This window comes from Mesoplodon mirus, assembly GCF_964341445.2.
Source record: "Mesoplodon mirus genome assembly, chromosome: 19".
NCBI lineage: Eukaryota > Metazoa > Chordata > Mammalia > Artiodactyla > Ziphiidae > Mesoplodon > Mesoplodon mirus.
This window is the reverse complement of record NC_138995.1, coordinates 55,206,682-55,278,770: the sequence shown is the minus strand read 5'-3', so window position 1 is coordinate 55,278,770 and position 72,089 is coordinate 55,206,682. Positions and strand designations below refer to the sequence as shown.

Below are 72,089 nucleotides of genomic sequence, written 5' to 3'. Positions count from 1 at the left end.
ATTTTTCTAAACATTTTTTCAAGTGTATTGATTATTAGGATAAGATTTCCTTTTACTTGCTAGTCTCTGTCTTCAAGAACAATGCATTTTGTTGGAGGGAGTGAAAAATACAAGTTTATTAGAGAAGAGTCATACAATATGTATCAAAATGTAAAGTGTACGTACCCATCTGGAAATCATAGAATAATAATTTAAGGTAAAGCAGTTTTAATGGAAAGGATGTGTACATAAGGGTAATTTTTTAAATTGGAAATTAATAAGAGTTTAGATAAATATCTCTGTGTTCCTATAATATGGAGCTACAGAAATTATGAAATCTAAAATGACAGAGAAGACTCATGCATCTTGTTCAGTAAAAATGTGGATTGTACCTTCATAATATCCAGTTATCTTAGGTCTGTATACATATATGTTCAAATACATGCTTAATAGATTATCTGTGAAAGATTACTCACTGTCCTGTATACAGTGGTTTTCTGTGGCAAGCAGAATTTTGGCTTAGTCTTTCTTGTACTTTATTTTTTAAAATTCACAGTTAACATTTTAGCAGAGCAATATATTGAGATATTGTCCCTTACAGTTAAGAACTCATAATGTGATCACTCTATTTCATTAGATGGCATCAAAAAGTCTCTAGAGAATACAGATAAATTAGATGTTAGCAGCTTTACCTTTCTATAAAATTTCTTTAGGTCTCAAAACCCATGCAGCCTTAAATGTCCTAGTACAATTCAGTAGTAGTATAAATTGGTGCACATAGTTTTTCTGTCAGATTTCAGCCCGTTGGATGAATGGGGTGACCAAGGCACTGGCTTAACCTGGCTTCCAAGGTGCTAGTTCAAGTTTCACAGTATCATCAGAAATTGAGGGCTTCTAATACATTTCTTTACTACGATCATTTCCAGTGGAAGATCATGAGAGCTCATGGTGGTTTTATCAGTTAGGATGCTTTTAGTTGTAGGTGACAAAATGTAGCTCAGAGTTGCTTAAACCAAAAATGTTTCTCAGTTCATATAAGTGAAGAGATGCAGGTAAGGTAAGACTTGGGTCTGGGTCAGTCAAGGAGACTTTATATTGCTTTTCTTTAAGTCTCTTACCTCTGTCCTTTTATGTGAACTCTTGTCTTCAGTTTGCTCACAAATGAAAGTATCACCTGCTTTATTGTTCACAGCCTAGAGAAGAGAGTTTGTCTCATTTTTAGTGTTACGTAGTCCTAGCTCCCCAAAATGCACAAGGTGTCTGATCTCTCCAATCCCCACTCAAGACTAAGACTAAACCACAAGACAATACAGAACATCCCTGGTCCCCATAAACATGCTAGCTTTCTCCTAGTGACAAGCAATAGCAGGCTACATTGGGGAAAAGGCAAGAACATGGACAGAGAATCCTTCTGTGGCACAGGTGCATAGGGATAGCCAAAAGCTGAAGGTGGAGAAGGAACATTGAGGAAAATCCTCCAGCACTCCAGCCCCCACCCTAAGCACAAGGTAACATTAGAAAATTTTGAAGCAGTGTGCTGAAGATAACTATTGCAACAACAGAATCCAATTTCAACTTAACTCCTGACCAGACTGATTCAACACCCCACCCTAACATCCTAGCAGAACAGGTGTGCTCAGTTCCAGGCAAAAATACTATTTATTTCAGTCTCTGCTGATTGATACATGGTATCTTGCATTCAGTAAAAAATTATAAGATTAAAAAATATATAACCCTCTGCCAAGAGACAGCAGACCAATCAATAAAACCACACTTAGAGAAGACTATATTTTGGAAATGCCAGAGAATTTTATATGACTGGTTGATGTGTTAAATGCTTTCTTGAAAAGGGCAGACAATATACATGAACAGATGAGAGAATTTCAGTGGAAATTAATATAGAATCAAATGGGAAATGCTAGAAAAGAAAATGTATCACGATGATTTTGAAGGACTTGTAAGTAGGCTAAACACAGCTGAGAAAAGTATGAAAGAACTTGAATAAAGGCTAATCAAAATCATCCAACCTGAAACACAAAAAGTGTGAAGAAAACAGAATAGAGTATCCAAGAACTATGGGGAAACTTTTTGTGGTCAAACTTACGTATAATTGGAAACCCAGGGTGAAAGGAGAGAGAGAATGAGAAGAAAAATATTTCAAGAGATAGTGGCTGCGAATATTTTTAAAATAATAAAAGACTTCACCGAATCCAAGAACTCAAGAATACACAAGCAGGGCCTCCCTGGTGGCGCAGTGGTTGAGAGTCCGCCTGCCGATGCAGGGGATACGGGTTCGTGCCCCGGTCCGGGAGGATCCCATATGCCGCGGAGCGGCAGGGCCCGTGAGCCATGGCCGCTGAGCCTGCGCATCCAGAGCCTGTACTCCGCAACGGGAGGGGCCACAGCAGTGAGAGGCCCGCATACCGCAAAAAAAAAAAAAAAAAAAAAGAATACACAAGCAGAATTTTAAAACAAAAAACGCAAAACCCAAAAAACTAGGCACGTTATTGCCAAACAGCAGCAAATGAACAATGCAGGAAATATTGACAGAAAAAGGCCACATTACATACAAAGAACAGAGATGAGGAAGAGAGGAGACTTCACATCAAAAACCATGTAAGCCAGAAGGGACTTCCCTGGTGGTCCAGTGGTAAAGAATCCGCCTTCCATGCAGGGAACACGGGTTCAATAACTGGTCAGGAAACTAAGATCCCACATGCTGCAGGGCAACTAAGCCTGTGCACCACAACTACTGAGCTTGTGTGCCTCAACTAGAGAGCCTACATGCTGCAAACTACAGAGCGCATGCCTTCTGGAACCCGCTTGCCACAACTACAGAGCCCACGTGCCCTGGAGCCTGTGCACCACAACTAGAGAATAGAAAACCTGCACACCACAACTAGAGAGAAGCCTGTGTGCCACAACGAAGAGCCCGCATGCTGCAACCAAAGATCCCACGTGCCTCAACAAAGATCCCATGTGCCGCAACTAAGACCCAACACAGCCATAAATAAATTAATTAATTAATTAAAAAATGAGAGAGATTTCTTCTCTCCCCAACTTAAAGGAAAAAAAACCAGGGGCTAAACATCAGGGGCTTCCCTGGTGGTGCAGTGGTTAAGAATCCACCTGCCAATGCAGGAGACCCAGATTCAAGCCCTGGTCTGGGAAGGTCCCACATGCCGTGGAGCAACTAAGCCCATGTGCCATAACTACTGAGCCTGCGCTCTAGAGTCTGCGAGCCACAACTACTGAAGCCCACGTGCCTAGAGCCTGTGTTCCACAACAAGAGAAGCCACCGCAATGAGAAGCCAGTGCACCACAACAAAGAGTAGCCCCTGCTCACCACAACTAGAGAAAGCCCGCATGCAGCAATGAAGACCCAACGCAGCCAAAAATAAAGCCAGAAGACATTGGAGTAACATCTTTAATATTCTGAAGCAGAATACTGTGAATCAAAAAATTCCAAGCCCAATGAAAAAAATCTTCCAAAAAAGTATGCAAAATAAAGACATTTTCATATGAACAAAAGTTAATAGAATATACTGCCAGCAGATCTGCACTACAAGAAGTATTAAAGGAATTTCCCATAGGCTGGAAGAGTATCATACCAGAAACAGACTTGGGTCTAATAAAGAAGTTTTAAAATGGTTAAAAAGGAAGTAAAATATAAAATAACTTTTCTTATTTCTAATCACTGGAAAATACAACTTCTAAAGCAAAAATAGGAGCAAAGTTTTGTGAGTTTATAGCATATATAAAAATAAAATGTAACGATACTACAAAACAGGGTAGAGAAATTGGAAGTAGCTGTCATATACTATGTGAATGGGCATCATATTATTAGAAGGTAGACTGAAAAAATAATAGATGCATATTATAAGCCCTTGAGCAACCATTTAAAAAATTTAAGTGGCATATAACTAATAGGCCAGTAGTGGAGATAAGTTGGAATTCTAAAAGCTAATCCAAAAGCAGACAGGAAAATTGAACAAATAACACATGGCACAAATAGGAAACAATTAGCATGATGGTAGGTTCAAATCCAGTGATAATCAAAAATTACATTAAATGTAAATGTTCTAAACACACCACTTAAAACAGAGATTGTCAGATTGGATTAAAAAGCAAGACCCAACTATATGCTTTATGTTTTCTATAAGAAACCCTTTTTAAATATAAAGAGATAAGTAGATATAAAGACTAGGATGGAAAAAGGTATGCCATGCTAAAATTAGTTAAAAGAAAGCTGGAGGGGACTTCCGTGGTGGCACAGTGGTTAAGAATCCACCTGCCAATGCAAGGGACACGGGTTCGAGCCCTGGTCTGGGAAGATCCCACATGCTGTGGAACAACTAAACCCGTGAGCCACAACTACTGAAGCCCACATGCTTAGAGCCCGTGCTCTGCAACAAGAGAAGCCACCTCAATGAGAAACCTGCCCACCGCAACAAAGAATAGCCCCCGCTAGCTGCAAGTAGAGAAAGCCAGTGCACAGCAACGAAGATCCAGCACAGCAATAAAGGGAGGGAGGAAGGGAGGGAGGGAGGGAGGAAGGGAGGGAGGGAGGGAGGAAGGAAGGAAGGAAGGAAGGAAGGAAGGAAAAGAAAAAAAACTGGACCAACTATATTAATACCAACAAAGAATTCATACAAGGAATATTACCAAGGTTATACCAGGAAGACGTGCAGTGCCAAATGTGTATGCATCTAACAACAGAGCTTCAAGATTCATGAAGAAAAACCTGGTAGAAAGCCACAAGTATAGTTGGAGACCTCAGTAGTTATCTTAGTAATTGATAAAAACAAGATGACAACATCAGTAAAGACAGAGAAGGCTTGAACAACACTTCTACCCAACTTAACTTATTTGCCAGTTAGAGAACACTTCATCCAACAGTGATCAAGCACACATTCGTTTCAAGTGCATTTGGAATATTCACCAAGATAAATCATATTCTGGGCCATAAAACAAGCCATGCCAAGTTTAAAAGAAGTAAAACTATACAGTGTTCTCTGACCCAAAAGTAATTAAACTATACTGAGCAAGTGATACCTGTTGCCTCCCACCTGGAGCAGCTGTCCCAGAATGTCCACCCACTGCACGGTTTCTAGGTGTTGAGGTCCCCGTGAATATTAGGAACACCTTTGTGCCTATAAATTTTACAATTTAATCAAAATGTACAAGTTCCTTGAGAGAGACAAACTACCCATGCATACACATGAAGTAGACAATCTGAATAGTCCTGTATCTCCTGAAGTTGAATTTACAGATTAAAAACCAACAAAGACAATTTAGGGACAGATGGTTTTACTGGCAAATTCTAGCCAAACATAAGGGAAAAAATTCTAATTCTACCAAAAAAAGCTTCAAAAAAAAATAGAAGTGAAACCTTTCTAAGTTATTTTACAAAGCTAGCATTACCCTGATAACAAAATCCACCAGTGACATTATAAGAACAGAAAACTATTGACTAATATCCTTCATGAACAAAGTCACAAAAATCCTCAATGAAATATTATCATATTCAGAAATTTATAAAAAGTATAATGCATCATGAAAGTGGTATAGATTCTGGAAATGCAGATTGTTTCAATATATGAAAATCAAACTGCCTAGTTCACTGTATCCACAGAAAAAAAGAAATAGATGAAGGAAAAGCATTTGACAAAATTGAACATCCATTTATGACTTCAGACAAAAAAAAATACCTAGGAATCAAGGGGAGCCTTCCTTGAGCTGATAAAGAATGTTGACAAAATACTGATAACATTTTTAATGGTGAAAGATTGAATACTTTCACCCAAAGTTTGGAAACAAGTCAAAGATTTCTATTCTCACCACCATGTGAACATCATACAGGAGCTAATAGCCAGTGTGCTAAAGTGAGGAAAAGAAAAGATACACAGATAGGAAAGGAAGAAGTAAAACTATTTGCAGAAGACAAGATTCTCTATGTAGAAAAGTCCAAAGAATCAACAGAAAAGCTAGTAGAAATGGTGAGTTTAGCAAAGTCATAGGAAACAAGGTCAATATACAGAATCACTATGTTAGTCTTAAACTACTGGAAACTGAGATTAAGAAAGAAAAAAGCAGTACCAGTTCAGTAACCCCAAATATATAATTTGTGTGTGTGTTGGTAGGTGGGGTGGGGGTGACTGTGTGTGATCTCTGTACTGCATACTATGAAATACTGATGAAAGATTTAGAAGACTACTCAAAGAGATGGGACCTGTTCCATGAAATGGAAGACTCAGTATTGTTAAGCCATTTATCCTAAGTTGATCTATAAGTGCAACATAGTCCCACTCAATATCCCAGCAGGAGTTACTGTAGAAATTGACAAGCTATTTCTAAAATCTATACAAAAAGCAATGAAACAAGTAGCTTTAGAAATAAAAAATGAAGAACAATTTTGGAAGACTCATAATGTCTGATCTCAAGACTTACTACAGGGACTTCCCTGGTGGGGCAGTGATTAAGAATCTGCCTGCCAATGCAGGGGGCACAGGTTTAAGCCCTGGTCCAGGAAGATACCATATGCTGCAGAGCAACTAAGCCTGTGTGCCACAGCTACTGAGCCCATGTGCCACAACTACTGAAGCATGCGTGCCTAGTACCCGTGCCCCACAACAAGAGAAGCCATTTCAACGAGAAGCCCGCCCACCTCAACAAAGAGTAGCCCCTGCTCACCACAACTAGGGAAAGCCCACGCACCACAACGAAGACCCAATGCAGCCATAAATAAATAAATAAATGAACAAACATTGCACATGTAGATTAAAGAAAAGAGAACATATGATTAAAAAAAAAGACTTACTACAAAGTTACCATAAATCAGGACAATGTGTTATTGGTAAAAGGATAAACACATAGAACAGTAGAACATGATAGAGTCCAGAAATAGACACACATGTAGGGTCAATTGTTTTTTGTAAAACGTGCTAAGGCAATTCAGTGAGAGAAATAGTATTTCATTAAAGTGTGCAGGAATTATTAAACATCAATGTGCAAAAGAATGAATCTCAACCTATACATCACACCATATAAAAATTAACTCTAGGGCTTCCCTGGTGGCGCAGTGGTTGAGAGTCCGCCTGCCGATGCAGGGGACATGGGTTCATGCCCCAGTCCAGGAAGATCCCACATGCCGTGGAGCGGCTGGGCTCGTGAGCCATGGCTGCTGAGCCTGCACGTCCAGAGCCTGTGCTCCGGAACGGGAGAGGCCACAACAGTGAGAGGCCTGCGTACCGCAAAAAAAAAAAAAAAAAAAAAAAAACAGTGAGAGGCCTGCGTACCGCAAAAAAAAAAAAATTAACACAAAATGGATCTTAAACCTAAAAGTCAATCCTAAACAATAAAAGTTCTTGAAGAAAACATGGGACAGTTTTCTTTGTCACCTCAAGTAAGCAAGGAGTTTTTAGTATGATCCATAAAAGAAGATTTGATAAGTTGGACTTCATCAAAATTTAAAACCTCTGCTTTTCTTTTCTTTTTTTTTTTTTTTGGCTGCACTGTGCAGCATGTGGGCTCTTAGTTCCCCGACCAGAGATCAAACCCAGGTCCCCTGCATTGGAAGCGTGGGGTCTTAACCACTGGACCACCAGGGAAGTCCCATCTGCTACATCCTTTTAAGGGCTGCATACCTAGTATCCTACTATGTTTATGTATTATTACTTATGTCCTACTGATAAATGTTTGTCACTCTTCTAAAAAAAAGTTTAGACAACTGAGTATCAAATTTTTGGTGGAGATTATTGAAAGCCAAGATTTAAGATTTCAGCTAATTTAAAGCTTCTCCTCAGGCTACAGAACTAGCAGAACAATAGTAGAGTTCTAGAAAATGAAAGCAAGAAAAGACACCACTCTTTGTTAACAGGAATTTTTCCTGAGATGTCTCTAAGAAAACAATTCTGTAGCCTCCTGTTCAAGTTGTTTAGGACTAGCTGATGTCATGGCATTCAGGAAATTAAGAAAAGGGAAAGAACATGACCCGAAAGCCTCAGTAGCAAGTGAGAGTCACGTAAGAGGCCAGGATAGGGGCAGGAGGTGGCTGGAAGGTGAGAAAAGAGGAAAGGGAAACTTGGGAAGAAGGATGTGTAAAGAAATTATACAGGTGAGAGAGACGAAATAGGCCCAGCTAGTTAAATGTTCTCATCCTACCTGTGTAGACTCTACCTAACTAACCTGGGTGGGGCAGGCAACAGTGATGTCATGGGTTTTTCCTTCTCCCTCAACTATGTTTCTCTTCAAAAATAGGGTATGTTACCAAGTTCCAGGTAACTTGGGATTTGCTTTATTTTTCCTAAATACAGTGTTCCTATTCTCATGAAGTGGACACATCCTGATTGCAGAAGTGAAAAAAACCAGGCTGAGGGAGATTAAGATGGCTGCTTTATTTCACAAAAATAGAAGAATTTGAACTAATTGGGCTCTGATTACTTTTTGAGTTTTTGCTGTAAAATTTTCCAACACTCAAAAAGAGTAGTAAAGTGGACTCCCCTGTTCCCATCAGATTCCACCACGATAAAGATTTTTGCCACATTTGCTTTATCTATCCCTTCTTTCCCTTAATTTTCTTTATTTCTTTAGTTTTTTTTTTTCTGAGGTACTTTAAGTCCCCTTTTCCAGCTCCATCCTCTCTGAAATCCTTCTCCCTTTCTAGTTGGGATGTGGTAGGTGCTGCTTCTTTGCTGACTTTCACTCAGTGCGTGTGCATGATGTGGAGGACAGTCAACAGGGCTCTACCTCACAGTCTCCAAAATTCCTCGTAGGAAGGGGACTGTAGCCCCTCATTAGTGCAGGGCAGGAATGGAAAACGAGGCTCTGCCCACAGTCTCCAGGACAGTAGGGCTGAGTGAAGAGGGGAAGTAGTGCAGCTTTTTGTGGTTACCTGAAGGAGAATGGACTTAGTCAAAAGGGTTCTGTCCTGCAAGGGGTTTGCACACCAACAGACACCAGGGAACTCGCCGTCAGGTTATTCCTCAAGTTCTGATGTCCCTAGCCAGTCTGAATCTTCTTTCCACTTTTCAGAATTTTATTAGTTTCCCTATGTTTTTTTGTGTAGGGGTTTTGCTTGTAAATAGAGGGGGAGTAGGGTAGAATATGCTTAGTCTGGGACTTCCCTGGTGGCACAGTGGTTAAGAATCTGCCTGTCAATGCAGGGGACATGGGTTCAAGCCCTGGTCCAGGAAGATCCCACACACTGCAGAGCAACTAATCCCGTGTGCCACAACTACTGAGCCTGCGCTCTAGAGCCTGCAAGCCACAACCACTAAGCTTGCGTGCCACAGCTACTGAAGCCTGCATGCCTAGAGCCCATGCTCCACAAGGGAAGCCACTGCAATGAGAAGCCCATGCACTGCAATGAAGAGTAGACCCCGCTCTCCACAACTAGAGAAAGCCTGTGGGCAGCAACTAAGACCCAACACAGCCAAAAATTAAAAAGAAAAAAGAATTCATGGTTAAGATTGATTTTCTTAATTTATAGACATGCTACAATTGTCTAGTAAGGATTTCATTACTGATTTCTAGCTTTATTGCACCTTATCTAGAGAATATATGTTATTAAAGTGTTTTGAAATTTGCTATTTATGCTTTATGGTCCAGCATATGGTCAAATTTTGTAAACATTCTATATGTACCTGAGCAGATGTGTATTCTACATATAATTAGATCAAATTTCCCAATTGGGTTAATTTTTCCATATACTTACTGTTTTTTACTGTTTGTATGTGTGTGTGTGTGTGTGTGTGTGTGCAAGTGCACGCACATGCGTGTATTTTATTAGGTAATCAGAGAGTATTTCTCCTTTTAGTTTTGCCAGATTAAAAAATATATTTGAGGATATTTATTACGTGTATGTAGATATATATTTGTGTTACGTTCTTGGATAATTTAATCTTTTATCACTATGATGTATCCTATAGTAGTTCCAGCGTAGTTTTTTGGTGTTAAAATTTACTTTGTCCATTATTTGTGTTGTAGTTTTTTTGTTTTGTTTTGTTTGCCATGCAGCATGCAGGATCTTAGTTTCCCCACCAGGTATCGAACTGGCGCCCCCTGCAGTGGAAGCACGGAGTCTAACACTGGACCACCAGGGAAGTCCCTATGTTGTAGTTTTTAACGTAGTGATAATTTATAGCCAAGGATGATGATGTCTTTCTTCCACAGAAAATGTCATTTTCTTCCGACAGTTAGCTGTGAGGCCGTCAGCAATCCAGGATTTCCTTAATACACTCTCAGGGGATAAAGATGACTCAGAGTTGGGCTGAAAGTCTACTTCCCTTTTCACTCTTACTCTCAGTGTGCATTGCTTTGGAGTCCTCCACATAAAACAACAATTGAGGAAAAAGTTAAATGACAGATCCAGGAAGCTGTCAGACAGATCCACTATATGGGAATCCTATGTGACAACTGATATAATTTCTTCAGTAGGTCAAGAGGATGCAGGAGAGTCATGAGACTTATGCAATAGTCACGCAATGAATGGACGTGTTTTGATATTGATTCAAAAAAACCAAGTGTGAAAGACTTTTGAAAGAATTTGGGGCTTCAAATAAGGATAGAATAAATTAATATTGAGGTATTATTAATTTGGTTCAGTGTGATAATATTGTGGTTACGCAAATAAATGTCCTTATGTTTTTTGAGAAATATATGAAAATATTTTAGGGAGAAATGACAAGATGTCATGGATTTGTACTTTATTTCAGTAATAAAAAAGGAAGAAAAAAGAATTAGACGAAGCATGTGGGGCAACACATCAATAACGTTTAATCTGTAAGATGAGTTTATGCACATTTCATTTTTTTCTCCATTGGTGTTTTTTAAAGTTTTCATAATAGAATATTTCATTCTTATCCAAGAGAAAAGTAGACAGGACAGCCTTTCTGGGTTTGGGGTTTTGTGGGGTTTTTTGTTTGTTTTGGTTTGGTTTTGGTTTTGGTGGTGGTAGTTTTTGTTGTTCTACAGTTTTTCTGGACTTGAGCCCATATCTCACAGGATAAATCATGGCCTCTCTGATTTCAGCTGGCTTGTGGAATACTAAAGCATGTTATTAATTTATTGGATTTACTGTGCAAAGAGCAGGTTGGTAGTAGGTGATATAATATCTGAAGATAAACTCAAAAAAGAAATATTCTCAAGATTTTATATAGGATTTACCCCTTTCAATATTGCAGTGTTTATTCCAGTTCCCTGCCAGTGCAGCTTTCATTCACTTTTAAAGTGAGAAATTAAAACCAAGGAAATGCTGGAAGTTATTAATGTTTCTGCATTATGACCTGATGAACATTTGCCTTTTTCTGATTTCTGGGTACTTCGGAATCAACAGCCCACCCCAGCTGACACCGTTAAGAGTTCCAGATGCATCCAGGTACACATGGAACAAAGAAGGCAATCCAGTCAAGGTAAGACTGAGATCTTGTGTTCCTTAAATTGTTCAGTGCAGTTCAGGCCAATCCTCTTTCAAGATCTCCGTTTTTAACCCACACGTCGCTCCCACTCTATGATGATTTTTATTTTCTTTTCATATTTCAAGCTTCACTTTTCTCTCCTATACAACATATTTCCTTGGCAACCGCTTATTAGCATAGTTATATGAGAAAGGGGGGGGTGAGAAAAAGAAAAGGGAAAACTGGGCTCAACCAGCGGCACAGAATTCATCCAAACTGAACCCAATTATTTGTAACACCAAAGGGCTGCATGGCAGGAAGCACCACCATGCAGCCACTCTGGAAACTAGTCTAGAAGATCCAGATCTAGAAAAAGAAACTTCTGTCCAGGCAAGCAGGCCAGTGGCGCTCAGTCCACTGGAGCTCTGGGTTCTTTTGGAGACATTTGGACTCCAGAACAACATGTCTATAGAATATTTTCCCCTCCAGGACTCTGGGAAATTTAATCTATGTACCCAGTGTAGTAATCTACATTTCCGCCCAGGAAGCCGAGGCTGTAGTCATTGTTGCCCTAGGGCACTGTAGGAAGTGTGGTCCAGGCGCTCCCAATGACCGCAAGCACTTTTGCCCCAGGTAGGCAGGACCGTGGACAGCGCTCCCCCTCGGCATTCTGGGAAACACGTCTCAGGGGCTCCGAGTACTCGCAGGCACTTCCGCCCCGATGGGCGGGGCTGTGGATGTTGTCCTCCTCGGGCATTCTGGGAAGTGTAGTCCAGGAACTCCGTGTAGTCCCAGGCATTTCCGTTCCCAAAGGGCCATGATGGGGAATTCTGGGAAATGTTGATCTAGGGCTCCTGGTAGTTGCAGGCACTTCCGGCCCAGGTGGGCGAGGTTATGACCATCTTTTCTCGTAATGATTGTCAGTTTCGCGTCCCGCCACCCTTCGGAACTTCCTCGAGTTGCTCTCGAGCAACAGCAACCCGGTTGTGAGTTTAAGGGGGAAAACGGATATTAGAGGTGTAAGGACGACAGTTTTAGTTCACTTAGGCGAAGTCGTCTCGAGTTTGGGGAGATTCTCCTGTCCCGGAGTTGGGCGCGGGCCCGGGTTGCAGTCTTTCCCGCGCTCAGCTCCCCGAACTCGCCTCCCCCACCTGTCAGCCACTTTCTAGCAGTATAACATTGGCCAAGTTATTTAATCTCTCTATGCCTCTGTGTGCTCCTCTGTTAAATGGGTTGATAGCAGTACCTTCCTAATAGCTTTGGAATGTCCTCTGTAGTTCATTTGGGCAATGGTGATATTTCACAGCCTCCTTTCCTTCCCCAGCCCTGACTTCACAAGAAGGACTTGTACCGAAGTGCAGGGAGTAAGTAACCCCTTGGCTCCTGGCCCAGGGCCCCACGTGAGTAGGACTTGGCATTCTTCTTCTGTAAAAGATATTCACTTAAATGGGAGAAAAGGTAGGTTGTGTATTTATTTGGTTGTGAGTGATGCCAGTAATAAAGCCTTAGTTGTTAAGTTCCAGTCTAAGGGCTTTATACAAATTACATTTAGAGTGGCCCTATGAAAAGTGTATTTACTGTTCAGGAATAGTAATACTTTAAAAAAATTACTGTAAAATTTTTTATTAATTTTTTTTTTTTTTTTTGGTATGTGGGCCTCTCACTGATGTGGCCTCTCCCGCTGCGGAGCACAGGCTCCGGGCGCGCAGGCTCAGCAGCCATGGCTCACGGGACCAGCCGCTCCGCAGCATGTGGGATCTTCCTGGACCGGGGCACAAACCCATGTCCCCTGCATCGGCAGGCAGACTCTCAACCACTGCGCCACCAGGGAAGCCCAATCTATTTTTTAAAATAAACCTATAGCAGAACTAGCTTTTATGAGAAAACTATGTCCGTATACATATTTAATGAGAAGAGTAGCGATGTTTTACATTTTTGCAAATCTCTTTAATTCTTGACTTTTTATAAGAAAAATAGCTGGATTTTCATATCCTCTTGGGCTGTCTGTTGTGAGATATTGTTTTGGTTGAAGTAATGAAGAAAATCCAGCCTCCCACAGTTATAGTTAGAAAAGAAAGGATTATTTTAATAGACTTTACAGATAATATTCTCCTTTGATACTGCACCCAAGAGCCACAAGTGATAGTTTCTTAAGATTATTGCGATGTGGAATCTGAAACCGTATCAGAGTACATTTTGTACTACATTACATTACAACCCTTTGGTCTGTTTTGTATTTTGTGTACTTTGAGTCTTTTATCCATTAATGGTTTTATGAAATGATGCATCGCTCATTTGGAAAATATTATTGGCCGAGTTTTACAGATATTTCAAATATTGACACATTTGATTTTACAAGATTTAAAAAATCATATTTGTCAATACCATCACCAGTCTCATCAGAAAAGTCCTGTCTCTAAAGACCTTAAGTCTTTAAGCACTGGGAGGCTGTCAAGCTCTCAGTGATACAAGTTTTCCAAAATTCTGATACTTTGCTGCCAGTAATTTTCTTTGAAGTAACAGGCTTGTTTTGCTCATTTCCAAAAGTTCTGCCAGATACCTAGATATGAGCAACCATAGTTTGTCAGTTGTTCTTTCAAGAAAAGGGATGTTTTCCAGAAAGAAATGCCTAATATTCCTGGTAACTCCAAGAATGGCTACAGCTGCCTTTTCTTGGGACAACCATTGTTGTCAGTAAGCATATGCAGTAAGTAAGCATAAATTTTACTGCAGGCTGTCACAAGGACGTACCCCAGGACTGAGATACAGTAAAATTAATAACTTTTTTTTAAATTAATAACTTTTACTGTTTCATCAAGAACTTTCTTAAGTGAAACTATCACTGTTTTTACTATGAGTGAGAAGCAATAAAGAACACAGTGACTGCTGTGTGACATTTTTGGTGTCACTGCTTTGATTTATGCCAAGGTGCTAGCGATTTTAAACAACATTCTTTTGTACCATCATTGTGATTACAGACAGCAAAAAAGACAACCAGTGCCTTGGTATTATTAGGAAAATAGTTTTGACCCTACGGACTCTCTGAAGGGGTCTCTGGGACCCCCAGGAGTCCACAGGCTATCCCTTAAGAACTGCTGCTTTATTTCTTGGAGCATCTGCCAACTTTTTCAGAATATTCAAAAGTTGACATATAATTATTGATAATATTTTCATGATCTAAGACACATGTCTTTAGAAACAAACCAGCACTAAAGTGTGGCTCCTATATGTATCATATGGTAACTTTAATCATAATGATGATAATTATTAGCATCTATTGGGCACTTATTAACAAGGCAGAGACTCTAATGCTTTGCACGTATCAATTTGTGTATTCCTCATAAGACCCTGTTGTTTTACAGATGAGGGAACAGAGGCACAGAGAGGTTCCTTGAACAATGGCTTATGCTGAGGGTCACACAGCCGGGAAATGGCAGAGCCAGAGTTAAGTCCCGGCAGCCTGGTTCCATTGCCTGGGCTCTTGGCCAGCATATTCTGCTTTCATTAGGATGTCAAGTAGGCTTAGAAGTTTTTGAGGATGAGGTCAAAACCAGAAGAAAACATATTGAAGCAGAGGATGTTTCAACTGAGAATAATTAAAGTCTAAAAGCTAGATGAGCAGGAAGAGGCCATGGTAAAAGAGGAACAGCCCAAGGAGAGGCCTGGAGGCTTTTGTGGGAGAGCAAGTGGAATACTAAGGCCAGAAATTTCGTGTGGTGAGAGGGAGAGAAAAGGTCTGACCTGGAAAGTTTCTGTGAATTGTGTGTTTATTTTAAAGGCGCAGGGGAGCCATAAAGGTATGTCATGCAAGAACATAACCACATTTCCATCTTAGGCAGAACCCTGACAACGAGAAGGAGAGCTAATTGATTAGGGGTAATATTCTGAGCACTTAAGGCTCAGACTCTGGATCCAGACATGCTAGTTTTGAGCTCTAACACTTACTCAGTGACCTTGGGCAAGTTACTTAGTCTCTCTGTGCCTCAGGGTCAAAGATGTAAAATACAGACAGTATCATTACATATTTCATGAGGTTATTGTATGGGTTAAAAGAGACTATATATCATCGGTTGGATTATATATAGGTGCTGGAGTCTGGCAAAAACGAAATATATGTAAGACATTTTATTTTGTCATATCAAGCATGACAAAAGCAAGAAGTTTTCAGAAGGAATATGTAGGGCACATAGAGATATTTCAAGGTATCCTCTTCTCTCTCACCCCCTTCACTTTGAAACTTCGACGCTATCTTACCTTTGAACAAACATAAATATTCTATACGAAGGCTTCTTTTATTTTTTTAATTGAAGTATAGTTGATTTGCAATGTTGCGTTAGTTTCTGCTGTACGGCAAAGTGATTCATTATACATACATACATTTATACATTCTTTTTCATATTCTTTTCTATTATGATTTATCACAGGATATTAAACATAGTTCCCCATGCTATACAGTAGGACCTTGTTGTTTATCCATCCTATATGTAATAGTTTACAACTGCTAATCCCAAACTCCCAATGCATCCCTCCCCGTTGGCAACCACAAGTCTGTTCTCTCTGTCTGTGAGTCTGTCTCTGTTTATAGATAAGTTTATGCGTGTCATATTTTAAATTTTACATATAAGTGATATCATATGGTATTTGTCTTTCTCTGTCTGACTTACTTCACTTAGTATGTTAAGCTCTAAGTCCATCCGTGTTGCTGCGAATGGCATTACATCATTCTTTTTTATGGCTGAGTAATATTCCATTGTATATATATATGTACCACATCTTCTTTATCCGTTCATCTGTTGATGGACATTTAGGTTGTTTCCATGTCTTGCCTACTGAAGACTACTTTTTAAATATCTGCTTGGGAATTCCCTGGCGGTCCAGTGGTTAGAACTCCACGCTTTCACTGCCAAGGGCCCAGGTTTAATCCCTGGTTAGGGAACTAAGATCCCACAAGCTGCACAGCACGGCCGAAAAAAAAAAAAATCTGCTTAACATGATTTCTTTCTTTTTTTTTTTTTTTTTTTGCGGTATGAGGGCCACTCACTGTTGTGGCTTCTCCCGTCGCGAGCACAGGCTCCCGACACGCAGGCTCAGCGGCCATGGCTCAGGGGCCCAGCCGCTCCGCGGCATGTGGGATCTTCCCGGACCAGGGCATGAACCCGTGTCCCCTACATCGGCAGGCAGACTCTCAACCACTGCGCCACCAGGGAAACCCAACATGATTTCTTTATCCTTTGAATTCAGGATGTTTCGGCACAGGAAGGGGCTTATAAGAATTGCCTCTATTTTTTTTTTTTAAGTTGATCTGGTAGATCTAAAATCAGGTCTGCCTTTCCACTCTGGATATTTGCCTCCAGTGGCACTAAGAAACCATGATGCTTCTCTTTCTTCTTAGAGATTGCTCCACTGGTATCTATAATGGAGAGAAGAGGGAAGGTGGAAGTCAGGAGGCCTGGATGCTGGGCTTAGCTCCCTTCCTGGCTCGCTGGGAGCCCTTGGGCAGTTAGTTCCCTTACTCCTAGTGAGGCAGGTTGTGTAGGGGCTAGGAGCAAGGACTCAGGCCACAAATCATCTGGGTTCATCAACTAGTGCAGTGGTTCTCAGCCCTGACTGCATCCTGAAATCACCTGGGGAGCTTTCCAAAATTACAGATGCCTCGACAGATTCTAATTTAGTTTTAGCAGGGCCTAAGCATTTTTTTTTTTTTTTTTTTTTTTTTTTTTGCGGTACGCGGGCCTCTCACTGTTGTGGCCTCTCCCATTGCGGAGCACAGGCTCCGGACGCGCAGGCTCAGCGGCCATGGCTCACAGGTCCAGCCGCTCCGCAGCATGTGGGATCTTCCCAGACTGGGGCACGAACCTGTGTCCCCTGCATCGGCAGGCGGACTCTCAGCCACCGCGCCACCAGGGAAGCCCCTAAAGTAACCAATTTTATATCGATGGGCTGACATTTGAGTGGGGAACCTGAAGGAAGGGAAGGGTTCATCCATATGAGGGTTCCAGACACATTATAAGTCCATTTCCAGGGTTGGCTTTCAGAGTTTGCATTGAGCCCTGTTCTCTTCATTCTCCCAGACTCTGTCTCTGTTGTAAAAGATTAGCTTCCAGGTTTTTACTTTTTTTTTTTTTCCCGGAATTTATGGAGCTCTGAATTACTGCTAGGTTTTAAAACCACGTATGTTACCACATCAGCTTTCTTTCCCCTTAATTCTCATGGGAGAAATATCCCAGCAAGAGCTGAAGGACCACTCTCTGCTTTCACACTGCATTCCAGGCAGTGGGTGATAAAGGTACTTTTCTCCCAAGCTTGCAAGTTATTCCAACCATTCCAAGGCCTCACAGCCCCTTAGACATGAGCATAACTTTCCAATGTGATGTTCTAAGGCAAAAATGACTTTAAACTCTGTCTGAAAAATCCCCTGCTAATCCCATCTGTGAACATTTTATTAACTATTTCGAGTAGGGCCCTGGTGTCCAGATGTGTAGGTTGTGCAGCGTGGCCCTGATTCTGAAACATTCAGCTCGGCAGAGTTATATAGAGCCTGTTCATCAAGCCCCTGCCACGACAACAAAAGAGACAACTTTTTTTTTTGAAGTATAGTTGATTTACAATGTTGCGTTAATTACTGCTGTGCAGTAGTACATATATATACATTCTTTTTTTTTTTTTTTTTTTTCTTTTTGCGGTATGCGGGCCTCTCACTGTTGTGGCCTCTCCCGTTGCGGAGCACAGGCTCCGGACGCGCAGGCCCAGCGGCCATGGCTCACGGGCCCAGCCGCTCCGCGGCATATGGGATCCTCCCAGACCGGGGCACGAACCCGTATCCCCTGCATCGGCAGGCGGACTCTCAACCACTGCGCCACCAGGGAGGCCCTACATTCTTTTTTAAAATATTCTTTTCCATTATGGTTTATCATAGGATATTGAATATAGTTCTCTGTGCTATACAGTAGGACCTCATTTATCCATTCTGTATATAAAAGCTTACATCTGCTAACCCCAGCCTCTCACTCCGTCCCTCCCCCAACCCCCTCCCCCTTGGCAACCACCAGTCTGTTCCAGAAGAGACAACTTTTTTTCTTTTAAAGATTTAATTTTATTTATTTTTGGCTGCATTGGGTCTTCATTGCTGCACATGGGCTTTCACTAGTTGTGGCGAGCAGGGGCTACTCTTCGTTGTGGTGCATGGGCTTCTCCTTGCAGTGGCTTCTCTTGTTGCAGAGCACGGGCTCTAGGTGCGTGGGCTTCAGTAGTTGTGGCACAAGGGCTCATTAGTTGTGGCTCACGGGCTCTAGAGTGCAGGCTCAGTAGTTGTGGCACACAGGCTTAGTTGCTCCGTGGCATGTAGGATCTTCCTGGACCAGGGCTCGAGCCCATGTCCCCTGCATTGGCAGGTGGATTCTTATCCACTGCGCCACTGGGAAAGTCCCCAGGAGAGACAACTTTTAATTGACTGTTCTTACAGGGAGGGAAGTGAAGTTCTCAAAACAATTCCTCTGAAATCACGTAACAGTGAATTGAAAAATTGAAAAAAAAACTCAGACGTTTAGATGTCTGTCTAAATTTAGAAACTTAGGAATCATAGTAATGATAAACAGTTTAGAAAAGAAATTTCTAAGCCTGAAATTATTTTGGAGGTTATCAAGAACTCACAATAGTTGTGAGACAACTTGTAGTCAATATCAATCTAGAAAAATAGGACTAGGTGTCCAGAAATCGAGGTTGTGCAGAAATTTCCAGACATGTTTTAAATATCTAGATTTTAAACTTCTAGTTTTAAATATTGAATATTTAGACTATATAACATAAACCCAAATGTGCTAGAGTATTGACTATGTTATTGGTTTTCATTAAAATTTCCACTTAATGCAACTACATCATTTATCATGTAAGATTCTACAGGACTTTAGTGAAACTCAGTGAAAAAAAAAAAGAAACAAGTTATCAGTATGTATCAAACCCCAAACCTCTCTCAGTCTAAAACTGACACTTACACATAATACTTAATTCTCCCTTTTGATTTAATCTTTTCTATAACACAAACTCTTCTAAACTCTGCCTCAAAATATTCTCCATGAAAGAGCACAACCTCAAAATACATGGTATTTCCATCTGCTTTTCTCATTATAATTACATTACCATAAGGAGTGAATTCTTTTGCCAAAACTTGTGAAGTTTCAATCTTTATTGAGGTGGAATTTTTTGGTTGGTTTTTTTTTTTCATTTGTTTGTTTTTGTTTTTAGTTGTTTGTTAGTGTTGTCTTTTTTGTCACTTTGCAGCCAACTGATTTCTAATTTGGTCTTCAGTGGGTCTCACTTAATGCCGAGTGGAGCATTTACTGGTTTCTGAAGCCTTGTAAATCAGAGAACATGTTACATGGTGAAAAATGTAAGCTGAACCTTCCCACAGTTTATTAAAGTTTCCTTTTGTGTCCTAAGTGTGAAATCTTGAAATCTCTGAACAAGGCAGTCACTTGTCTACATTTCTGAATTCTCTGTCCTCATAGGAGGCAACAAAGAAAGTGAGGTGGAAACAAAGAGCTTTCCTGCTAGCAATTCTAGCAACAGCTTGCCAGTGATTCAACCACGTGTCAAAAGTCTATGATAGGGCTTCCCTGGTGGCGCAGTGGTTGAGAGTCTGCCTGCCAATGCAGGGGACACGGGTTCGTGCCCCGGTCTGGGAAGATCCCACATGCCGTGGAGGGGCTGAGCCAGTGAGCCATGGCCGCTGAGCCTGTGCGTCCGGAGCCTGTGCTCCACAACAGGAGAGGCCACAACAGTGAGAGGCCCACGTACTGCAAAAAAAAAAAAAAAAAAAAAAGTCTATGATAGATTGTTCTCATTTCCAGAAATGAGGCAACTCCTCCTGTAAGTATAGGCAGGAGCACTAGCTCAGTTTTCTGAAGACAAAAATTACATCTTGAACCATAAAGGGGGTGGTTCCAATAATGTAAAAAATTCAGCTTCCCTCCTCATGAGGCTCGCATTCTTGGTGGAAAATATGTCTGACCGAAGCACAAGATAATCAGAGTAGATGTCAGCAAGTTCCCATGAAAAAAGAACCACGGAGTATGGTTGGTGTGTTGGCAGCTTGGTTGTATCTTAGACCGCTATGACATTCAGAGAGTTTGCAAAAGAGAGAAATCTAATAACTCCAGTAATTATGGAAAAGCCAGAATGAAGCTATTAACCAGTGATCAGCGTAGAATAATTCACACAGCAAAGAAAAGCTGCCAGTGTCCTGCATGTGCAAAGGCCTTCAGTAATGTCTCCGACTTTGATCTTCATCAGCGAGTCTACTTCAAAAAGACGCTTTACACATGTAACGAATGTGGGAGAGGCTTCTGTTACAGCTCAGCTCATTGTATTCACTGGAGGCTTCACATGGGAGGAAAATGCTTTAGGTGTGGTAAGGGCTTCGTTCAGAGCTCACAAATATGGGAAAGGCTTCAGCTGTAGATCAGCACTTACTGTTCATTGCAAAACCCAGACAGGAGAGAAACGCTATTAACTGTCGAGTGCGGTAGGGCCTTTGTTCACACCTTGCATCCTCAGGGCCATTAGAGAATCCACACTGAGGAGAAACCCATCAACCCGGATGTATGTGGGTGGAGCTTCCGTCATACACCCGCACAGAATGCTTACTGGAAAGTTCACGTGGGAGAGAAACTGTCCAAATGTGAGGAAACAGGAAGGGCTTCATTTGTAGCTCAAACCTTTACATTCATCAGGGGATTCCCCATGGGATAGAAACCCTGTAAATGTGAGGAATCTGGTAAGGCCTCAGCCAGCTCTAACACTCCTAGACCTATCATAAAATCCACACTGGAGAGCAACTGTGTGTATCCTAAGTAAGTGAAGAGGGCTTCAGTCTTCAGGCCCGTCAAGGAGTCCACACTGGAGAGAAACAAATATGAGCGTGTGGGACGAAGTTCAGGAGAAACTCGCCTTCTGAAATCCATCTGGTAGCCCATACAGGAGAGAATCCCTATTTTTTAAAAAAGAGCTGCTTCTATCAATCCATATTTTAAAGTTCATCAGAAGGCACCCAATCGAAGGAAACCTTATAAGCGTGAGGAGTATGGGCAGGGCTTGAAGTTGGAGTTTGCGATGTCAGGTTCAGTTTTCTCCTGGTGAGAAACCATACACATGTAAGGAGTGTGGAAAAGACTTCAGTCATAGCGAAGATCTTAAAATTCATTGTAGGATCCACACAGGACAGAAACCCTGTAATTGCAAGGACTGTGGAAAGGGCTTCGGTCAGGCTGTTCTGGTCCATCAGAGAGACAGCAGTGAAGAGAAAACATTCAGATGTGAGAAGTAAAGGGTAAAGACTGTGTCAGAATCTACAGCCTCAAGCCTGCCAGAGAGCCCCTACTCGGGGTTGGGGGCATGGGGAGAAAACCATAAAATTGTGAGGTGTGTGGGAAAGTCTTCACTGGACTAATTGGAGGACCCACGTGGAAGAGAAACACTATGAATAGGGGATGTGTACTGAGTGCTTTGGTTACACCTCAAGACTTCAGCTGCATCATAGTCTCCACTCTGGAGAGAAACCATACAAATATGAAAGTATATAGTATGGTTTTCAGATAGTTTTTGTGACTTCAGAATCATCAGACTGTTCACACAGGAGAGAAACCTTACCATTATGAGCTATGCGGTCAGCGCTTCAGTTGGAGATCACATTTTATAAATCATCACATTTATCCAGGATGAATTTTGAAGAAGTGATGAGAGCGGGAGGAACTTTATCAGAGGATCCACGTAGGGAAACAGTTCTATGAAATAGTGTCTGTCAAAGACTTCAGTGAGGTCTAAATTCATCTAATCCTTTGGTCCAATAGGAGAGAAGATATTTTCATTAAAGTCTGTGTTTCAGGGACTTCCCTGGCGGTCCAGTGGTTAAGACTCTGCGCTTCCACTGCAGGGGGCACGGGTTCAGTCCCTGGACGGGGAACTAAGATCCCGCATGCTGCGTGGCCAAAAAAAAATGAAGTCTGTGTTTCAGCCATAGCTCGACACATCCCAGTGGTTAAGAGCCCACACAGCAGAGAACCCTCGTAAGTGGTACACTAAGGACATCAGTCAGCACGGGGGCATTTATCACACATTACTCAGGAGGGAGGCCTTAGAAAGGATGACTGTGATCAGGTCCTTAGAAGTGTGGTCATAGACATGCCAAGACTGATTCCCACTAGGATGGAAGCTTCATGAGGGCAGAGCTTCTGTTCACTGCTGAAGCCACACAGCCTTACTAAGCATTGCTTAGTGCTTTGTAGGTGTGCTCAGAACTTGTTTTATTATATGATTAAAGAGAGAAAATGTATATAAAAGGGAGAAAATTATATTAAGTTCATCTGAAAATTTTCTTATAAAATATATTCAGAAGAATCCAATGGTCTTAATAAAACTAATTCAAGTAGATGGTCAAAATGCAGAAGACCAATAGTACTACAATTCATCATCTAATTTGGTCTTACACTGGTATGTGATTGGCTCCTGTTCTCTCCCCAGCCTTTGTTCTTATAGTGAGTGGGAAGATTTCGGGGCTGATCAAGGAAAAAGATATGACCAGGAAGTGGCAGTGGTACCCAATCAGGTTCATTGGGATGGTGCTTTGATAAGATCGCATGTGTGAAGGGAAGTCTCAGAGCATGAGACCTTCCAGAGACTACGGTGGGTGGCCACCACCACCACTGACAAGAGAAAGAGGGCAAGGGAACTTCTGGGGCAGGTGGGGATTGGAGGGGGGTGCTTACAGGTCTAAGTGATGTCGCTCGGCAGTACAAGGCGGAGTCTTGGGGTCAGAGAACTCCGAAAGGCAGCAGCTGCTTAGGGTCTGTTACAGCGCCAGAGTTTGTCTTAATCTCTGGCTAGCAGTTGTTGGATGCAATTTTGCAGAGTGTACAAAATAAGCAGGCTCCAAATGACTTAAAATGTGCTCATTTGGGCTGTATTAAAATAATTGATTATATGAGGATTTCAGTTTGGCACCAGCAGGCTTTTGAGCTCATGGTCCCAGGCGGCTATAAAGAAGTAAATAACATAGAACAACAAGGTCCTACTGTATAATACAGGGAACTGTATTCAATATCCTGTGATAAACCATAATGGAAAAGAATATGAAAAAGAAGATATGTATATATATATATATATATATACATGTATAACTGAGTCACTTTGCTGTACAGCAGAAATTAACACATTGTTACTTCAATTTTAAAAAAAGTAAACAACATAGGGCCAATAAACAGGGGCTATCGGCTAATTTACAAAACAGTTCTCAAATTGGGTTCTTAGTATTTGGGACCCTGTTTCGTATTCCATCTCTTGTAAACAATCTGAATTCAGCTATCCTTTATGATTTTTGTGATGGTATAGCCTGGCTAAAAAATCACTTTTGTTAATCTTTCACTAACTGGATACTCCATAACACTTAAATCTTTTGACCTCACTAGAGTGTTAAAGTAGAATTTTACTGTAACACTTAGAAAGTGTCAAAAGTAGTTGCTAATGACAAAAGTTGTCACAGTAAACTTTAAACTGATAATTAGTTTTTTTATTCTTCATCTTTTCATTGAGGCTTTGATGTGATTATATTCAGAGTGCTATAGCATTTCTCCCATCAACATTTGTTAGGTAGGGCTGTGTTGGATTTGAAGAATATTAATTTTGTCAAGTTCCCTATCCAACGTTCCTCCTCCTAATCCTGAAGAAAAAAAAAATTTTTTTAATTGTTGCATGTGGTCATTTTATTTTCATATGTTTTCATTATTGGTGTAGGCTTGACAGTCTTACACAGTTTTCTCTATGGGTAGCTGTAAAAAATGTATAAATTTCAGAGAGGAGTTAGTATATTTTGAAATGTTTAATGTGTATCTCTCTTTGATCTGCAAATCTTAGAACAGGAATTTAAATTAGGAAATTTAAAGCATAGAAAATATAATTACCATGAATGATGTCACTAAGTTTTCAACAAATGGATATAACGAGTGTTCCTCAATAAGAATTTGAGTAAGATTTGATATACTTTGATATGCTTTTAATACCATGGAGCTGTTAAAATGATGGCACAAACATGACGGGACATAATCAGATTTACGGAAAATAGGTTCTGTCTACAGATTAATATAAAAAACATATGAACATATGTACATGTGTATATGTGCATCAGATAGCATGTGAAGGACACCTTGTTCTGATGAGGATTTTATGGAATGTTTCTTCTACTTTTTAGATGTTGCAGTGAATGTCAGTTTACTCAAGCAATAAACCTCTGTAAAATGGGATCTCTGAAATTATCAAGTAAACTCACCCACACTCTTTCAAGTGAGGTCATCCCCCTTAGAGCTACAGAGCTGTGTTCTTATGGCTGCCTCTCCTTCTGGGGAGAATCTTGCCACTCCCTAGTTTCGGGGGCTGGGACAGTGACCCGCTTCTCATGGAGTGCGACCTCTGCTGGATGAGCAGGATACTGCACTGGTCTTATTTGCCAGCCTCTCCTGGTTGATAAAACGATGTTCTGGAGTTGCTGCTTTCTGATGATACGGAAATAACTGGAACCAGCACAGAATCAGAGGGCACCTTGGTTCCACCTAGGTCATGAGGCTGCTCATTCTCTTTAGGCTTATAGCTCTTAGGAGCGACAGCATTTGCTGCTTAGCAATTCTGTTTCATTTTGAGTATTTTTCTCCTGTGGGGCAATACTGTCTGAATTCATGCTCATCCTTCCTTTTGCCCTGACAAGTAAGTGATGTCTAGCTTCAGTACAGAACTGTTGGCTTGCTATTAGTAAGTAGAAAGTGCTTCTACTTACTTCTGTGTTCCTGTTTTGTAGAGGAAAAGTTCAATATCAATGGATTCTTTTGCTTTTATGAGTAGCTTGTTCTTTCTGCTTGGAGGGTTCTAAGATTTTCACTTTAACCTTAGAATTCCAGAATTCTGCCAAGATGGGAATTTTTTGTTTTCTCATCAATCCAGGCATGACCTTTGGTAGCCTTATCAGTCTGCAGCGTTGTTTCTTCAGATCAAGAAAATGTTCGTTCATTATCTAGTTCATTATTTTCTTGCCTCTGTTGTTTCCTTCTCCAATTCTCAGAATTCCTTTTACTCACATGATAGATTTCCAGGATATACGTTTCACATCTCCTCTCTTCCCATCATTGATTTCCAACTGATTGTATTTCTGTGCTGTATTTTGAGAAATTTCTTTCACTTAGTCTTTGAGATGACTATCTTTGCCCTCATCATTGGTAATCCTCCCCTTAAATTCATCTACTGAGACTTTTAATTGGTAAATTGGAGATGGGACTTAGATGAGTGTGTGTGCCCTTGCTCATGCACTTGTGCACACATACATACTGAACTTAAGTTTCCTTAAATAATCCTATTATCATTTTTTTTAAATTCAAGTTTCATCCCTCTCCTCTTGCAGCTCAGTTTCTGCAGGTGTGTGTTTTTTGTTCCAGCTAGTCTTCTGTCTTGGTTATTTGGACATCCTAGATGACAGCGGACATCTAGGTACTAGAAAATAGAATTATATCAATCCCCATGAGTGCGGTGACCCTATCTCCCAGTTGTCTATAATAGTGCCAAATTATATCTATTGCCTTAGTGTAGTTAGGAACTGTACCCGTTTTCACTTTCAAAAATGTCCCAATTTAGGGAATTCCCTGGCCGTCCAGTGGTTAGGACTCAGCACTTTCACTGCCAGTAACTAAGATCCTGCAAGCCTCGTGGCCAAAAAAATAAAAATAAGACCACTGTTTTTCACATATTTGCCGTTATTTTTTTTTTCCTCTTCAAAGGTGTTTTGCCCAGGATTTGTATTGGCTTCATTTGGTCTTTGTTCATATGTTTCCAGTTCTACCTATGAAGTGGTCTCTTTGTCAAAAGAGATGAACTTAAATCTAATCAGTAAGCTGGGATGAAGTGAGAGAGTGGCATGGACATATATACACTACCAAATGTAAAATAGATAGCTAGTGGGAAGCAGCCGCATAGCACAGGGAGATCAGCTCGGTGCTTTGTGTCCACCTAGAGGGGTGGGATAGGGAAAGTGGGAGGGAGACACAAGAGGGAGGACATATGGGGATATATGTATACGTATAGCTGATTCACTTTGTAATACAGCAGAAATGAACACAACATTGTAAAGCAATTATACTCCAATAAAGATGTTAAAAAAATTAGGACATTTCATATCAGTCCATTTAATAAATATTTTTCAAAATGTGAACTGCAAAAAAAAAAGTCTAATCAGGCCTTTAGATTTAAATTTTACTTGATAGGAAACACATAGGCTAGAAGAAGAAATTATTTAATGACACAAAAAATGAACAATGGAGTGAAACTGAGCAGGACCCTCTGGGGTCCTCCTGGGCACAAATGCCTTTCTGTCATCCCCATCCCCCCCTACTTTTGTCAATTTTTGAAAACTTTCATAATAAAAAGCTACAAAATATATTCCCTGCCTAGGAGAAAAACCATGGTTTCCTGGTTCACTTGGCTTATTCACTCACCAGACACTATTTATGTCAGGAGCAGAATAGAAATATGTACTAAAATGTCTGAAGCCAAATGAATTAGAAAACAATTCAGGATTTTATATATGCACACATCACAATATTAAATTCCCTGCAATGGAGCTGCTTTTGTTTGCCATAACAACCACTATGTTTTTTTAAAATGAAGTTCAAGATATTTTGCTTTTACAGCCTAATCGATGTGGGTTTAGCCTTTTTGCAAATTCTTAGCATATTGGAATGAACTGCTCATTCCACAGAACCCTCTCAAGAGCCCTTAGGTGCCTTGCTGAATAAAGGAAGCAAAGGAGTCAAAACATTTTATTCCAGCCTCTCCCCTCCCCCCAAGACAGACAGCTTGGAAACTGAAGACTGAGACTTCCTACCTACCTACCTTCCCTCCCACAATTTACTGTGTACATTAACATAACTATTCAGTTTTACTAGCATGCCTTTACTATTCCAGAAGATTCCTGCCCAAGTTGCTTGATTGTTCATTAAAGGAACTTCCACAAGCACCTGTCAACTCTTCTCTTTAAAGAACATCAATAGTTTGCACCTGTAGGTTCCTCGCCTACAAAAATCCTTGCTCTTCCCACCAATCCTGGACTGCAGCATCATGACCGTCATGCAATCCCATTCGTCTTTTGCACTGAAAGATCCCGCCTTAAACCACACTTCCAATTCTCAGTGAATTCCAGCCTTGTCTTCCTGGCTCCGCGGACACTGTCAAGGTGCGGAAGCTCTGTGGAGGTGGTGTCATCACGTAGCAATAAACTACGTTTTTGTCTCATTAACAGGTTTTATTGCTGATATTTGGGGAGTCAGCATTGGAAACAAGTTTGAAATCCAGTGTTCCTTAAGTTCTGTGTTAGGCAGTTCAGCCTAGGTCACTTTTACGTTTCTCACTTTTTAGTCTACCCTTTGCCTTCGCTAGAAATGTTGGGTTTTAACTTATTTTCGTAATACAAGCCTCTCTTTTCTCTCTTATACGGCCGCATTTTTTAAAAATTCGCAATTATTGTTACCCGAAAAACTATCTGCTTACGTTATTTTCTCATGAGCTTTAAGAAATGAGTAAAACAAAAGGAATCTGACAGTTCCACCAACAGTGACTAAATCCGAGCCCGCTCCACAGTCAAAACCCGAAACAGCTGGTGGGAAGAGCGGTTCTGCGAACTTCATTCTGGGAAATGTAGTCCAGGAGCTTCGTGAAATCTGAGGCGCTTCCGTCTGGGGATTCTGGGAAGTGTAGTCCGGGAACTGTGTGTAGCCCGGGGCACTTCCGCTCCGGGAAGGCGAGGTCGGGGCCGAGATTACTCCCAGGGAGGTGAGTTAACCTAGCGTCCCTGTGATCTCTCCGAGCCTTCTCGGCCTCTGCGTGGGGCCACCCGGTCCTCGCTCCTGGGGCAAGGAAGCCGCGGCGAGCGGCGGAGGGCGGGAGGGGGCAGCGGCGGCGGTGTGCATCCCCTCGGCGAACCTCCCGCGTCGGGGGCGGGCTCCGTCCTACATTGAGTTTGACGGTCTCCCGCGCTCTCTGCTCCCCCAGCCCTCCTACCGCAACTACCGGCCAGCTATGTCTGTTTCTTGCGGTAAACTATTGAGCGGGTTGCTTAATGTCTCTCTGCCTCAGTTTCCTCCGGTTAGTTCCTTCCCATTGATGTTCTTTTGAGGATTAAGTGAGATTATATTTAAAAAGCTTTAAAACAGTGCCAAGTGTACGGTAAAATGTTGGATGTTACTATAAATTCAGTGATAATACTTAGGCGCCCTGTTGTTGGGAAGCTCCTGCGAGCCTGGGATGGGGTAGGAGCTCCAGCTGCAGACCCATTGTCCCTTCCCTGATCACTGAGGTGGGTTTGTTCTTGGATTCCTGGATTCTTTCTGGACGCTTGTTTAGGAAGGAGCGTTATCTTCAGCTGGATCCTGGGAAAAGTCCTCTGTGGTTTATCCCAGACAGAGAAATGATCGTGGTTACGGCTTTGCACAGTGCCTGCGATGTAGCCAGGCTTCAGTTAAAAATGTTCAGTATTGTGTAACAACCCCGTATTGTTAATTTAAATGCAACACGATTTCTCAGTCTTAGGTTTTTATTAGTCATTGTTTACCTTCATGCATATGCGAGGAGAAACTTCGTTCTTTCAGCTTAATAACACGTGCAAGTAGTTACACCTATTAAGGGGAAAAAAACCCGTGGCAATTTAACGTTCATTAACAACAGCACAAATCATCTGTGAGACCACCAGTCAGAATTAGGCTTTTTTTGGAGAGTAAGGGTAAGTAAAGGGACAGAGTCATCGTCTCTGAAGTCTGTTTCCTAAGATTCATCTTCTGTAAAGCAGATTCGCAAAGGCAGTTTTATGAATCTTAAGAGCACCTACTTGTCTGAAGCTGCAGGAGGGAATTCTGGCATTATTATACCCATTTACAGGTAGACTGGATTGCGGCACAGAGAGATTAATAACTTGCTCAAGGTTTATGCGGCTAGTAAGTAGAAAGTGATAAGTAGAAATACTAGAATTTGAACCCAGGCATTTTGGCCTTGATGTCAAAAGCTCAGCTTCTCTGTACACGGGTGTGGAATTGCATCTTGGAGACAGAGTTTTGGGTGAAGTAGAAAAGGATAGCTTTATTACTTTGCCAGGCAAAGGGGGACACGGTGGGCTCCTGCCTCGAAAAACTGTGTCCCCACTTGGAGAGGATAGTGGGAAGTTTTATAGTAATTGTTCAAGAAGGGCGTGATCAGCTCGTGGACATTCTCCTGATGGGTTGGTGGTGAGGTAAGTGGGAGTCGGCATCATCAACCTTCAGGTTCCAACTGGTCTGGGGTCTACATGCTTGTGGGCACCATACCATCATTAACTTCTCCCACCTGGAGGGGGTTTCAGTATCTGCAAAACAGCTCAAAGATATTGTTGTGTGTATCCATTGGTGGGGAACCAGGACCTTGCCCCAAGGCTGCACTATTGTTTCTCTCGACTGTTTGTTTGTTTCTCCCTTGTCTCGCATCCCCTCCCTTCCCTAATGAACAGCTGCTTGAATCTGCCCGTTGGAACTCAGGGTCATGGAGGCTGAATGAAGGCTATTTCCTGTAGTCAAAGAAATGGGGGACACAGAAAGGCTTTGTGCCCAGGAGCCCCACAGGGCCCTGCTCGGTATCAGCCCCATTAAGTTGTTGGTACCTCCCGTCTGCCTCTCGTTTCCTCTAATAGCCAGCCTCAGGAATACTCTGGGAGCTACAAGAAACATGTGGGTGAGGGCTGTTTATGGATTGTTAAGGAACTAAGGCAGCTGGCCGAGGAGGCCCAGGGGAAGCTGGAATCCAGCCCCTGTTCTCACTGGGTTATGTTGTCACTGCATTTGCCTAGAGAAAGGGGCCCCTCTTCCAGATCACGTGAAGTACCATGTGGACTAGCACTGTTCCCAGCATCTCTCTCATGATGGCTTTCTTTCCCTTCCCCAGTTTTGCCTTCGCAGAACTCGGCGCCTTTCCCCAGCAGGAAGAGGAAAAAAAATGACCAAATTCCAGGTAAGTCAGGTTTGCTTTTCTGTTTCTTAAAGTGACATCTCATTTCACAAAGACTGGACACATTTTTCTCCTGCTTGGGAAGGATAAAGGGAACCAAAGGCACTTGAAGAATTGTATGGCGGCCCCTTGCTTTTTGTTTATTTCCACATAATGATGTGAAAATTAATAGATAATTTTTAAAAATAAAAATGTTCCCATAATCAATTATACTCCAATATAAAACAAGAAGTTAAAAACATAAAAAATAAATTCATTACCCAAAAAAAACCAGTTCCCACGTTCTAAACATGTTTACAAATCAGTTTTCATTTTCTGACATTCCTTTACATTAGTGTTTACCTGTGTTGATTTGTAATCACAGTTTTCAATACCATTTTGGATTTTTATTTTTTTAATTTATTTAATCTTGCTTTTTGGCCGTGTTGGGTCTTCGTTGCTGCACGCGGGCTTTCTCTAGTTGTGGTGAGCAAGGGCTACTCTTCATGGTGGTGCATGGGCTTCTCATTTTGGTGGCTTCTCTTGTTGTGGAGCACGGGCTCTAGGCATGCAGGCTTCAGTAGTTGTGGCTCGCGGGCTCTAGAACGCAGGCTCAGTAGTTGTGGCGCACGGGCTCTAGAGTGCAGGCTCAGTAGTTGTGGCTCACGGGCTTAGTTGCTCCGCGGCTTGTGGGATCTTCCTGGACCAGGGCTCGAACCGGTGTCCCCTGCCTTGGCAGGCGGATTCTTAACCACTGCGCCACCAGGGAAGCCCCACATTTTGAACTTTTAAAATTGTATAGCTCCCACAACTTAAAAGGTCACATCATTTTCCATAGTTTACCTAGTATTTTTTTCTATTGTCCATATTTATGTTTCCCATTTTAAGATGTTTGCAGTGACCGTTTTCCTACATATAACCTTTCTTCCCAAACAGGAATTCTGAGAGTTCTGCCATTTTCTTCCTAAAAGTTTGGGAACTCAGTTGTTTTCTCATGGGGAGCCTCACGTTTTGTGGCTGGAATGTCTAAAGCATGGTTTCATGCAGCAGAGTCCAGCTGATACTGAACTAAGAGAAAATAATTTTGTTTTCAAACAAGAACTAGATTCTTTAATTCTCCGTTACACCACATATGTATTATAGTTAAGTATCTGTTTTGTTCACTGCTATGTTAGTGTATTTTAAAGAGGTACACTGATTTTGAAAAGTCTAGTAGCAGCAGGGACTGGCCAGGCATCTACTTCATGGAGCAGCTGTGTAAGGATATAGATGGTCTTATCTGCATTTTAACAGAAACAGATCTGTGAACTTTCAGATACCTGTGAAAATCCACTCAGTCCCCAGCTGACGCTAAAGTTTCCACTGCGTGAGCCAGGACTTCCAGGTGTCCAGTGAGGATGATTGGAGAGACCAGAAGAAGAGTCTGCTCCACATGGGGCCCTGAGGCCACGCTGTATGTGTGCCTGGCGTGGCTGGAGGACTCCAAAAATAACACTGCCCTCAGTGTGTTCCTTTTCTTAGTGCCTGTCTCTTCTTTGCCAGATGGGTCAACTAGTTGTTTAATACACATATGCTCAGGACTCCAGTCAGAACAAATGTCGAGATGGGCTAAGTCTTTAGAGAACTAACTTTTTTTTTTTTTTTTTTTTTTTGGCTGAGCAGCTTGTGGGATCTTAGTTCCCTGGCCAGGGATCGAACCTGGGACCCTGGCAGTGGAAGCACCGAGTCCTAACCACTGGCCTGCCAGGGAATTCCCTAGAGAAATAATTTTAATTGTCATAAAGGAAAACACCATATACTAAGGCATGAGACACAGGAAACAGGAGTGAGGGGTGCAGGTGGGAATTTGTACATGCTAGAAAAGGCTTAATATTCTTCATAGGAATCTTACTGATGCATCAGCTACCTCAGTAGGATTACAAGCAAGGCACATGAACAAGTGATATGTGGGGGGAAAATATTAAAAGAGTTGTTTTGATGAAGTTAAATAAATGGAAATTTTTTAAAAGAGCTGATTTTATCACTTACCAAATTACCCAAGATTTAAGAAGTAAAATAGGGCTTCCCTGGTGGCGCAGTGGTTGAGGGTCCGCCTGCCGATGCAGGGAACACGGGTTCGTGCCCCGGTCCGGGAGGATCCCACATGCCACGGAGCGGCTGGGCCCGTGAGCCATGGCCTCTGAGCCTGCGCGTCCAGAGCCTGTGCTCCGCAATGGGAGAGGCCACAACAGTGAGAGGCCCGCGTACCGCAAAAAAAAAAAAAAAAAAAAAAAAAAGAAGTAAGATAATGTCCAGTTTGGGCCAGAGTATGGAGAATCAGGAACACTTTTGATCTGTGACAGGAAGAGTTAATTGGGAGAATTGCCATTTTACTAGCAAAGGTGCATATTTTTTTTGACAGTGAAGTTGCCACTTCTTGGTACTTAGCCTAAGGAAATAACCAGACAAGTTGGCTAAGATCTATGTGAAAGTGCGTTTTTTGCATCATTATTAGTAAATTTAAAATCTTAAATTATTGTACTGCTGTTTAATTATTTGGAATGCTTAAATGTATATTTTTTCACTTTTATGAAATACCATGCAGCCGTGAATAATGATAATAGTAATAGTGATGGCTGACATTTTTTGAGTATCTAACATGATACTCGCTGGAGGTCCAAGCAGTTAAGACTCCACGCTTCCACTGAATGGGGCATAGGTTCGATCCCTGGTCGGGGAACTAAGATCCCGCATGCCGTTCAGCGAGGCGGGGGGAAAAAAAGTGTCAAATATGTCCTAAACCCTTCGCATATTCTCATTTAATCCCATCAAGTACCCTATGATGGTGTGCCCTTGTATAGATGGGAAATTGAAGTATTGAGAAGTTAGGTGACTTGTCCAAGGTCACAAAGGTAGTAATGGACAGAGCCTTAGAGTGTGAACTGAGGCAGTCAGTCTCCAAAGCCTGTGCTCTTAACCTTGACACTGAATGCTGCCACAGTTGACAGGTACAGCATGTACCTGAGACAGAATGAACTACCTACCTCCCCCCACGGAGGTACTGAAGGCTGGTTAGATTGGCAAGTCATTGACAAAGTAGTGGTACTGCCCAGTGAGAGAAGGAGATAGGTACTGTTATTGTAAATACCATTGGGACTACGTTAACTCAACATTTCTTACAGAATTTGGCACTTGCAATGAAATTGTAAAATGCGTGTATGCCTTGATGTAACCGTGACAGTTCTAGAGACACCGCTATATAAAGGGCACCGTGTTGCACGTATATAAGGTGTTAAAATTTTTTCTTGTCGTTCCTTCCTCCACCGACCCCACCACGCCAGCATCTTTGGTGTGACTGTGGAAGGGGAAGAGGAGACGGTGTCCTAAGAAGAGTGGTTCAGGCCGCTTAGGATCTGGAACAGCCTCCCACGTGCCTCCTCCACCTTCCCAGTGCTTCCCTTCTCCCAGGGGAGGTTGGTTGTAAGATTAAGGCTACCTGTGTTTGGTGTCGTAGGAGGCGGTGACCTTCAAGGACGTGGCCGTGACCTTCACGGAGGAAGAGCTGGGGCTGCTGGACTCCACCCAGAGGAAGCTGTACCGAGAGGTGATGCTGGAGAACTTCCGGAACCTGCTGTCAGTGGGTGAGGACGGGCGCCCTCCCTGTGACTTGGCATCATCCCCCATGGGCAGGGTTTCCCAGCCTCGGTACTACTCCCTTTTGGGGCCAGATGGTTTCTTTGTCATGGGGACTCTCCTGTGCATCATAGGATGTTTAGTAGCATCCCTGGCCTCTGCCTGTGACTTCCAGGCTTTGGGACTTCTTAGAGACCAGAGTTTTCCAATCCCTTTGGAGCATAGAGACAAGATGTTTCTAGTCTTTGTTCCAAGGCGAACATTTGTCTTTTGTAACTGCGCTATAAGTGAACAGTTGAGCTTGGCTGCACCTGGCTCCTTATTTCATATTATATCTCTTTTTTCATCCCAATCTCCTGATTTATCCCTCTCTCCCCCACTTTCATACCTTTTTAAATTTTTTTAAATTAATTTTTATTGGAGCATAGTTGCTTTACATATTGTATCTGTTTTAAATTGGTGGGTCATGATCCATTGGTGGGGCATGAAATTAATTTAGTAATAAGTCTTGTAATAACGTAGAATAAAGTAGCAGCGTCAGAGCCCCTTAGCAAGAACGGTGCACATCGTACCGGTAACCGCAGCGCTTGCAGTAATACAGTGAGACTCCGCAGAGGACGTGGTGACACAGGTCATTTAGTCTTTTGTCTCAGTGACTCATGGGGGTAGTCACGTGTTTCTCACAACAAGTCTGATCAAACATGTTCAGTAAACTTTGGGGGAGGGGCGGAGCCTTCCATCATGGGGTTGGAACCAAAATTGTTAAGTACTTTTTTTCCCTTTAATGTTTTCTCAGGGCACCAGTCCTCCAAGCCAGATATGATATCCCAGTTGGAGAGGGAGGAAGAACTTTGGATGACGGAGGTCCAGACCCAGAGAGGTGGGCATTCAGGTGAGGACCTTGCCGCCAGAGTCCCATTATCCTGCCTCTGTTCTGGATAATCTGTCTCTTCTTTGTACAGCAGGCAAAGAGGCCCTTTGAAAACCTCAGTCACATCACACTCCTCTACTTCAGGCCCTCCCCTGGCTCCCCATTTCACTCGGAATAAAATCCAACATATTTAAGGGGCCCCTGAGGGCCCGTAGTGGTGTCCGTTCACCCCGCCTTAACGGTCCGCATTTTTCCCCTGTCATTTCCCCCTGCCTTGCCCTCTGCCAGCCCCACTGGTTCCTCAAATATGAGGATTGCGCTTCTGCGTGAGGACCTTTTCCTCTCTTTTCTCTGGCTGGGAGGCTGCTACCCCAGAGAACTCCAGCCCCTCTCTCTTATTCGTTCATGTCTCTGCTCGGAAGTTCATCTCACCCACGGCCTTCCTTGACCACCCTTTTAAAATACCATTTTCACTCCATAACCTTCATTTGTGTCTAAGTGGTGCACCTCCGGACTTCCTAGCATATATATTTTTTTTAATTGTAGAAAAACATAACAAAATTTATCATTTTAATCATTTTTAAGTATACAGTTGAGTGGCGTTAAGTACATTCACATTGTTGTGCAACCATCAACACTCTTCATCTCCAGAACTTTCTCATCTTCCCAAACAGAAACTGTCCCCAGTAAACAAGTGCTTGTTCTCTCCTTACCCCCAGGCCCTAGTAACCGCTGTTCTACCTTCTGTCTCTGTTATACAGTATTTGTCCTTTTGTGTCTGGCTTATTTCACTTAGCATGGGATCTTCGAGGTTCGTCCATGTTACAGTGTGTCAGAATTTCCTTTTTTAAGGCTGAATAATACCGCATTGTATGTATAGAGCACATTTTCTTCATCTGTCGATGGACGTTTGGGTTGTTCGCAACCTTTGGTTATTGTGAATAATGCTGCTGTGAACATGGGTGTACAGATATGTGTTTAAGTCTCTGCTTTTCATTCTTTTGTGTATATACCCCGGGTAGAAATGCTGGATCATGTGGTAATTCTCTAACTTTTTGAGACACTGCCATACTTTTTTCCATAGTAGCTGCAGCATTTTACATTCCCACCAGGAATGCAGAAGGGTTCCAATTTGTAGCATCCTCACCAATACTTGTTTTTTGTTTGTTTTTTATAATACCCATCCTAGTGGGTATGAAGTGGTATCCCATTGTTTTTGATTTGCATTTTTCTAATGATTCGTGATGTTTAGCATCTTTTTATATTCTTATTGGCCACGTGTTTATCTTCCTTGGAGAAATGTCTCTGCAAGTCTCTTGCTCATTTTTGAATCAGGGTGTTTGTTGTTTTTAGGAGTTCTTTGTGTATTTCGAATATCCCTCATCAGGTATATGATTTTTCAAGTATTTTCTCTCATTCTATGTGTGGCCTTTTTACTTTATGGAGAAGGTCTTTTTTTCTTTTTTTTTTTTTTTGGTGGTATGCGGGCCTCTCACTGTTGTGGCCTCTCCCATTGCGGAGCACAGGCTCCGGACGCGCAGGCTCAGCGGCCATGGCTCACGGGACCAGCCGCTCCGCGGCATGTGGGATCTTCCCGGACCGGGGCACGAACCCACGTCCCCTGCATCGGCAGGCGGACTCTCAACCACTGCGCCACCAGGGAAGCCCGGAGAAGGTCTCTTAATGCACAAAAGTTTTTAATTTTCATGATGTGAAATTTGTCAGTTTTTTTTGTTGTCACCTGTGCCTTTGGTGTCATATCTAAGAAACCATTGCCAACTCCAACATCATGCAGCTTTTACTGTTTTCTTCTAGGGGGTTTATAGTTTTAGCTCTTATGTTTAGGTCTGATGCATTTTGAGTTGATTTTTGTGTATGGTGTAAGGAGGGGTCTAACCTCATTCTTCTGCATGTGAATATCCAGCCTTCCCAGAACCATTTGTTGAAAAGATGGTCCTTTCCCCATTGAATGGTCTTGGCCCCCTTGTCCAAAATCATTTGACCATCTATTCAGTGGTTTATTTCTGGGCTCTCTGGTCTGTTGCCTTGGTCTGTTTGTATGTCTGTCTTGATGCCAATACCACACTGTTTTGATTAGCTTTATAAATTTTAAAATCAGGGTGTGAGTCCACCAACTTTTTTCTAATTTTTCAGGATTGTTTTGGCTATTTGGGTTCCCTCGAGATTCCATATGAAGTTTAGGATGAGTTTTCCTATTTCTGTGTTGGGATTTTGACAGGGATTGAGTTGAATCTGTAGATCCCTTTGGGTAGCATTGACAAAGTAATATTAGATCTCCCTGTCTGTGAACATGAGATGTCACTCCATTTTTTTAATGTCTTTAATTTCTTTTACCAGTGTTTTGTAGCTTTCAGTGTACAAGCCTTTCACCTCCTTGGTTCATTCCTAAGTATTTTATTCTTTTTGACGCTATTGTAAATGGAATTGTTTTATTTCATTTTCAAATTGTTCATTGTGTATAGAAATGCAATTTTTTTTAATTGAAGTATAGTTTATTTACAATGTTAATTTACTGCTGTAGAGCAAAGTGATTCAGTTATACATGTATATACGTTCTTTTTCTTAAATATTCTTTTCCGTGATGGTTTATCACAGGGTACTGAATATATCAATAGTTCTCTGTGCTATATAGTAGGACCTTGCTGTTTATCTGTTCTATATATAATAGTTTGCATCTGCTAACCCCAACCTCCCACTCCATCCCTTCCCCACCCCTCCACCTTGGCAACCACCAATCTGTTCTCTGCGTCTGTCATTTTGTTTCATAGATTGGTTCATTTTTTTATAGGTTCATTTGTGTCATTTTCTAGGTTCCACATATAAGTGATATCATATGGTATTTGTCTTTCTCTGTCTGACTTACTTTGCTTAGTATGATAATCTCTAGTTCCATCCATGTTGCTGCAAATGGCATTATTTCGTTCTTTTTTATGGCTGAGTACTATTCCATTGTATACATATACCACATCTTCTTTATCCAGTCATCTGTTGATGGACATTTAGGTTGTTTCCATGTCTTGGCTATTGTGAATAGTGCTGCTGTGAACATAGGGGTGCATGCATCTTTTTGAATTGTAGTTTTGTCTGGATATATGTGCAGGAGTGGGATTGCTGGATCATATGGCAACTCTGTTTTTAGTTTTCTGAGGAACTTCCATACTGTTTTCCACAGTGGCTAGAAATGCAACTAATTTTTGTATGTTGACATTGTATCTTGCTACTTTTAATTCATTTGCTGGTTTTAACAGTTTTTTGTGTGTGGAATCCGTATTCCCAGCCAGGCAGTCATCTTTTCTGCCATTTATCTTATCCTCTCTGCCCCTCTCCCCTGATACTTAAACAATCACATGACCTAGGTGAAGTTTTCTGATAGACATTTCAAATGTGATTCTATAGACGTCACAGATGCAGCTGTGTAGACAAGGAGAATCTGTGTAGGAAAAGAGAAGAAATTACTGAAATGAACCTTTTGCAATTCTGAGTAAGTTTAATTTGTATAATTTGGTATTACTCTTAACTCATTTATCATAAGTATTAGAAGAAACACCTTGGGAATTCCCTGGCAGTCCAGGGTTAGGACTCTGCACTTTCACTGCTGAGGGCCCAGGTTCAATCCCTGGTTTGGTGAACTAAGATCCTGCAAGCTGCCCAGCACAGCCCAAAAAAAAAAAAAAAAAGATGAAGCACCTTATACATTTAATCCTTGCAATAGTCCTGACCACCTGGGTGATTATCTGTTTTTTATGGGATGAAACTTATGCCTTTGAAAATGTCATATAGCTTGTAAGTGGGTGAGTCAGGCCTTAAAGCCTGTTTGCTCTTATTAGAGGCGCTCTGATTTAAACCTGTTAACGTTTTTGTGGACCCCCAAACTACCAATTTGCCATTTTCCTGCAAGTGCAGCATCTACTACAGAAGTGGAAGAATTTCAGAAACGTATAAAACGTAGAAAGTTAGTTAATCCTAAAATTGTGTTTGTGCTTCATTAAGATAATCATGTAATAAACCACCAACCTGGGGGCATACGTGATTAAAAAAAAATGATCTAATGGGATCCCATGTGTAACCCCACAGCTGAGTTCAGTTTTAACATTCATCTTCATGTTTTTTGTTGAAAATTGAACTGACGATTTAAAAAGTTAATTCTCTGCTTCTCCGCCTTCCCCACATACACACACCATCTGGATGATCTGGTTTTTCTCCTTTCCATGGCTTTAAACGTTTTATTTTGGAAATATTAAAATGCAAAAGTAATGAAAATAGTATAGCATAGTCTGTATATTCATACCATCTCAACAGTCATCACTTTCTGCCATTCCCGTTTTATGTATCCTCCCACTCCTGTTTTTGCTGGAGTATGTTACATCACCCACAGATACATCAGTGTCTCTCCACAGCAAGAACTCACCTCATGCCTATCCTATGATCAGTATGGATGCATGTATATTTATTTTTACTTTGGGTTATATCCAACATGGCATTGTCTATTTTGCTGTCACATTGTTCCTGCTTTGACCATTGGGAGCTCTTTCAGGCTGGCTCCTATACCCCTGTGCCTCGCCCCATCCTTTTGTTTTTGGAGCGTTTCCTTTCCTTCTGACTCTACAAAGTCCTCCCTGTCATCTTGTATTTTTCTTACCCAGCCTTAGAATCAGCCATCTGCCCAAGGACTCCTGGTTCCTTTTAGTGGAGAATGGTATAATATTTGTGCACTAATCAAAATGCTTTTTAGTCAAAATGCTTCTTAATCAACCTTACTGAGAAACAACTTACATAAAGTAAAATTCACCCTTTTTGAAAATTTATAATTTGAGAGTTACAGAAATGGTACGTACATAGTGTAGAAAGTTTCTGCAAATGCCTCACCTGGTTTGCCCATTGTTAACATCCTACCTGACCAAGGTAAATTTGTCAAAACTACAAATTTCACATTGGTATAGTACTTTTTTTTAATCTAATTGGCCTTATCAAGCAATTCTTTTTTAATTTTTTAAATTTATTGAAGTAGAGTTGATTTACAGTGTTGTGTTCATTTCTGCTGTACAGCAAAGTGATTCAGTTATATGTATACATTCTTTTTCATTATGGTCTATCACAGGTTACTGAATATAGTTCCCTGTGCTATACAGTAGGACCTTGTTGTTAATCCATCCTATGTATAATAGTTTGCAAAGCAGTTCTTGAATAGAGCAGCATTCTACCTAGCAATTAAAAGGGCACCCCCAAGGAGCTGTACAAAATGGAAGGTTTTTTATAGGCAGAAAGGGAGTGGGGGAAGGAAGTTGTTAGCAAAAGAAAAGAAATGTTTTAGGCCAGCTCATCTTTTTAGGGAGGCATGCGTCTTCTTATGCAGGTTACCTCACTGGTGCTGATGTGGAGATTTCAGAGTGTCTGTTTAAAGGTCACCTTCCTGAGAGGGGTTGAAACTGCAGTTATGTCTTGGTTTGCTGTCATGGGGGCAGATGACCCCATTTGGGGCTTGTTATTTCTTAAACTTTCCCCCTTTTAATCAGAGTCTCAGCTTATCTGAGAGATGTCATCAAAATGCAAGGCAATAATGCCTTTCTCTGCTACTGCCCTGTGATTCTTGCAACTTTGTTGATCCCTGACGTGGGGTCCATAGGTCGTGGTTTTATTTAATCCCTGTGACATTCACAGGTCATGGGTTCCAGATACATAATCCTTAAGTCAGTCACTCTTCCTTTTCCTTGTAAATTTTTTTTTTTTTTTTTTTCTTTTTGCGGTATGCGGGCCTCTCACTGCTGTGGCCTCTCCCGTTGCGGAGCACAGGCTCCGGATGCGCAGGCCCAGCGGCCATGGCTTACGGGCCCAGCCGCTCCGCGGCATATGGGATCCTCCCAGACCGGGGCACGAACCCGTATCCCCTGCATCGGCAGGCGGACTCTCAACCACTGCGCCACCAGGGAGGCCCTCCTTGTAAATTTTTTAAAAAATGTATTTATTGGGCTTCCCTAGTGGTGCAGTGGTTGAGAGTCCGCCTGCCGATGCAGGGGACGCAGGTTCGTGCCCCGGTCCGGGAGGATCCCACGTGCTGCAGAGCGGCTGGGCCCATGAGCCATGGCCGCTGAGCCTGCGCGTCCGGAGCCTGTGCTCCGCAACGGGAGAGGCCACAACAGTGAGAGACCTGCGTACTGCAAAAAAAAAAAAAAAAAAATTATTTTATTTTTGGCTGCGTTGGATCTTCGTTGCGGTGCGTGGGCTTCTCGTTGTGGTGGCTTCTCTTGTTGCGGGGCACAGGCTCTAGGCATGTGGGCTTCAGTAGCTGTAGCATGTGGGCTCAGTGGTTGTGACTCACGGGCTCTAGAGCGCAGGCTCAGTAGTTGTGGTGCACGGGCTTAGTTGCTCCACAGCACGTGGGATCTTCTTGGACCAGGGCTTGAACCCGTGTCCCCTGCATTGGCATGTGGATTCTTAACCACTGCACCACCAGGGAAGCCTCTCTTCTTCCTTTTCTGATGTTCTCATCTTAGGGAAATCATATGCTTGGCAGTCAGCAGCTGTGAACACGCATTTAAAGCTTTTGAGAGAATCCCATGAGCCAGAGTGATTTTTTTTTTATAACTATATGCAGGATAATTTCCTCTGTTTGGATATGCTTGGAACCATGGTCCCCAAGACCCAAACCAGTCAAAATCAAGTAAGTCAAAGAAATGCCATTGAAAGAGTCTTTATTTTCTTTAAAAAAAATTTTTTTAAAATTATTTTTAAACATCTTTATTGGAGTATAATTGCTTTACAATGGTGTGTTAGTTTCTGCTTTATAACAAAGTGAAACAGCTATACATATACATATATCCCCATATCTCCTCCCTCTTGCATCTCCCTCCCACCCTCCCTATCCCACCCCTCTAGGTGGTCACAAAGCACCAAGCTGATTGTGACCGCCTGGAGGGGTGGGATAGGGAGGGTGGGAGGGAGATGCAAAAGGGAGGGGATATGGGAACATATGTATATGTATAACTGATTATATTTGTTATAAAGCAAAAAATAAAAAAATAAAAAAATAAAGAAAAATAATAATAAAAAAAAAAGCACCAAGCTGATCTCTCTGTGCTATGTGGCTGCTTCCCACTAGCTAACTATATTACATTTGGAAGTGTATATATAAGTCCAAGACACTCTCTCACTTTGTCTCAGCTTACCCTTCCCCCTCCCTGTGCCCTCAAGTCCATTCTCTACGTCTGCGTCTTTATTCCTGTCCTGCCCCTAGGTTCTTCAGAACCTTTTTTTTTTTTTTTAGATTCCATATATATGTGTCAGCATACGGTATTTATTTTTCTCTTTCTGACTTACTTCATTCTGTATGACAGTCTCTAGGTCCATCCACCTCACTACAAATAGCTCAATTTGGTTTCTTTTTATGGCTGAGTAATATTCCATTGTATAAATGTGCCACATCTTCTTTATCCATTCATCTGTTGATGGACTCTTAGGTTGCTTCCATGTCCTGGCTATTGTGAATAGAGCTGCAATGAACATTGTGGTACATGACTTTTTTTTTTTTTTTTTTTTTTTTTTTGCCTTATAACAAACTTAATCAGTTATACATATACATATGTTTCCATATCCCCTCCCTTTTGCGTCTCCCTCCCACCCTCCCCATCCCACCCCTCCAGGCGGTCACAAAGCACCGAGCTGATCTCCCTGTGCTATGCGGCTGCTTCCCACTAGCTATCTACCTTACGTTTGGTAGTGTATACATGTCCATGCCGCTCCTTCACTTTGCATGACTCTTTTTGAATTATGGTTTTCTCAGGGTATACGCCCAGTAGTGGGATTGCTGGGTCGTATGGTAGTTCTATTTTTATTTTTTTAACGAACCTCTATACTGTTCTCCATAGTGGGTGTATCAATTCACATTCCCACCAACAGTGCAAGAGATTTCCCTTTTCTCCACACCATCTCCAGCATTTATTGTTAGTAGACTTTTTGATGATGGCCATTCTGACCGGTGTGAGGTGATACCTCATTGTAGTTTTGATTTGCATTTCTCTAATGATTAGTGATGTTGAGCATCCTTTCATGTGTTTGTTGGCAATCTGTATATCTTCTTTGGAGAAATGTCTGTTTAGGTCTTCTGCCCATTTTTGGATTGGGTTGTTTGTTTTTTTGATACTGAGCTGCATGAGCTGCTTGTAAATTTTGGAGATTAATCCTTTGTCAGTTGCTTCACTTGCAAATATTTTCTCCCATTCTGAGGGCTGTCTTTTTGTCTTGTTTATGGTTTCCTTTGATGTGCAAAAGCTTTAAGTTTCATTAGGTCCCACTTGTTTATTTTTGTTCTTATTTACATTTCTCTAAGAGGTGGGTCAAAAAGGATCTTGCTGTGATTTATGTCATAGAGTGTTCTGCCTATGTTTTCCTCTAAGAGTTTTATACTGTCTGGCCTTACATTTAGGTCTTTAATCCATTTTGAGTTTATTTTTGTGTATGGTGTTAGGGAGTGTTCTAATTTAATTCTTTTTTAAATTATTTATTTTATTTTTGGCTGCGTTGGGTCTTTATTACTGTGCGTGGGCTTTCTCTAGTTGTGGTGAATGGGGGCTACTGTTTGTTGCGGTGCACAGGCTTCTCATTGCGGTGGCTTCTCTGGTTGCGGAGCACAGACTCTAGGTGCACAGGCTTCAGTAGTTGTGGCACACGGGCTTAGTTGCTCCGTGGCATGTGGTATCTTCCCAGACCAGGGCTCGAACCCATGTCCCCTGCATTGGCAGGCAGATTCTAACTACTGTGCTACCAGGGAAGCCCCTAATTTCATTCTTTTACATGTAGCTGTCCAGTTTTCTCAGCACCACTTATTGAAGAGGCTGTCTTTTCTCCATTGTATATTCTTCCCTCCTTTATCAAAAATAAGGTAACCATATGAGCGTGGGCTTATCTCTGGGATTTCTATCCTGTTCCATTGATCTATGTTTCTGTTTTTGTGCCAGTACCATACTCTCTTGATTACTGTAGCTTTGTAGTATAGTCTGAGGTCCGGGAGCCTGATTTCTCCAGCTCTGTTTTTCGTTCTCAAGATTGCTTTGGCTATTCGGGGTCTTTTGTGTTTCCATACAAATTGTGAAATTTTTTGTTCTAGTTCTGTGAAAAATGCCATCAGTAGTTTGATAGGGATTGCATTGATCTGTAGATTGCTTTGGGTAGTATAGTCGTTTTCACAATGTTGATTCCTCGAATCCAAGAACATGGTATATCTCTCCATCTATTTGTATCATCTTTAATTTCTTTCATCAGTGTCTTATAGTTTTCTGCATACAGGTCTTTTGTCTCCTTAGGTAGATTTATTCCTAGATATTTTATTCTTCTTGTTGCAGTGGTAAATGGGAGTGTTTCCTTAATTTCTTTTTCTGATCTTTGCTTGTTAGTGTATAGGAATGCAAGAGATTTCTGTGCATTAATTTTGTATCCTGCTACTTTACCAAATTCATTGATTAGCTCTAGTAGTTTTCTGGTAGCATCTTTAGGATTCTCTATGTATAGTATCATGTCATCTGCAAACAGTGACAGCTTTACTTCTTTTCCGATTTGGATTCCTTCTATTTCTTTTTCTTCTCTGATTGCTGTGGCTAGGACTTTCAAAACTGTGTTGAATAATAGTGGTGAGAGTGGACAGCCTTGTCTTGTTCTTGACCTTAGAGGAAATGGTTTCAGTTTTTCACCATTGAGAATGATGTTGGCTGTGGGTTTGTCATATATGGCCTTTATTATGTTGAGGTAAGTTCCTTCTATGCCTGCTTTCTGGGGGATTCTTATAAATGGGTGTTGAATTTTGTCAAAAGCTTTTTCTGCATCTATTGAGATGATCATATGGTCTTTCTCCTTCAATTTGTTAATATGGTTTATCACATTGATTGATTTGCGTATATTGAAGAATCCTTGCATTCCTGGGATAAACCCCACTTGATCATGGTGTATGATCCTTTTAATGTGCTTTTGGATTCTGTTTGCTAGTATTTTGTTGAGGATTTTTGCATCTATGTTCCTCAATGATATTGGCCTGCACTTTTCTTTCTTTGAGACATCTTTGTCTGGTTTTGGTATCAGGGTGATGGTAGCCTCGTAGAATGAGTTTGGGAATGTTCCTCCCTCTGCTATATTTTGGAAGAGTTTGAGGATAGGTGTTATCTCTTCTCTAAATGTTTGATAGAATTCGCCTGTGAAGCCATCTGGTCCTGGGCTTTTGTTTGTTGGAAGATTTTTAATCACAGTCTCAGTTTCAGTGCTTGTGATTGGTCTGTTTATATTTTCTGTTTCTTCCGGGTTTAGTCTTGGAAGGTTGTGCTTTTCTAAGAATTTGTTCATTTTCCAGGTTGTCCATGTTATTGGCATATAGTTGCTTATAGTAGTCTTTCATGATCCTTTGTATTTCTGCAATGTCAGTTGTTAGTTCTCCCTTTTCATTTCTAATTCTACTGATTTGAGTCTTCTCCCTTCTTTTCTTGATGAGTCTGGCTAGTGGTTTATCAATTCTGTTTATCTTCTCAAAGAACCAGGTTTTAGATTTATTGATCTTCGCTATCGTTTCCTTCATTTATTTCTGATCTGCGCTTTATGATTTCTTTCCTTCTGCTAACTTTGGAGTTTTGTTGTTCTTCTGTCTCTGATTGCTTCAGGTGCAAGGTCAGGTTGTTTGAGCTGTTTCCTGTTCCTTGAGGTGGGGCTGTACTGCCATACACTGCCCTCTGGGAACTGCTTGTGCTGCATCCCATCGGTTTTGGGTCGTCGTGTCTCCATTGTCATTTGTTTCTCGGTATTGTTTGATTTCCTCTTTGATTTCTTCAGTGATCTCTTGGTTATTTAGTAGTGTATTGTTTAGCCTCCACGTGTTTGTATTTTTTACAGATTTTTTCTTGTAATTGATATCTAGCCTCATAGCATTGTTGTCAGAAAAGATACTTGATATGATTTCAATTTTCTTAAATTTACCAAAGCTTAATTTGTGACCCAAGATATGATCTATCCTGGAGAATGTTCCATGAGCACTTGAGAAGAAAGTGTATTCTGTTGTTTTTGGATAGAATGTCCTATAAATATCAAGTAAGCCCATCTTGTTTAATATATCATTTAAAGCTCGTGTTTCCTTATTTATTTTCATTTTGGATGATCTGTCCATTGGTGAAAGTGGGGTGTTAAAGTCCCCTACTATGATTGTGATACTGTCGATTTCCCGTTTTATGGCTGTTACCATTTACCTTATGTACTGAGGTGCTCCTATGTTGGGTGCCTAAATATTTACAGTTGTTATATCTTGTTGCATTGATCCCTTGATCATTTCATAGTGTCCTTCTTTGTCTTGTAATAGTCTTTAAAGTCTGTTTTGTCTGATATGAGAATTGGTACTCCACCTTTCTTTTGATTTCCATTTGCATGGAATATCTTTTTTCCATCTCCTCACTTTCAGTCTGTATGTGTCCCTGGGTCTGAAGTGGGTTTCTTGTAGACAGCATATATATGGGTCTTGTTTTTGTATCCATTCAGCCAGTCTATGTCTTTTGGTGGGAGCATTTAATCCATTTACATTTAAGGTAATTATTGATATGTATGTTCCTATTCACATTTTATTAATTGTTTTCGGTTTATCGTTATAGGCCTTTTCCTTCTCTTGTGTTTCCTGCCTAGAGAAGTTCCTTTAGCGTTTGTTATAAAGCTGGTTTGGTGGTGCTGAATTCTCTTAGCTTTTGCTTGTCTGTAAAGGTTTTAATTTCTCTGTCGAATCTGAATGAGATCCTTGCTGGGTAGCATAATCTTGGTCACAGGTTTTTCTCTTTCATCGCTTTAAATACGTCTTGCCACTTCCTTCTGGCTTGCAGAGTTTCTGCTGAAAGATCAGGTGTTAACCTCATGGGGATTCCCTTGTATGTTATTTGTTGTTTTTCCCTTGCTGCTTTTAATATGTTTTCTTTGTATTTAATTTTTGATAGTTTGATTAATATGTGTCTTGGCATGTTTCTCCTTGGATTTATCCTGTATGGGACTCTTTGCACTTCCTGGACTTGATTGACTATTTCCTTTCCCATATTAGGGTAGTTTTCAACTATAATCTCTTCAAATATTTTCTCAGTCCCTTTCTTTTTCTCTTCTTCTTCTGGGACCTCTATAATTCGAATGTTGGTGTGTTTAATGTTGTCCCAGAGGTCTCTAAGACTGTCTTCAATTCTTCTCATTATTTTTTCTTTATTCTGCTCTGCAGTAGTTATTTCCACTATTTTATCTTCCAGGTCACTTATCTGTTCTGCCTCAGTTATTCTGCTATTGATTCCTTCTAGAGAATTTTTAATTTCATTTATTGTGTTGTTCATCATTGTTTGTTTGCTCTTTAGTTCTTCTAGGTCCCTGTTAAATGTCTCTTGTATTTTCTCCATTTATTTCCAAGATTTTGGATCATGTTTATTATTACTCTGCATTCTTATTCATGTAGACTGCCTATTTCCTCTTCATTTGTTTGGTCTGGTGGGCTTTTACCTTGCTCCTTCAGCTGCTGTGTGTTTCTCTGTCTTCTCATTTTGCTTAACTTACTGTGTTTGGGGTCTCCTTTTTGCAGGCTGCAGATTCATAGTTCCTGTTGTTTTTGTTGTCTGCCCCCCCCAGTGGGTAAGGTTGATTCACTGGGTTGTGTAGGCTTCCTGGTGGAGAGGACTAGTTCCTGTGTTCTGGTAAATGAGGCTGGATCTTGTCTTTCTGGTGGGCAGGACTGCGTCCAGTGGTGTGTTTTGGGGTGTCTGTGAACTTATTATGATTTTAGGCAGCCTCTCTGCTAATGGATGGGGTTGTGTTCCTGTCTTGCTAGTTGTTTGGCATAGGGTGTCCAGCACTGTACCTTGCTGGTTGTTGAGTGGAGCTGGGTCTTAGTGTTGAGATGGAGATCTCTGGGAGAGCTTTTGCCATTTGATATTTCATGGAGCCGGGAGGTCTGTGGTGGAACAATGTCCTCAGCTCAGCTCTACCACGTCAGAGGCCCAGGCGTGACACCTGGCCGGAGCACCAAGACCCTTTTGGGAAGTCTGAGGTCTTCTGCCAGCATTCGGTAGGTGTTCTGTAGGAGTTTTTCCACATGTAGATGTATTTCTGATGTATTTGTAGGGAGGAATGTGATCTCCACGTCTTACTCCTCCACCATCTTGAAGCTCCCCCGCTCCTTTTTTAAAAATTATTTTGGAGTATTGATTTACAATGTTGTTAGCTTCAGGTGTACAGCAAAGTGATTCAGTTATACATATACATATATTCATTCTTTTTCAGATTCTTTACCCATATAGGTTATTACAGAATACTGAGTAGAGTTCCCTGTGCTATACGGTAGGTCCTTGTTGGTTATCTGTTTTATATATAGTAGTATGTGTATGTTAATCCCAAGCTCCTACTTTATCCCTCTTATCCCCCACGTTTCCCCTTTGGTAACCATAGCTTTGTTGGATTTTAATTTATTTATTTATTTTTGTCTGCATTGGGTCTTTGTTGCTGCGCGCAGGCTTTCTCTAGTTGTGGCGAGTGGGGGCTACTCTTCGTTGCGGTGCGCGGGCTTCTCATTGCAGTGGTTTCTCTTGTTGCGGAGTACAGGACTAGGCGCACGGGCTTCAGTAGTTGTGGCCTACAGGCTTAGCTGCTCTGTGGCATGTAGGATCTTCCTGGACCAGGGCTCGAACCCATGTCTCCTGCATTGGCAGGCAGATTCTTAACCACTGCACACCAGGGAAGTCCTCCATTTTTCTTTGTCAGGATTGCTTTGGCTATTCAGGGTCTTTTGTGTTTCCATACAAATTAAAAAATTTTTTGTTCTAGTTCTGTGAAAAATGCCATTGGTAACTTGATAGGGATTGCATTGAATCTGTGGATTGCCTTGGGTAGTACAGTCATTTTGACAGTATTGATTCTTCCAATCCAAGAACATGGTATATCTTTCCGCCTGTTTGTGTCATCTTCGATTTCTTTCATTAGTGCCTTAAATACAGTTTTCAGAGTACAGGTCCTTTGCCTCCTTAGGTAGGTTTATTCCTTGGTATTTTATTCTTTTTGATGTGATGGCCAATTGGATTATTTCCTTAATTTCTCTTTCTGATCTTTCATTGTTAGTATATAGGAATGCAAGAGATTTCTGTGTATTAATTTTGTATCCTGCAACTTTACCGAATTCAGTGATGCGCTCTAGTAGTTTTCTGGTAGCATCTTTAGGGTTTCCTGTGTATAGTATCAAAAGAGTCATCTTCTCAAGCAAAGTGCCTCCTCAGTGAACTTCTGTACCTGAGTTTCAGCTTCCTCAGAAGTGTTAACCCAGGTACAACAGGTGGTGTTGGCCACAGCACAGGCACCTCCTCCTTCAGCTAAAAGATAATCAGGGGCTGTCCTGTTATCAGGAATGGCCTTGGCCAGAGGGTCCACATATTTCTGCTGGGCAGCTAATGTCTTAGCAATGGAATCTGCAGTCTCTTCAAGAGTTAAGGAGTGGTTTCTGATGACAGTCTCATTTATATCTACTCCTAATCGGGGAAGTAGGGCCCTACCAAAGGAAGCGAACCCTGAATCAGGAAAAGCCTCCTGGTAGGTCCTTTCTAGAACAGGTAGCGGCACGGTTAGATAACCAAGAGGCATTGCCCAGCTGTGCACCAGCCATCTAGGCATCCGTAGGCCCAAGGAGAAACATAACCATCGCAGACAAAGATAAGTCTTGTCAGGGCACAGACTACTTCCATGAAGGTGGCACTGTTCATGGATTCATCTGTAAGAATTGTTGCGTGTGCCTATTCAAGCCAGGGGTCAGTTAACTTATATTTCAGGCTGGGAGAAAATCTATTCTAAATTCCAGAGGTTAACCCCCTTAGCAGTGGCCTGCGGGATGCAGATGAGGGCATAATGTCTCCAGGCCAATGCCAGAGTAAAGGAAAGAAAGGGTTTCACGGTTAGTTAAAAGTCTGGATCTGGCTTCTTGGGCAGAAGCAGTCTACCTTGGTGTCAGCTCCTTCTCGCCTGTCACCTTGATTTGGAGGTCCCCAGCATCTGTATAGGACCTGGTGTCGGGTGGGGTGTCTTTTTAGCTGTGGGATGTACATCCAGGGTTCAGTACCTTCTAGTTTCCCTGCAGTGTCAGTGGGCAGGAGCACTTGGTGAGGTCCCTTCTGATGGAGCTCGAGGGCTGCCTTCCTTCTTCCTGATTTCAAGTCAGAAGGGTAGGATGAAATTGGAAGTGTTAGTTTGGTGAGTCAGAGCCAGATATTTGAGGAAACTAGAAAAAATTCAGGATCCAGTCCAGTTTGTAGATAACATTACCTCCAAGACAATTAGCAGGACTAGAATCTAATATCTACAAAGGTGGAAACATAATTTTTTTCTCTACAATTAACTCCACCTCCCTTTTTTTTTTTTTTCTTCCTTTTTGTGGTATGTGGGCCTCTCAGTGTTGTGGCCTCTCCCGCTGCGGAGCACAGGCTCCAGACGCGCAGGCCCAGCGGCCATGGCTCACGGGCCCAGCCGCTCTGCGGCATGTGGGATCCTCCCAGACCGGGGCACGAACCCGTGTCCCCTGCATCGGCAGGCGGACTCCCAACCACCGCGCCACCAGGGAAGCCCACACCTCCATTTTTTTAGAAAAAACAACAACAACAAAGGTTTGTATTAAATTTGGCCTGATTATTTAAAAACTCTTTTTTAAGATTGGTTTCCTGGAACCGTGTATGCAAGGTACCAGTTCGATTTTTCCAAGCAGTTCCTTGAAGCTCTGTGGTCATATATGAGTCTATGCATATCTCAAATATGACATTTCAGTCAAAACCTTGGTAATACAGCCAGTGTTTCTAATTGTGTCCTGTCACAAGGAGAACAGATTCTTACTGAACTTATGTGAACAAATATACTATCAGGAAAATAAGGGTACTCACTGAGACTTTCTGAATTCTGGAAGGGTCAGGTAGGGAGAAAAAGTAGATGTTTCATCTTTGCTCACAAAGGTATATTTTACCACATTTCTGTAAGTCATGTATAACTTAAGAGAATAGGTCTCCTTAAAATGGGAAAACGTAAATATCAGAGCATCCTCCCCAGTTCATGTCGTCCCACGTAATTAACACTTATTTTGCTTGAATCTGTTTTTTTCCATTAGTTCTCTTGACCTTGCCTGATGATTGAAGCCAATAGGGCAGTGATCATTCCAAGAAGTTTACAAGGTTTCTGTGTGATATATCCGGTGAAGCAGGTACCTCAATCACTGGAGATTGTGGAAGGTGTACCCCAAGCAGGAAACACCTTCTTTAATAGTTTCCTTGCCACCATGAGGGCATTGGTCTTGCAGCAGGGAAAGGCTTTACTATCTGGAAAACATCCAGACTGATGACCCATAGTGAGTGGCACTTGAATGAAGTCCAGCTGCAGAGTATTCAAAGGGTCCAGAAAGAGGATGCCTTCAGGGACAAAGATAGTTTTTCTTTAATTTTTAAAATTGAGATATAATTAACATATAACATTAATTTCAGATGTCCAACATAATGAATCAACATGTGTGTGTGTCGCAAAACTATCACCACCATGAGTCTAGTTAACATCCGTCGCCACACATAGTTATAATATTTTTTCTTGTGACGAGAACTTTTAAAATCTACTCTTAGCAGCTTCCAAATATGCAATACAGTAGTATTAACTATAGTTGCCAGGCTGTACAGAGAGTTTTGACTTTAAAAAAAGTTTTTTTTTAATGCACTGTGGTGGGTGAAGGAATGCAAACACCAAAAAATGGGGTTTGCCAGGGAGCTGGGAAGAACCAAGTGGCCATATATCTTGGTTTTCCCAGAGCCCCGACTGTTTGTTGAATTTACAGCCATTGTTTACCTGTCTCAGTTTATCTGATACAGGAGCAGACTGTTGCCACGTGACAAGGACATCGGCGTGGCAAAAGTTTGGCACTGAGGGGTCTTTCTTTGCAGAGGCAGAATGGACTTCATCCACATGCCCCACAATCTATACATTCTACTGCTGTTACCTTTGCTTGAGAAGCGAGGGCAGTTCCCTGATGCTAGGGTTCAGTCCTTTTGGTGTGAGCCTCAGTTTCGGTGAGACATTTTATAGCAGGAGATATCACACAGTTTCTGAAACACTTATGACATGTACCAGCAGCCCTCAGAAACGGCAAGAAAGACTGAGCTCAGAATGGTTCTCCAAGGCGCCGTGCCTGTATTTCTTCTGAATGTGCTCAGTAGTTCCACTTGGGATCTTGTCACTGCCACCAATCTGATAAAAAAACAAAATTCAACTGAGTAAATTTGAAGATCTGGTTGGCCTTAATCATAGGTTCAGCCTCCCAGGGCTCACCATGAATAAGAAGACACCCATTTCACCCTTAGGGCTCTGAAGCCATTTCAGGAACAGAGGATAAATGACTAAATATTAGAACAAAAGATGCTCCGATTGCTCTTATCTCTCAGGAAATTCCAAGGGTTTTGGGAGCTGTGAGCCAGGAGCCATGGAAGAAGATGAAACATTTATTATAAATCACAATGTCACCTTTTATAGCATGTAGCTTACAGGAATTGTATCTCTAATTTTTCAGAAGTGTTTTATTTTTTAATGCTATATAAATGGAATTAATTCTGTTTTTCAATTATTTGCTTCTATGTCAGAATACAGTTGACTTTTGTACATCAATCTTGTAGCCTGCAATCTTCCTATATTCACTTCTCTAGAATTCGCTTCTCTAGAAGCGTTTTTGTACATTCCTAAAGATTTTTCTATATAGAGATTTATAACTTCTGCAAATACGTTATTTTACTTCCCTTCCCAGTCTGTATGCCTCTTGTTTCCTTCTGCCTGAATGCAGGTAGACAGCATTCAGTCTTTCCTCACTGAGCATGGTGTTAACTGGAGGTGATTTTTTAGTGTCCTTAATGGACTGAGTTCCTTTCTCTTCCTAATTTAATGCGCATTTTAATCATGAATGTGTATGGTAATTTGTCAAATGCTTATTCGCATTTTTTCAGACAATTGTAAGAGTTTCTCCTTTATGCTGTTTTTTTCTGTGTAAATATTTTTATTGATTTGAACCCTCTCCCTTTTTTCCTTGTTGAGTCGGGCTAAAGGCTTATCAATTTTGTGTATCTTTTCAAAAAACCAGATTTTAGTTTCATTGATCTTTTGTTTTCTTCGTCTCTATTTATTTCTGATCTTCATGATTTCTTTGCTTTTACAAACTTTGGGTTTTGTTTGTTCTTTCTATAGATGCTTTAGGTGCAAAGTTGGGTTGTTTGAGATTTTTCTTGTTTCCTGAGGTAAGATTGTATTGCTATAAACTTCCTCGTAGAACTGCTTTTGCTGTGTCCCATAGGTTTTGGATCATTGTGCTTTCACTTTCATTTGTCTCTAGGGTTTTTTAAAAATTTCTTCTTTGATTTGTTCAGTGATCCATTGGTTGTTTAGTAACGTACTGTTTAGCCTCTATGTATTTGTGTTTTTTATAGGTTTTTTTCTTGTAGTTGATTTCTAATCTCATAGCATTGTTGTCAGAAAAGATACTTGATATGATTTCAGTTGTCTTAAATTTACTGAGACTTGCTTTGTGGCCCAGCATGTGATCTGTCCCAGAGAATGTTTCATGGGCACTTGAGAAGAATATGTATTCTGTTGCTTTGGGATGGAATGCCCTATAAATATCAGTTAAGTCCATCTGGTCTAATGGGTCATTTAAGGCCTGTGTTTCCTTATTGATTTTCTGGCTGGATGATCTGTCCATTGATGTTAGTGGGGTGTTAAAAGTCCGTCACTATTACTGTGTTACTGTCAGTTTCTCCTTTTATGGCTTTTAGCATTTGCCTTGTATATTGAGGTGCTTCTATGTTGGGTGCATATATATATTTACAATCGTTATATCTTCTTCTTGGATTGATCCCTTGAATCATTATGTAGTGTCCTTCCTTATCTCTTTTTTTTTTGAGGTATGCGGGCCTCCCACTGCTGCGACCTCTCCCGTCGCGGAGCACAGGCTCCAGACGTGCAGGCCCAGCGGCCATGGCCCACGGGCCCAGCTGCTCCGCGACACATGGGATCCTCCCGGACCGGGGCACGAACCCGCGTCCCCTGCATCAGCAGGCGGACTCCCAACCACTGTGCCACCAGGGAAGCCCCCTTCCTTATCTCTTGTAACAGTCTTTATTTTAAAGTCTATTTTGTCTGATATGAGTATTGCTGCTCCAGCTTTCTTTTGATTTCCATTTGCATGGAGTATCTTTTTCCATCCCCTCACTTTCAGTCTTCATGTGTCCCTAGATGTGAATTGGGTCTCTTGGAGACAACATACATTGATATCCAGGTCTTGTTTTTGTATCCATTCAGCCAGTCTGTGTCTTTTGGTTGGAGTATTCAATCCATTTAGGTTTAAGGTAATTACTGATATGTATGTTCTTACTGCCATTTTGTTAATTCGTTTGGGACTGTTTTCGTAGGTCTTTTTGCTTCCCTTCCTCTTTTGTTCTCTTTTCTTGTGATTTGATGACTATCTTTAGTGTTGTGTTTGGATTCCTTTTTCTTTTTTTGTGTATCTATTGTAGATTTTTGGTTTGCGGTTACCATGAGGTTTTGATAAAACAATCTTGTATATATACACAGACTGCTATAAGTCGCTCATCTATTAATTTCAAATGCTTTTCCAATATTCTCCATTTCTGCTCTCCTCTTTTCACAATTGCTGGTTTTGATATCATATTTTTGTGTGGATGATATCCTACCTTTACTGTATGTTTGCCTTTACCAGTGAGCTTTTCCATTCGTAGTTTTGTTGTTTCTAGTTGTGGGCTTTTCTTTTTCACCTAGACAAGTTCCTTTAACATTTGTTGTAAAGCTGGTCTGGTGGTGCTGAATTCTCTTAGCTTTTGCTTGTCTGTAAAGCTTTTGATTTCTCCATCGAATCTGAACAAGAGCCTTGCTGGGTAGAGTATTCTTGGTTGTAAGTTTTTTCCTTTCATCACTTTAAATATATCCCGGCACTCCCTTCTGGCCTGCAGAGTTTCTGCTGAAAATCAACTGATAACCTTATGGGAATTCCCTTGTATGTTATTTGTTATGTTTCCTTTGTTCCTTTTAATATTTTGTCTTTGTCTTTAATTTTTGTCAGTTTGATTAATGTGTCTCGGCTTCTTCCTCCTTGTGTTTATCCAGTATGGGACTCTCTGCGCTTCCTGGACTTGAGTGTTTCCTTTCCCATTTTAGGGAAGTTTTTGGCTCTTCTCTCTCTCTTTTTTTAAATTTAATTTATTTAATTTATTTATTTTTGGTTGCATTGGGTCTTCGTTGCTGAGCCTGGACTTTCTCTAGTTGTGGTAAGCAGCAGCTACTCTTCGTCACGGTGCACAGGCTTCTCACTGCGGTGGCTTCTCTTGTTGCAGAGCGTGGGTTCTAGGCACGTGGGCTTCAGTAGTTGTGGCATGCAGCTCAGTAGTTGTGGCGCATGGGCTTAGTTGCTCCACAGCATGTGGGATCTTCCCGGACCAGGTCTCGAACCCATGTCCCCTGCATTGGCAGGAGGATTCTTAACCACTGCGCCACCAGGGACGTCCCTTATATCTTCACATATTTTCTCAGGCCCTTTGTCTCTCTCTTCTACTTCTGGGACTCCTATAATGCAAATGTTGGTGCATTTAATGTTATCCCACAGGTCTCAGACTGTCCTCATTTCTTTTCATTCTTTTTTCTTTTTTTTTTTTTTACATCTTTATTGGAGTATAATTGCTTTACAATGGTGCGTAAATTTCTGCTTTATAACAAAGTGAATCAGTTATACATGTACGTATGTTCCCATATCTCTTCCCTCTTGCGTCTCCCTCCCTCCCTATCCAATCCCTCCAGTGAGTCACAAGGCACCGAGCTGATCTCCCTGTGCTATGTGGCTGCTTCCCACTAGCTATCTACCTTATGTTTGGTAGTGTATATATGCCCATGCCTCTCTCCCACTTTGTCACAGCTTACCCTTCCCCCTCCCCATATCCTCAAGTCCATTCTCAAGTAGGTCTCTGTCTTTATTCCTGTTTTACCCCTAGGTTCTTCATGACATTTTCTTTTCTTAAATTCCATATATGTGTGTTAACAGACGGTACTTGTCTTTCTCTTTCTGACTTACTTCACTCTGTATGACAGACACTAGGTCTATCCATCTCATTACAAATAGCTCAATTTCTTTTCTTTCTTTGGCGGAGTAATATATTCCATTGTATATATGTGCCACATCTTCTTTATCCATTCATCGGATTATGGACACTTAGGTTGTTTCCATCTCCGGGCTATTGTAAATAGAGCTGCAATGAACATTTTGGTACATGACTCTTTTTGAATTATGGTTTTCTCAGGGTATATGCCCAGTAGTGGGATTGCTGGGTCATATGGTAGTTCTAGTTTTAGTATTTTAAAGAACCTCCATACTGTTCTCCATAGTGGCTGTACCAATTCACATTCCACCAGGAGTGCAAGAGTATTCCCTTTTCTCCACACCCTCTCCAGCATTTATTGTTTCTAGATTTTTTGATGATGGCCGTTCTGACTGGTGTGAGATGACATCTCATTGTAGTTTTGATTTGCATTTCTCTAATGATGAATGATGTTGAGCATTCTTTCATGTGTTTGTTGGCAGTCCGTATATCTTCTTTGGAGAAATGTCTGTTTAGGTCTTCTGCCCATTTTTGGATTGGGTTGTTTGTTTTTTTTGTTATTGAGCTGCATGAGCTGCTTGTAGATTTTGGAGATTAATCCTTTGTCAGTTGCTTCATTTGCAAAAATTTTCTCCCATTCTGAGGGTTGTCTTTTGGTCTTGTTTATGGTTTCCTTTGCTGTGCAAAAGCTTTGAAGTTTCATTAGGTCCCATGTGTTCATTTTTGTCTTTATTTCCATTTCTCTACGAGGTGGATCAAAAAGGATCTTGCTGTGATTTATGTCATAGAGTGTTCTGCCTATGTTTTCCTCTAAGAGTTTGATAGTTTCTGGCCTTACATTTAGGTCTTTAATCCATTTTGAGTTCATTTTTGTGTATGGTGTTAGGGAGTGATCTGATCTCATACTTTTACATGTCCCTGTCCAGTTTTCCCAGCACCACTTATTGAAGAGGCTGTCCTTTCTCCACTGTACATTCCTGCCTCCTTTATCAAAGATAAGGTGACCATATGTCCGTGGGTTTATCTCTGGGCTTTCTATCCTGTTCCATTGATCTATCTTTCTGTTTTTGTGCCAGTACCATACTGTCTTGATTACTGTAGCTTTATAGTATAGTCTCAAGTCAGAGAGCCTGATTCCTCCAGCTCCATTTTCTGTTCTCAAGATTGCTTTGGCTATTCGGGGTCTTTTGTGTTTCCTTACAAATTGTGAAATTTTTTGTTCTAGTTCTGTGAAAAATGCCAGTGGTAGTTTGATAGGGATTGCATTGAATCTGTAGACTGCTTTGGGTAGTAGAGTCATTTTCACAATGTTGATTCTTCCAATCCAAGAACATGGTATATCTCTCCATCTATTTGTATCATCTTTAATTTCTTTCATCAGTGTCTTATAATTTTCTGCATACAGGTCTTTTGTCTCCATAGGTAGGTTTATGCCTAAATATTTTATTCTTTTTGTTGCAATGGTAAATGGGAGTGTTTTCTTGATTTCACTTTCAGATTTTTCATCATTAGTGTACAGGAATGCCAGAGATTTCTGTGCATTAATTTTGTATCCTGCTACTTTACCAAATTCATTGATTAGCTCTAGTAGTTTTCTGGTAGCATCTCTATGTATAGAATCATGTCATCTGCAAACAGTGACAGCTTTACTTTTTCTTTTCCGATTTGGATTCCTTTTATTTCCTTTACTTCTCTGATTGCTGTGGCTAAAACTTCCAAAACTATGTTGAATAAGAGTGGTGAGAGTGGGCAACCTTGTCTTGTTCCTGATCTTAGTGGAAATGCTTTCAGTTTTTCACCATTGAGGAGGATGTTGGCTGTGGGTTTGTCATATATGGCCTTCATTATGTTGAGGAAAGTTCCCTCTATGCTTACTTTCTGCAGGGTTTTTTATCATAAATGGGTGTTGAATTTTATCGAAAGCTTTCTCTGCATATATTGAGATGATTATATGGTTTTTCTCCTTCAGTTTGTTAATATGGTGTATCACGTTGACTGATTTGCGTATATTGAGGTATCCTTGCATTCCTGGAATAAACCCCACTTGATCATGGTGTATGATCCTTTTAATGTGCTGTTGGATTCTGTTTGCTAGTATTTTGTTGAGGATTTTTGCATCTATGTTCATCCATCAGTGATATTGGCCTGTAGTTTTCTTTCTTTGTGACATCCTTGTCTGGTTTTGGTATCAGGGTGATGGTGGCTTCGTAGAATGAGTTTGGGGGTGTTCCTCCCTCTGCTGTATTTTGGAAGAGTTTGAGAAGGATAGGTGTTAGCTCTTCTCTAAATGTTTGATAGAATTTGCCTGTGAAGCCATCTGGTCCTGGGCTTTTGTTTGTTGGAAGATTTTTAATCACAGTTTCAATTTCAGTGCTTGTGATTGGTCTGTTCATATTTTCTATTTCTTCCAGATTCAGTCTTGGCAGGTTGTGCATTTCTAAGAATTTGTCCATTCCTTCCAGGTTGTCCATTTTATTGGCATAGAGTTGCTTGTGGTAATCTCTCATGATCCTTTGTATTTCTGCAGTGTCAGTTGTTACTTCTCCTTTTTCATTTCTAATTCTACTGATTTGTGTCCTCTCCCTTTTTTTCTTGATGAGTCTGGCTAATGGTTTATCAATTTTGTTTATCTTCTCAAAGAACCAGCTTTTAGTTTTATTGATCTTTGCTATTATTTCCTTCATTTCTTTTTCTTTTATTTCTGATCTGATTTTTATGATTTCTTTCCTTCTGCTAACTTTTGGGTTTTTTGTTCTTCTTTCTCTAATTGCTTTAGGTGCAAGGTCAGGTTGTTTACTTGAGATGTTTCCTGTTTCTTATGGGGGGATTGTATTGCTACTAACTTCCCTCTTAGAACTGCTTTTGCTGCATCCCATAGGTTTTGGGTTGTTGTGTCTCCATTGTCATTTGTTTCTCGGTATTTTTTTATTTACTTGTTGATTTCTTCAGTGATCACATCGTTATTAAGTAGTGTATTGTTTAGCCTCCATGTGTTTGTATTTGTTACAGATCTTTTCCTGTAATTGATATCTAGTCTCATAGCGTTGTGGTCAGAAAAGATACTTGATACACTTTCAATTTTCTTAAATTTACCAAGGCTTGATTTGTGACCCAAGATATGACCTATCCTGGAGAATGTTCCATGAGCACTTGAGAAAAATGTGTATTCTGTTGTTTTTGGATGGAATGTCCTAGAAATATCAATTAAGTCCATCTTGTTTAATGTGTCACTTAAAGCTTGTGTTTCCTTATTTATTTTCATTTTGGATGATCTGTCCATTGGTGAAAGTGGGGTGTTAAGGTCCCCTACTATGAATGTGTTACTGTCGATTTCCCCCTTTATGGCTGTTAGCATTTACCTTATGTATTGAGGTGCTCCTATGTTGGATCCTGCATAAATATTTACAATTGTTATACCTTCTTCTTGTATTGATACCTTGATCATTATGTAGTGACCTTCTTTGTCTCTTCTAATAGTCTTTATTTTAAAGTCTATTTTGTCTGATATGAGAATTGCTATACCAGCTTTCTTTTGCCTTCCATTGGCATGGAATATCTTTTTCCATCCCCTTACTTTCAGTCTGTATGTGTCTCTAGGTCTGAAGTGGGTCTCTTGTAGACAGCATATATATGGGTCTTGTTTCGTATCCATTAAGCCAATCTGTGTCTTTTGGTGGGAGCATTTAGTCCATTTACATTTAAGGTAATTATCGATATGTATGTTCCTATTCCCATTTTCTTAACTGGTTTGGGTTCGTTTTGTAGGTATTTTCCTTCTTTTGTGTTTCTTGCCTAGAGAAGTTTCTTTAGCATTTGTTGTAAAGCTGGTTTGGTGGTGCTGAACTCTTTCAGCCTTTGCTTGTCTGTAAAGGTTTTAATTTCTCCATCAAATCTGAATGAGATCCTTGCTGGGTAGAGTGATCTTGGTTGCAGGTTTTTCTCCTTCATCACTTCAAATATGTCCTGCTAGACCCTTCTGGCTTGTAGAATTTCTGCTGAAAGATCAGCTGTTAACCTTATGGGGATTCCCTTGTGTATTATTGTTTTTCCCTTGCTGCTTTTAGTATGTTTTCTTTGTGTTTAATTTTTGACAGTTTGATTAATATGTGTCTTGGCGTATTTCTCCTTGGATTTATTCTGTATGGGACTCTCTGTGCCTCCTGGTCTTGATTAACTATTTCCTTTCCCATGTTAGGGAGGTTTTCAACTATGATCTCTTCAAATATTTTCTCAGTCCCTTTTTTTTTCTCTTCTTCTTCTGAAACCCCTATAATTCGAATGTTGGTGTGTTTAATGTTGTCCCAGAGGTCTCTGAGACTGTCCTCAGTTCTTTTCATTCTTTTTTCTTTATTCTGCTCTGCAGTAGTTATTTCCCCTCTTTTATCTTCCAGGTCACTTATCTGTTCTTCTGCCTCAGTTATTCTGCTATTGATCCCATCTAGAACATTTTGAATTTCATTTACTGTGTTGTTCATCGTTGCTTGTTTCATCTTTAGTTCTTCTAGGTCCTTGTTAAATGTTTCTTGCATTTTGTCAATTCTATTTCCAAGATTTTTGGATCATCTGTACTATCATTCTGAATTCTTTTTCAGGTAGACTGCCTATTTCCTCTTCATTTCTTAGGTCTGGTGGATTTTTATATTGCTCCTTCATCTGCAGTGTGTTTTTCTGTCTTCTCTTTTTGCTTATCTTACTGTGTTTGGGGTCTCCTTTTTGCAGGCTGCAGGTTCGTAGTTCCCGTTGTTTTTGGTGTCTGTCCCCAGTGGCTAAGGTTGGTTCAGTGGGTTGTGTAAGGTTCCTGGTGGAAGGGACTAGTGCCTGTGTTCTGGTGGATGAGGTTGGATCTTGTCTTTGTCGTGGGCAGGTCCACGTCTGGTGGTGTGTTTTGGGGTGTCTGTGGACTTATGATTTTAGGCAGCCTCTCTGCTAACAGGTGGAGTTGTGTTCCTGTCTTGCTAGTTGTTTGGCATAGGGTGTCCAGCACTGTAGCTTGCTGGTCATTGAGTGAAGCTGGGTGCTGGGTGTTGAGATGGAGATCTCTGGGAGATTTTTGGCGTTTGATATTATGTGGAGCTGGGAGGTCTCTTGTGGGTCAGTGTCCTGAAGTTGGCTTTCCCACCTCAAAGGCACAGCACTGACTCCTGGCTGCAGCACCAAGAGCCTTTCATCCACACGCCTCAGAATAAAAGGGAGAAAAAGTAGAAAGAAAGAAAGAGAGAGAGAGAAAGGAGGGACAGAGGGAAAGAAAAAGAAGATAAAATAAAGTAAGATAAAATAAAGTTAATAAAAAGAAAAAAAATTTTTTAAGAAAAAACAAAACAAAAAAACGGAAAGATAGAACCCTAGGACAAATGGTGGAAGCAAAGCTATACAGACAAAATCTCACACAGAAGCATACACATACACACTCATAAAAAGAGGAAAAGGGGAAAAAATAATAAATCTTGCTCTCGAGTCCACCTTCTCAATTTGGGATGGTTCGTTGTCTATTCATGTATTCCACAGATGCAGGGTACATCAAGTTGATTGTGAGCTTTAATCTGCTGCTTCTGAGGCTGCTGGGAGAGATTTCCCTTTCTCTTCTTTGTTCTCACAGCTCTGGGGCTCAGCTTTGGATTTGGCCCTGCCTCTGCGTGTAGGTCGCCGGAGGGCGTCTGTTCGCTCAGACCGGACAGGGTTAAAGGAGCCGCTGCTTTGGGGACTCTGGCTCACTCAGGCCGGGGGGAGGGAGGGGCACGGAGGCGGGGCGAGCCTGCGGCAGCAGAGGCCAGCGTGACGTTGCACCAGCCTGCGGCACACCCGGGGAAGTTGTCCCTGGATCCCGGGACCCTGGCAGTGGCGGGCTGCACAGGCTCCCTGGAAGGAGGCTGTGGATAGTGACCTGTGATCGCACCCAGGCTTCTTGGTGGCGGCAGCAGCAGCCTTAGCGTCTCATGCCTGTCTCTGGGGTCTGCGCTTTTAGCCGCGGCTCGCGCCCGTCTCGAGCTCCTTTAAGCAGCACTCTTAATCCCCTCTCCTCGCGCACCAGAAACAAAGAGGGAAGAAAAAGTCTCTTGCCTCTTTGGCAGGTCCAGACTTTTTCCCAGACTCCTTCCCGGCTAGCCATGGTGCACTAACCCCCTGCAGGCGCCGCCAACCCCAGTCCTCTCCCTGCGCTCCAACCGAAGCCCGAGCCTCAGCTCCCAGCCCCGCCCGCCCTGGCGGATGAGCAGACAAGCTTCTCAGGCTGGTGAGTGCTGGTTGGCACCAATCCGCTGTGTGGGAATCTCTCCGCTTTGCCCTCCACACCCCTGTTGCTGTGCTCTCCCCCGCGGCTCCGAAGCTTCCCCCTCCACCACCCGCAGTCTCCACCCGCGAAGGGGCTTCTAGTGTGTGGAAACCTTTCCTCCTTCACAGCTCCCTCCCACTGGTGCAGGTCCCGGCCCTATCCTTTTGTCTCTGTTTATTCTTTTTTCTTTTGCCCTACCCAGGTACATGGGGAGTTTCTTGCCTTTTGGGAGGTCTGAGGTCTTCTGCCAGCGTTCAGTAGGTGTTCTGTAGGAGTTGTTCCACGTGTAGATGAATTTCTGGTGTATCTTTTTCTTTTCCTTTGTGCTTATTCTAGTTTCACCTGCCCATAGGCTGCCACATGCAGAGGCCCTGTACCCAGCCCTTTGGACCAGAGTTCCTAGAGCCATACAGCTGCGCCCGACCCCTCAGGTCCACGGCCTCGTGCAGAAGCACGGCGCACAACACTAACTCATTTTTTTTTCTTTATTCTGTTCTGCAGCAGTGATTTCCACCATTCTGTCTTCCAGCTCACTTATTGGTTCTTCTGCCTCTATTATTCTGCTGTTGATTCCTGATAGTATATTTTTCATTTCAGTTATTGTTCATCTGTTTGTTCTTTAAAATTACTTATATCTTCTTGGTCTGTGCCTCCATTCTTTTTCCAAGATCTTGATCATCTTTACTATCATTATTCTGAATTCTTTTTCAGGCAGATTGCCTATCTCCACTTCACTTAGTTGTTCTTCTGGAGTTTTATCTTCTTCCTTCATCTGCTACGTATTTCTCTTCCATCTCATTTTGTCTAACTTTCTGTGTTTGTGGTCTCCATTCCACAGGCTGCAGATTGTAGTTCTTCTTGCATCTGGTTTCTGCCTCCTGGTGGGTGGGGTTGGTGCAGGGGCTTGTGCAGGCCTTTCTGGTGGGCAGGGACATGTAAAAAGGTGACTGTGGGCTCAGGATGACTTTAGGAAGCCTGTCTGTTGATGGGTGGGGCTGTGTTCCCACCCTGTTGGTTGTTTAGCCTGAGGCATCCCAGCACTGGAGCCTGAAGGCTGTTGGGTGGGGGCAGGGCTTGGTGCCAAAATGGTGACCTCCAGGAAAGCTCACACTGAGGAATATTCCCTGGGGGCTCCCCCCCCCCCAGGACATAAGCCTGTGTCCTTGCCCCTGCAGTGGATCACAGCTGACCCCTGCCTACTCAGGAGACCCTCCAAGACCCACAGGTAGGTCTTGCCCAGGCTCCTATGGAGTCACTGCTTTGCCCTGGGTCCCAGTGCACATGCGACCTTGTGTGCGCACTCCAAGGGTGGAGTCTCTGTTTCCCCCAGTCCTGTGGAGCTCCTGAAATCAAGCCCCACTGGCCTTCAAAGCCCAATGCTCTGGGAGCTCTTCCTCTTGATGCCAGACCCCCGGGCTGAGGAGCCTGCCATGGGGATCAGAACTCCCACTCCTGTGGGAGAACCTCTGTGATATAGTTTGTTTCCAGTTTGTGGGTCACCCAATCGGCAGGTATGGATTTGGTTATATCACAAAAACTCCCCTCCTACCATCTTGTTATGGCGGCTTCTTTGTCTCTGGATATAGAATATCTTTTTTCATAGGTCCCAGTCTTTTTTGTTAATGGTTGTTGAGAAGTAATTGATTTTTGGTGTTTTCATGAGAGGAGGTGAGCTCAAGTCCTCCTACTCCACCATCTTGTCCTCCTTCTGCTTTATGCTGTTAAAGGAGCATGAAGCACTGATGATTTCACGTGTTAAAACCACCTCACATTCCTGGGATTAACCCCACTTATTTATTATGTAGTACCCTTTTATTGTGTACTATAAAAAACAAGATTTTCTCTTTGTTTAGGATTTTTGCACCTACATTAAGTAGGGATTTTGATCTGTAATTTTCTTTGTACTTAATGTCTTTGTCTATTTTGATATCAAGGTAATACAGGCCTTATTATACACAATACCTCAGTGTAGGACTGGTATTATTCCTTTCCTATGTGCTAAATGGAATTCACCAGTGAAGTTGTCTGGTCCTTCTGTGAGAATGTTTTTATTTATGATTTCAGTTCATGAACTACTTATATATTTTGCTTTTCTTGTAACAGATTTGTATGTTTCAGGGAATCGGTATATTTTATCTAAGTTGTTGAACATACCCCCTTATTCTAATGCCTTTTATGATCTTTAGTAATATCCCATCTTTTATGCCTGATGTTGGTAGTTTTTGTTTTTTTTTAACATCTTTATTGGAGTATAATTGCTTTACAATGGTGTTTTGTCTTTTCTATTTTTTTTCCTTGATTCAGTTTTTGTTTTCCTTGACTTTCCCCCCTTGTTTGTTTAATTGCTTTTCACTATTTCCTTCCTTCTTAATTTCCTCTTCTTTTTATGGCTTCTTAAAATGGAACCTTATGTTATTGACTTTAGGCCTTTCTTGCTTTCTATATAAATATTTAAAGCTATAAATAATCTGAGTGCTGTTTAACTGCATGCCAGAAATGGTGATAGTATTTTCTTTCATTATTATTTCAAAATATTTTCTAATTTCCCATGTGATTTCTTATAGGCGTTTTCTGGGTGTTGGTTTTGAATTTAATTCTGCTGTGGTCTTTAATTTTCCAATCTTTCGAAATTTGTTTTATAGCCCTGGGTATGGTTTATCTTGATGGATGTTGGCATATGTACTTGAAAAAAATGTATGTACTGCAGTTAGGTGCAGTGACCTATAAGTTTCATTTTGGTTATAGTGGTTCAGATCTTGTATGGCTTTGCTGATTTTTTTTAATGGTCTAATAAGTGTGTAAAAAATCTTCAAGTCTGTAGATTTGTCCATTTCTCATTTTAGTTCCCTCTTTTTGTTTCATGTATTTTGGAGCCTTTATTAGATACATACACATTTGTAATTGTTACATCTGCTAATCCTTTTGTCATAAAATGTCTTTGTATCTAATAGTGCTCTATCTTGTAAAGTCTTTTTGTCTGATATTTGTTTAGCCATTCCAGTTTCTTAGGCTTTGCATGATATTTGTATGATACATCTTTTCCTACCCTTTTTCTTTTGCTTACTTGTATTTAAAATATATCCCTTGTTGACAGCATGTGGTTGAACCTTGCTTTTTATATTCTCTGCCAATCTCTGCCTTTTGATTTTAGGGGAGTCCACTTCCACATAATATACTTACTGAAACCGGATATATTTGTAATTGCTTTTGTTGGGGGAGGTCTCATCTATTTTGTTCATCTCTTTGTCCTTTTCTGCGTTCTTTCGGGTAGATCAAATATGTTTTGGTATTACACTTCCATGCTTCTGCTGGCTTTTAGCTGCTGCTTTTCGATCCAGGTCCTTGGTCTTTCCCGTGTCTGTATCCTTAAGAGATCTGCCAGGGATATGGGCAACCTCACTCTGGACTGATCCCGAATATCCTACCTTTATTTGGCTTTTTTCTTGATTGGACGTTCTCTTGGTTGCTGTAGACCTTTGTTTTTCAGAGTTCCTATGAAGTCATTTTCACTGCTCTCTAGTTGTTTATGTAATGTTTTCAGGGCAGGAGCAAAGGCTTGGAGCTTCCTCGTCCACCATGTTGCTGCCCTCACTCTCCGTCCTTAATTCCTTACTGTTTTCCTTTCAGGAGCCAGGAATCACAATGAGATGGAGACTCTTCATGAAACAGGAGTAAGATTCCTTTCATTGGGAGCGGTTTCGTGCTGGCACATCAAGAGACACGTTGTGAGCAAATTAACCAAAAGTCAGGACTCCGTGATAAGTATTCACAGAAAGAACACTCAGTCCCCCAAACAACATAATTCCCCTGCAGGAGTGTCCATTCAGGCTTCTGTGGAAGACACCTGTGTAATGACTCTTCTAGAGGATCATTCTAATGTTATTGAAAATCAAGAATTTCCAACTGGGAGAGCTCAGAATTCCTGGAAGACACTCTATGTGAATGGGACTGAGAATTATCAGAGAAGTTGTAAGCTGACTCCAGTGAAAACCAAGTTCTGTATGTTCGTTCCATGTGCTGATATTTTCAGTTGTATCTCCCCCCACCTCGATGATGACATGGTGCACAAAAGAGAGAAAGCTCAAGGCAACAGAGAGTGTGGTGAAGATCTCTTAACGGCATCACCTCTGGCCCCATACAGTGTCATTCACACTGGACCAAAAGCCTACCAGTGTAACGAACGTGAGAAAGGATTCAGTGACCACAGCAGCCGCGACCTTCATCCGCAGGTACACGTGGGCAGGAAGTCCCCCGCATACAGGACAGCTGAGAAGGACGGCGGTTATAGCTCAGCTGGTCCCGTCCCACAGGGCGTCCTCCCTGGGGAGGGCCGCTATTGGTGTCACGAGTGCGGGAAGGGCTTCAGGCAGAGCTCAAACCTGCAAACTCATCGGAGAGTCCACACGGGGGAGAAGCCCTATTCATGCCACGAGTGCGGGAAGAGCTTCAATCAGACCTCACACCTGTACGCCCACCTGCCCATTCACACTGGAGAGAAGCCGTACAGATGCGAGAGCTGCGGGAAGGGCTTCAGCCGTAGCACAGACCTCAACATCCACTGCAGAGTCCACACGGGAGAGAAACCGTACAAGTGTGAGGTGTGCGGGAAGGGCTTCACTCAGAGGTCCCACCTTCAGGCCCACGAAAGAATCCACACCGGAGAGAAACCATACAAGTGTGCAGATTGTGGGAAACGCTTCAGCTGTAGCTCAAATCTTCATACGCACCAGCGCGTCCACACTGAGGAGAAACCCTACAGATGTGAGGAGTGTGGCAAGTGCTTCAGCCTGAGCTTCAACCTTCACAGTCACCAGCGCGTCCACACAGGAGAGAAACCCTACAAGTGTGAGGAGTGTGGGAAGGGTTTTAGTTCGGCCTCAAGCTTCCAGAGCCACCAGAGGGTTCACACAGGAGAGAAGCCATTTCGATGCAGTGTGTGTGGGAAGGGCTTCAGCCAGAGTTCCTATTTCCAAGCCCATCAGAGAGTCCACACTGGAGAAAAACCCTACAAGTGTGAGGTGTGTGGGAAGCGCTTCAATTGGAGCCTGAATCTTCATAACCATCAGAGGGTCCACACGGGAGAGAAACCCTATAAATGCGAGGAGTGCGGGAAGGGCTTCAGTCAGGCCTCGAATCTTCAAGCTCATCAGAGTGTCCACACAGGGGAAAAGCCCTTCAAATGTGATGCGTGTCAAAAGCGATTCAGTCAGGCCTCCCATCTTCAAGCCCATCAGAGAGTCCACACGGGAGAGAAACCATATAAATGTGATACGTGTGGTAAGGCCTTCAGCCAGAGGTCGAATCTCCAAGTCCATCAGATAATTCACACTGGAGAGAAACCATTCAAATGCGAGGAGTGTGGGAAAGAATTCAGCTGGAGTGCCGGGCTCAGTGCTCATCAGAGGGTCCACACAGGAGAGAAACCCTATACGTGTCAGCAGTGCGGTAAGGGTTTCAGCCAGGCCTCACATTTCCACACCCATCAGAGGGTCCACACTGGAGAGAGGCCTTACATATGTGATATATGTTGCAAGGGCTTCAGCCAGAGGTCACATCTTGTTTACCATCAGAGGGTCCACACTGGAGGGAACCTGTAGAATTGGAAGGTGAGGAATGGCCTCCAGATAATCCACATCTTCATCTCTATTAGAAAGTCTGTGCTGGTAGTTGTGGGAAGTTCCTGCAGAACTTGGAAACATCAAGGAATCTTCATGGGAAAGAAGTTCTATAAAATGCTGTGTTTTTAAAGATCCAGTTGGGAGGTGAACTCTTTATACTAACATCCGGTTTCACAGAGGAGAGAAAACATATTCTCTAAATATGGTCAGTGGTTATACCAGAGCTCTGAATGCCCCGATTCTCAAGATGTGACACAAGAGAAGAATCATTGGCATCTACCCAGGAGAGAAGGCTTATACATGAAGGTTATGGGCAGGACTCGAACAAAAGTATAATGATGGACAAACAATTGGTGTCAACTGCAGTGTACCCTCCACGTAGGGAGGGCTGTTTTTCACCATTCTATCTCTACCGTGTAGAACTGTGCTTGGCTCCTAATAGGTGCCTGGCAATTACTGAACCAAGGGGAGGAAAATCCCTCTAATTAGGACAAATATTTGAAAATTCTGGTCAGCTTCCTATCCTAAATTCATAACATACTCAAGAGGAATCCTGCAAATCGCCTTAATAAGATTGTACTTCAGTTAATATTTCCTAAAATCAGAATCATGTAATAGCCATCCACAATAGTACAGATTTGGACAAGGCTTATGAATGGCTGCCACCCTCCATCCAGCTTCAGTTATATGTACAGAATCACCCATTGTGTGCAGTGTAATATTTAGCATCATTAGTTTGTATTTTGTAGACTGAAAGACTTTTTTATTAATCTAATAACTACTGCAACTTATATGATTGGAAATTTTGAACACTAATTAATTCCTTAATTCCTTAGGGTTTTACTGTAACTCTGAAAGTGTTACAAGTAGTTACTAGTAACAAAAAGTTTCTTAGTAAACTTGAATTGTTAATAATCGGTTTCCTTGCATTATTTCCATTCAGGCTCAGGTCACATTGCCTTTTCTATGCATGGTCCTTCATCCAGACCTCTTTAAGCAGGAGCTTTGGGAGAAACCAAGGATATTAATTTTGTCACATTCCACCCCCATTGTTCCCCCTCTAAAAATGGGGTGGGATAGACAAAAAACCTGTTGGATTTTTATTGAGATTTCATTAAAGTTATCAGTTTAGACTGTCATATACACAGCATTCTGTGTTCAACACCTATTAGTAGGAGTGAACATTTGCTGGTCAATATGTATCAAAATAGTCTGCCCTGGCAAATCCTAGCATTAGAGGTTTTGCTTAGGAGATTATAGCAACAGTAAGGAAGATTATACACAAAGATGTTTATACTGAATTTTTAAAAAAGGAAATAATTACCAGCAAAATATTTACATAAATGTATTCTAATATATAGCCATGAAGAAATATGATACAGATGTATAATGACAGGAAAAACTTTGTCATCCACGAGAAAACTAGGTTAGAGACTTCCCGGTATAATTCAAGTAATAAGGGGATGTGTACCTGAAGATGTGATTATGTGCATAGCACTAATAGGTGGAAAGATATATTTTATTTTTTTATCTGCGTTGGGTCTTCGTTGCTGTGTGTGGGCTTTCTCTAGTTGTGGTGAGCAGGGGCTACTCTTCATTGCGGTGCATGGGCTTCTCATCGTGGTGGCTTTTGTTGTTGCGGAGCATGGGCTCTAGGCACGCAGGCTCAGTAGTTGTGGCTCTCAGCCTCTAGAGCACAGGCTCAGTAGCTGTGGCACACAGGCTTAGTTGCTCTGCGGCATGTGGGATCTTCTGGACCAGGAATCAAACCCATGTCCCGTGCACTGGCAGGCAGATTCTCAATCACTGTACCAGGAGGGAAGTCCCAGGTGGAAATATATTAATATGCTACCTGGTTTACTCTGGCAGAGAGGGTTCGGATGATTTTTCTTTACCTTTTTGAAAAATTATTTACAGTGGCCATTATCCGTTTTACCAAAGCAGTAAAACTGGGACAATAAAATTAATGAAAATCCCTTACAGCTAAATCTTAACTGCTTTATCTCATGGCCTGTAAACTTGTGTTACGGATGTACATAAAGCATGTTCACCATTGCATTATTGGTAATAGCACACTTTGCATTCATCAGTTGGATCTGACAAAAATAATTTGTGGCTTAGCCATTCAGTGGAATACTATGCAGAATCAAATGAGAAAAGGTAAGTTCATAGTTATCAACATTAGTAGATATCCAGAATATGCTGAGGAAAGTGGTCAGAGACATAGAATTTTTTATGAAATGATATCTAAATTTACTGTGATGCCCTCCCTTTAAAAGTAACCAGATCATAGCCATACATATGATATCATACCTGTATGTCATTATGTATATATATGTGTGTGTGTGTGTGTCAGATACCTAAGGGCATTACAGTAATTTTTTTTTTGGCTGCACCTCGTGGCTTGCATCTTAGTTCCCTGACCAGGGATGGAACCTGGGCCACTGGCAGTAAAAGTGTGGAATCCTAACCACTGGACCACCAGGGAATTCCCCATTACAGTAAATTTTTAATTTTTTGAAATGCTTTTATTAGAGTGTTTTAGTTCATTCTAAACGCTCAGAAAAGATGTAAGAATAATAGAATTCCTTTATATCCTGTGGGTATCTAATGTGATTACAAGCAGACCTGTTTATCTAGTACCTGAACTGAAAACCCAGACAGCTTTGGCCTGTCTTTACAAACCTGTGTGGCCTCCAGCATGATAACTTCATACTAACTGGACACTACATGATGGCTCAAAAGTCTGCCAAGAAATACCAGCGAAAGTACCGTGGCCTTTGCTAATCTAACCTTGGAAGTAACAGTCAATCTGCCATTCAGTCTATTGAGACAGTCACAAAAGCCTATCCAGGAGCAAGGGGAGGGACGTGGACCCTACTTCATGAGAGGAGTGTCAAAGAATTTGCAAACAGGGCCTCCCTGGTGGCGCAGTGGTTGAGAGTCCGCCTGCCGATGCAGGGGATACGGGTTCGTGCCCCGGTCTGGGAGGATCCCATATGCCGCGGAGCGGCTGGGCCCGTGAGCCATGGCCGCTGAGCCTGCGCATCCGGAGCCTGTGCTCCGCAACGGGAGAGGCCACAACAGTGAGAGGCCCACGTACGGAAAAAAAAAAAAAAAAAAAAATTAAAAAAAAAGAATTTGCAAACATATTTTAAGACCGTCATACATTGCTATGATATTTTCTAATCTACAGTTTATTCAAATTCCACAGTTATCCCAATATATATATTTGTAGCATTTTTTTTCCTATATCAGGATCTAAAGGTGTGTCATAACCTGCATTTGATTGTCATGTTTCTTTAGTCTTTAATTCTGGATCAGTTCCACAGCCTTCCTTTGTCTTCCATGAAACTGGTAATTTTGAAGAACACAAGCTAATTATTGTGTAGGGTGTCCCTAAATGGGGGGTTTGACTCATCATGATTAGATTCAAGTTAACTGTGGCATGAGTGTTCCATGAATGATGCATGCTTCTCAGTGCATTAGAACAGGAAAGATGTATTTGTTTCATTGGTGATGGTGGCTTTGATCACTTGGATACACTGAGAGTTACTAAATTTCTCCACAGTAAAATTGCTGTTTGCCTTTGAAATTAATAACTAATTTGTGGGGAAATCTTGGAGACTGTGTAATAACTGCTTCATTATAACCTTCACCTACTAGTCTTAGCATTCGTGGATATTCTGTGAAACAATTATTGCTGTCATGATTGCAAAAGGATGACTTTCTTGCTCCATCATCCCTTCTATATTTAGCAATTGGCTTTCTACTGTTAGAAGAGCTTTGCCTTCTCCCCCACGTCTCTTTCTCTGTCATCAGTATGAACTCTTGTTTTCTGATACAATAATATATTGGGTTTATCTTGTATATTGTCTGCTGCAACCACAGATTCTATAGAGCCCTGAATCCTTTGGGGAAACCAAGATCTAGGGGCTGTATGTTCTCCTTGTTACTGGGATAGCAATCCTTCCTGTATATGTGTGTGTGTAAAATACTGGTAGCTTCCATTTCAAGTAACTATTGCGTTCTGGTCTTTCCCTATTCCATATTTAGGTCTTCAGTAGTTGGAAGTAGGCTCCCAGTCATCAATCTGCTTACTCGTTTGTTCAGTCCTCCAATATGCAGCAAGTAGCTTTAGAGTTGCTAAATAATGTCACTGCA

The 72,089-nt window shown here is 41.6% G+C and overlaps 1 protein-coding gene across 1 annotated transcript; it reads left to right on the top strand.

The window, feature by feature from the left end:
* Window positions 1-12,234: 12,234 nt before the first annotated feature.
* On the top strand, window positions 12,235-70,208 carry ZNF235 (zinc finger protein 235). Its single transcript, XM_082608154.1, has 6 exons — window positions 12,235-12,257; window positions 12,700-12,775; window positions 30,363-30,428; window positions 33,898-34,024; window positions 34,813-34,908; window positions 65,935-70,208. Exons 3-6 carry the CDS (start codon window positions 30,414-30,416, stop codon window positions 67,902-67,904), a joined length of 2,208 nt encoding a protein of 735 aa, XP_082464280.1. The 5' UTR covers window positions 12,235-12,257; window positions 12,700-12,775; window positions 30,363-30,413; the 3' UTR covers window positions 67,905-70,208.
* The last annotated feature ends 1,881 nt before the right edge of the window (window positions 70,209-72,089 follow it).

What these genes read in the sequence shown, in the direction of transcription:
- ZNF235 (XM_082608154.1), top strand. An exon ending in CCGGAACCTGCTGTCAGTGG is followed by an intron (nt 34,025 to 34,812) that starts GTGAGGACGGGC and finishes ATGTTTTCTCAG; the next exon opens with GGCACCAGTCCTCCAAGCCA. An exon ending in CCAGAGAGGTGGGCATTCAG is followed by an intron (nt 34,909 to 65,934) that starts GTGAGGACCTTG and finishes TTTTCCTTTCAG; the next exon opens with GAGCCAGGAATCACAATGAG.